The sequence below is a fragment of the Telmatherina bonti genome (assembly GCF_933228915.1).
Source record: "Telmatherina bonti genome assembly, chromosome: 23".
Lineage (NCBI taxonomy): Eukaryota > Metazoa > Chordata > Actinopteri > Atheriniformes > Telmatherinidae > Telmatherina > Telmatherina bonti.
Genome location: NC_136632.1, coordinates 28,484,194 through 28,556,282, shown reverse-complemented (window position 1 = coordinate 28,556,282; position 72,089 = coordinate 28,484,194). Strand labels below are relative to the sequence as shown.

Sequence of the window (72,089 nt, the reverse complement as noted above, 5' to 3'; positions counted from 1 at the left end):
CCGTTTCCTTCACTGTCTCCTTCACTGTCTCCTTCACTGCCTCCTTCACCGTTTCCTTCACTGTCTCCTTCACTGTCTCCTTCACCGTTTCCTTCACTGTCTCCTTCACTGTCTCCTTCACCGTTTCCTTCACTTTCTCCTTCACCGTTTCCTTCACTGCCTCCTTCACCGTTTCCTTCACTGTCTCCTTCACTGTCTCCTTCACCGTTTCCTTCACTGTCTCCTTCACTGCCTCCTTCACCGTTTCCTTCACTGTCTCCTTCACTGCCTCCTTCACCGTTTCCTTCACTGTCTCCTTCACCGCGTCCTTCACTGTTTCCTTCACTGCTTCCTTCACTGCCTCCTTCACTGCCTCCTTCACTGCCTCCTTCACTGTCTCCTTCACTGCCTCCTTCACCGTTTCCTTCACTGTCTCCTTCACTGTCTCCTTCACTGCCTCCTTCACTGCCTCCTTCACCGTCTCCTTCACCGCTTCCTTCACTGTCTCCTTCACCGTTTCCTTCACTGTCTCCTTCACTGCCTCCTTCACCGTCTCCTTCACTGTCTCCTTCACTGCCTCCTTCACTGCCTGCTTCACCGTCTCCTTCACTGTCTCCTTCACCGTCTCCTTTACCGCTTCCTTCACCGTCTCCTTCACCGTTTTCTTCACTGTCTCCTTCACTGTCTCCTTCACTGCCTCCTTCACCGTTTCCTTCACTGCCTCCTTCACCGCTTCCTTCACCGTCTCCTTCACCGCTTCTTTCATGTCTCCTTCACTGCCTCCTACACCGTTTCCTTCACTGTCTCCTTCACCGTTTCCTTCACTGCCTGCTTCACTGTCTCCTTCACTGCCTCCTTCACCGTTTCCTTCACTGCCTCCTTCACCGCTTCCTTCACCGTCTCCTTCACCGCTTCTTTCATGTCTCCTTCACTGTCTCCTTCACCGTTTCCTTCACTGTCTCCTTCACCGTTTCCTTCACTGCCTGCTTCACTGTCTCCTTCACTGCCTCCTTCACTGTCTCCTTGACCGTCTCCTTCACCGCTTCCTTCACTGTCTACTTCACTGTCTCCTTCACCGCCTCCTTCACTGTCTCCTTCACTGTCTCCTTCACTGTTTCCTTCACTGCCTCCTTCACTGTCTCCTTCACTGCCTCCTTCACCGTTTCCTTCACTGTCTCCTTCACCGTTTCCTTCACTGTCTCCTTCACCGTCTCCTTCACCGTTTCCTTCACTGTCTCCTCCACCGCTTCCTTCACCGTCTCCTTCACTGTCTCCTTCACCGTCTCCTTTACCGTTTCCTTCACTGTCTCCTTCACCGTCTCCTTCACCGCTTCCTTCACTGTCTCCTTCACTGTCTCCTTCACCGTCTCCCTCACCGTTTCCTTCACTGTCTCCTTCACCGTTTTCTTCACTGTCTCCTTCACCGTTTTCTTCACTGTCTCCTTCACCGTCTCCTTCACCGCTTCCTTCACTGTCTCCTTCACCGTTTCCTTCACTGTCTCCTTCACCGTCTCCTTCACCGCTTCCTTCACTGTCTCCTTCACCGTTTTCTTCACTGTCTCCTTCACCGTCTTCTTCACTGTCTCTTTCACCGTCTCCTTTACCGTTTCCTTCACTGCCTCCTTCACCGTTTCCTTCACTGCCTCCTTCACCGTTTCCTTCACTGCCTCCTTCACCGTTTCCTTCACTGCCTCCTTCAGTTTCCTTCACTGCCTCCTTCACCGCTTCCTTCACTGTCTCCTTCACTGCCTCCTTCTCCGTTTCCTTCACTGCCTCCTTCACTGCCTCCTTCACAGTTTGCTTCACTGCCTCCTTCACTGCCTCCTTCACAGTTTCCTTCACTGCCTCCTTCACCGCTTCCTTCACTGTCTCCTTCACTGCCTCCTTCACCGTTTTCTTCACTGTCTCCTTCACTGTCTCCTTCACCGTTTCCTTCACTGTCTCCTTCACCGCTTCCTTCACTGTCTCCTTCACCGTTTTCTTCACTGTCTCCTTCACCGTCTTCTTCACTGTCTCCTTCACCGTCTCCTTTACCGTTTCCTTCACTGTCTCCTTCACCGTCTCCTTCACCGCTTCCTTCACTGTCTCCTTCACCGTTTTCTTCACTGTCTCCTTCACCGTCTTCTTCACTGTCTCCTTCACCGTCTCCTTTACCGTTTCCTTCACTGTCTCCTTCACCGTCTCCTTCACCGCTTCCTTCACTGTCTCCTTCACTGTCTCCTTCACCGCTTCCTTCACCGTCTCCTTCACCGTCTCCTTCACCGCTTCCTTCACTGTCTCCTTCACTGCCTCCTTCACTGTTTCCTTCACTGTCTCCTTCACTGCCTCCTTCACCGTTTCCTTCACTGCCTCCTTCACCGTTTCCTTCACTGCCTCCTTCACCGTTTCCTTCACTGCCTCCTTCACAGTTTCCTTCACTGCCTCCTTCACCGCTTCCTTCACTGCCTCCTTCTCCATTTCCTTCACTGCCTCCTTCACTGCCTCCTTCACCGTTTCCTTCACCGTTTCCTTCACTGCCTCCTTCACAGTTTCCTTCACTGCCTCCTTCACCGCTTCCTTCACTGTCTCCTTCACCGCTTCCTTCACCGTCTCCTTCACCGCTTCCTTCACTGTCTCCTTCACCGTTTCCTTCACTGCCTCCTTCACCGTTTCCTTCACTGCCTCCTTCACCGTTTCCTTCACCGTTTCCTTCACTGCCTCTTTCACTGCCTCCTTCACCGTTTCCTTCACTGCCTCCTTCACAGTTTCCTTCACTGCCTCCTTCACCGCTTCCTTCACTGCCTCCTTCTCCGTTTCCTTCACTGCCTCCTTCACTGCCTCCTTCACAGTTTGCTTCACTGCCTCCTTCACTGCCTCCTTCACAGTTTCCTTCACTGCCTCCTTCACCGCTTCCTTCACTGCCTCCTTCACCGTTTCCTTCACTGCCTCCTTCACTGCCTCCTTCACAGTTTCCTTCACTGCCTCCTTCACCGCTTCCTTCACCGCTTCCTTCACTGCCTCCTTCACCGTTTCCTTCACTGTCTCCTTCACTGCCTCCTTCACTGCCTCCATCACCGCTTCCTTCACCGTCTCCTTCACCGTCTCCTTCACCGCTTCCTTTACTGTCTCCTTCACTGTCTCCTTCACCGCTTCCTTCACCGTCTCCTTCACCGTCTCCTTCACCGTCTCCTTCACTGCCTCCTTCACCGTTTCCTTCACTGTTTCCTTCACTGCCTCCTTCACCGTTTCCTTCACCGTTTCCTTCACTGCCTCCTTCACAGTTTCCTTCACTGCCTCCTTCACCGCTTCCTTCACTGCCTCCTTCTCCGTTTCCTTCACTGCCTCCTTCACTGCCTCCTTCACCGTTTCCTTCACCGTTTCCTTCACTGCCTCCTTCACAGTTTCCTTCACTGCCTCCTTCACCGCTTCCTTCACTGTCTCCTTCACCGCTTCCTTCACCGTCTCCTTCACCGTCTCCTTCACCGCTTCCTTCACTGTCTCCTTCACCGTTTCCTTCACTGCCTCCTTCACCGTTTCCTTCACTGCCTCCTTCACCGTTTCCTTCACTGCCTCTTTCACTGCCTCCTTCACCGTTTCCTTCACTGCCTCCTTCACAGTTTCCTTCACTGCCTCCTTCACCGCTTCCTTCACTGCCTCCTTCTCCGTTTCCTTCACTGCCTCCTTCACTGCCTCCTTCACAGTTTGCTTCACTGCCTCCTTCACTGCCTCCTTCACAGTTTCCTTCACTGCCTCCTTCACCGCTTCCTTCACTGTCTCCTTCACTGCCTCCTTCACCGTTTCCTTCACTGCCTCCTTCACTGCCTCCTTCACAGTTTCCTTCACTGCCTCCTTCACCGCTTCCTTCACTGTCTCCTTCACTGCCTCCTTCACCGTTTCCTTCACCGTTTCCTTCACTGCCTCCTTCACTGCCTCCATCACCGCTTCCTTCACTGTCTCCTTCACCGCCTCCTTCACTGCCTCCATCACCGCTTCCTTCACTGTCTCCTTCACCGCCTCCTTCACTGCCTCCATCACCGCTTCCTTCACTGTCTCCTAGTATTTATGAGACACAGTGACATGTTGTCTCTAGAGGCTCTGATCGATGAGCAACTCTCCGTTTGGTGGAAATGTTATGTGGTCTGCAACATCCAGTTCATGACTCATCCTCATATCCACCAGATGCAGGATCATCTGTGTTATCATTCATTTACTAAGTTATATAAAACAAAATATGAGCGAAAAAACATTTGACGTTTTCACTTAAATGAGTGAATAAGACAAAAACACAAATGAGTTAAATGAAAAAATAATGGCCAGGAGTTTTTAATTATTTTAAATATTTCTAAAGCTTTAAAATAAACTAAAAATGATTTTCAGCACATAAAAATCAGTTCTAGTCAAACTCCACTATAGGCTGCATAGAAACGATGGGCGGAGCCTCCGTGACATCACTCATACGTCTTACTGAGCTAACAGGAGCTAACGGGAGCTAACCAGCTAACTGCATCTAACAAGAGCTAACCAGCTAAAGGGAGCTAACAGGGAGCTAACCAGCTAAAAGGACCTAACGGGAGCTAACCAGCTAACGGGAGCTAACAGGGAGCTAACCAGCTAAAAGGACCTAACTGGAGCTAACCACCTAACGGGAGCTAACCAGCTAAAGGGAGCTAACGGGAGCTAACCAGCTAACGGAGGTAAGCAGGCTTTAGGTAAGTTATGCCGTTTTTCGGTTAAAACCACGGTTGTTCTGCAACCTGCCTTCTTGCAGCAGGATATCCTGTACCTGTCAATCAAAAGAACACGCCCTTAATTATGCTGAATTTCTAGATGAAATTACTTCTAATTACTGCTAACGGAGATGTGAGAAACGAAGACATTATGTGGATTGGCTGTTTTGGAGCCCCTAGTGGATGAGGGGGGGAACTGCAGGTTTTGGTTTCACTTTTAACCACCGAGCTTGCTGATTGGACCCCGCCCACTCCAACAGCCACCATTTCTCTGTGACATCACTCACAGTCTTGCTGCTCATTGGCCCAGATGGACAAGGCTGCCGCTTGGTCCTTTGGATCCACCCGATTGGCTGATGCAGGCGGTTCGGGGGCGGGGGCTGCAGGGGGAGGTGGAATCATGTCGTCACTCTTGAGGATCATCCTGCAGACAGACGAACAGATCAGTCAATCAGCTGCTGGCCTGAGAAAGAGGTCCAGCGTGGGAGGAAGCACTCTTACTTCAGAGTCTCCGGTCGTTTCTTCATTTTTCCTCCTTTGGCGTCAACGATGGCACTATCGATGTCGGCGTGGATCAAAGTCGCCTAACGTAAAGACCACGCCATTATGTCACTAACTGGTAAAAAACACTGAAAACACGGTAAACTCAGTACACATCTGGTCCCTCAGCAGCTGTCTGGGTGGCGTCCTCCAGATGTGGAGCATCTCGCTCCGCTTTCAGCCCAACAGGAAAAACTCACTAATCATTCTTTTCTTTTTCCATAAACTTTCTTTTATCATTTTTTTTTTTCTTTTTGTGTGTTTTCAACTCAGATTTTTCTCCTTGGTGATAAATTCTGGAGGTAACCCTGAAACCGCCGGTGGACCTGCTGGCGGGTTAAAACCCGACAACAGCATTGTTTCATAGTATTAAGAGTTAAAACATAAAAACACTCGTTAAACCAAACATATGGGACCAAAGTTCCACTGAACCGGACCATCAGAACCTTTTGCTATTTGAAAGCCTGTTCTCCGCCCGGTGTTGGAACCGGTCTACCTTTATGTTGTCACACTGAAACAGGTGCAGGTCCGGTTTGGTCTGACCGGACTCCTTGCAGACCAGAGCTAGGATGGAGTCGTAGCTGCAAGCGTTCATCACCGCCTGGCAGTGCTGGATGGACCCCACGGGGAAGTTCTCCAGCTCGTTCTAGAAGAGAGGGGTCGGGACAGGTTTAGGTCAGAATCGAATAAACCCAGACATCCAGCGTCCGGACTCACCTTGGTCTCCAGGTCGATGAGGCTGACCGTCTTCTCCTCCACCTGCAGCAGCATCTCCTGCGTCCACACCTTCCCTTTGGCGTCCAGCAGGCGCAGACGTCGGACGCCGTCATCCACCGTGATCATCCCGTCTTTCCGGTCGAGCAGGAATGTGGTGAGGTGCTGCTCGGGAAACGGGTTCTCCAGGTTAGGAACGTGAAGCTAAAACTGGACAGGGCTGATGATGGACTCACCTCCACATGGTACTGGGACGTGTCCGTCAGGCTGTTGATGCTGGTTCTGGTGAAATGTTTCCTTTGTTCTGGTGAAGACAAGATGAATTTCAGTTCTATAAAAATACACTGGATCTTAGCATTAACTTCTAATGTGATACGATGTGATCATAGCATTAACTGCTAATGTGATACAATGCGGTCTTAGCATTAGCTGCTAATGTGATACAGTGTCATCTTAGCATTAGCTGCTAATGTTAGACTATGTGGTCTTAGCATTAGCTGCTAATGTCCGGTATTTTGGTAATAAGATTAAACAGATTCCAGGTGAACGGAAACATCTGAATGTAGCGTTATCTCAAAGAGAGAAGCTAATCGGACAGAAGTGACAGGAAACAATCAGATTAAATTTTAATCACTTAAATTCAATAAGTATATATTTTAATTTGGGTCTAAAAGTGATGCGATGTTTTAAAATAATTTCTTTACTGTTGGTTTTTACATTGTCAGGTTACAAGAACAAGACAGAAGAAGAAAAAGAATAGAAGAAGAAGACAGAAAAAGAGCTTTTTTTTCCACATTTTCTTATCAATTGTATTGGTTTTTGTCCAGCTGATGTGAAACAGCTGATAAGATCCAGGGAACCTGATTGACAGACACACTGGTGCTTTATTTTTAACCCTTTAAAGGCCTTCAGCTTCTTTGGCCTTTTTCTTCACATTAAACGTGAACAAACAGAACTTCCATCTGCAGGAAGACTAACAGAAACAACCAGCAATACGTACAAATTGAAAAAGAAACCAAGAAAAAACACTTCAAACGTGTCTGCATTTCCTCTCCAGCTGCAGACTGAACCAGCTCATCCAACAGATGGCTGGACTTTAATCTGTTCATTGTTTCACAATTGTGTCCAGAAACGTCCTCCAGCAGCAGCCTGAAGAAATTATACATTCTTTTTTCTTTAGAAGCAAAGAACTGATAAGAATTTCAGTTTAATCTCCTGTTTAATATGTTGTGATCAACTGGATCAAACCGGAACATGAACTTCTGATGTTCCTATTGGCCAAGAAAGCTGCCTGTCAGTCTATTTACATGACTGTCCAACCTCTGATCATCTGGCATCAAATTATCCCAGTCATGTAGGCCGCATAATCTTATTGAGAACTCAAATTAACACCTTGATTTCTCGAAAAAACACTCAGCTGACTACCAACTTTCACATTAGCAGCTAACGCTAAGACTGCAGGCTCTCACATGAGCAGGCTCTCACATTAGCAGCTAACGCTAAGACTGCAGGCTCTCACATGAGCAGGCTCTCACATTAGCAGCTAACGCTAAGACTGCAGGCTCTCACATGAGCAGGCTCTCACATTAGCAGCTAACGCTAAGACTGCAGGCTCTCACATGAGCAGGCTCTCACATTAGCAGCTAACGCTAAGACTGCAGGCTCTCACATGAGCAGGCTCTCACATTAGCAGCTAATGCTAAGACTGCTGGCTCTCACGTTAGCAGCTAATGTTAAGAGCGCGGGCTCTCATATTAGCGGCTAATGCTAAGACCGCGGGTTCTCACATTAGCAGCTAATGCTAAAACTGCAGAATCTCACATTAGCAGCTAATGCTAAGACTGCAGGCTTTCACATTAGCAGCTAATGCTACGACCGCGGGCTGTCATATTAGCAGCTAATGCTCAGACCGTGGGCTGTCACATTAGCAGCTAGTGCTAAGACCGCAGGCTCTCGCATTAGCAGCTAATGCTAAGACCACAGGCTCTCGCATTAGCAGCTAATGCTAAGACAGCAGGCTCTCGCATTAACAGCTAGTGCTAAGACAGCAGGCTCTCACATTAGCAGCTAATGCTAAGACTGCAGGCTCTCATATTAGCAGCTAATGCTAAGACTGCAGGCTCACACATTAGCAGCTAATGCTAAGACTGCAGGCCCTCATATTAGCAGCTAATGCTAAGACCGCAGGCTCTCATATTAGCAGCTAATGCTAAGACTGCAGGCTCTCACATTAGCAGCTAATGCTAAGACTGCAGGCTCTCATATTAGCAGCTAATGCTAAGACTGCAGGCTTTCATATTAGCAGCTAGCGCTTAGAGGTCAGATGACCCCCTGTTTCGAAAGCAACAGGAAGTTGCATCACTCCGTACATATAATTGGCAGGAAAATGTTGATTAGAATTTGTAGTACACAACATTTCCTATCTGATTACAGTAATCTGATTAATGATGGGTATAATCAGGATCATTCTTAGTGAAATAAAATTATTTTTAGTAAGATATGGTTCAGGAATGTAGTTCTGTGGACCTGCAGCTGCAGACCTGGTTGCAAAGATCTGATCAACCATCATCATCATCATCGTTATCATCCTCATCATCATCATCATCATCATCAGTTTTTTAATAAATGTGACATTTAAAACTTTCTTATTGTGAGTAGAAACAGAATCTTATGACTGTTATCAAATCAGAGAGGAGTAGGCTATCATTAGAAGATGATCATGTGATGGTCACCAGACATCAGGTCTAGACCCGGTCTGAGACTTCAGGGTTCACCGGGACCATCTGGACCTCCTTCAGACTCTAATGGAACTAAACGTGATTTTCTGACTTATCAGAACATCAGAATTAAGACAAACATAATTCATGCTGAAAGAAAGTCTAGAAGATCAAAGATGCAGCTTGTATGTTAAATCCAACACACAAACACACAGTCTCGCTCACTTTGACTTTTCTTTTTCTGTTTGGCAGATGAACGCAGGAAGAACATCTCCTCTGATCCTGTTGACAAACAACAGCTGACTTATTCTGGATAAACAACCACAACCAGGACCGGGTCCAGCAGCAGACACCACAACCAGGACCCGGGTCCAGCAGCAGACACCACAACCAGGACCCGGGTCCAGCAGCAAACACTACAACCAGGACCCGGGTCCAGCAGCAGACACCAGAACCACTCACCGTACAGGGCTTTGGCACGGGACTTGGCTTTGGTTCTGGGAGGTTCTGGAGACTCGTGGCCACTGAAACAGAAAAAAATTTGGTTTTACAGCCACCTGCTTGTAACCACGGCAACAGGACATATTTAAAAACAGAAGCGAGTCGACTGACCTCAGCACAGGTCATGTGACCTTCGCTGGGTCAGAAGGGTCGCTTCGATTGAAACCACAAACTTATTCGTCCAAATCTGATTGGACGGACCAACAAAGAGCGCCGTTGCTTTTTGCAGGTTCCATCGTACAACTGCGAGACGGATGAGACTCGCCTGGCATTCGTTTCATTCTCCCAAAACTCAGCAAACCGTCCGTTTGACCGTCCCCACGTTGTCGTGGCAACAGATGGGCCGAGTCAACCTGGACAGGAAAATGTTTCTGACTGGAAAACTCGACTTTCATTTTCCATCACCTCCAGCTTAAGAGAATCACAAGGAATCTCTGTACGCAGGGGGCCAGGAGATAAATAGAATCTTCCAACACTTCTTTCGACTAGAAACCATGAACTCAAGAAGAAATGTCCTTTTTAAGCCCAACTGTGCTCCGGTCCAGACAAGGTCTCGGTCAGGGGAGACCCTGCAGATTTCAGCAGGACCACATCCTACATCAGACCCAGATGAGCACGCCGTGAAACCGGAGCTTCAGGATCTTCTGAGAGAATGATGGAACTTCTCAGATTTCTGCTCATTAATCTTTTATTTCAGCTTTTCTTAGAGAGAAACTGAGCTGCAACGTGTAACTTCTGCTGCCGGAGACTCTGGGGGGGTCTGCCGCAAACTGGAACCATTTCCTTGGGGAGACTACGGGGGGGGGTCCGCCGCAAACGGAAACCATTTCCTCAGAGACTACGGGGGGTTCCACCGCAAACTGAAACCATTTCCTCCAGGAGACTCAGGGGAGTCCGCCGCGAACTGGAACCATTTCCTCTGGGAGACTCTGGGGGGTCCGTCGCAAACTGGAACCATTTCCTCAGGGAGACATCGGGGGATCCGCCAAAAACTGGAACCATTTCCTCCGGGAGACTCCAGGGGGGTCTGCCGCAAACTGGAACCATTTCCTCGGGGAGACTCTGGGGGGTTCGCCACAAACTGGAACCATTTCCTCCGGGACACTCCGGGGGGTCCGCCAAAAACTGGAACCATTTCCTCTGGGAGAGTCCGGGGGGTCCATTGCAAACTGGAACCATTTCCTCTGGGAAACTCCGGGTGGGTCTGTCGCAAACTGGAACCATTTCCTCCAGGAGACTCCGTGGCATTCACAGCAAACTGGAACCATTTCCTCCGTGAGACTCCAGGGGGGGTCTGCCGCAAACTGGAACCATTTCCTCGGGGGGACTCTGGGGGTCCGCCACAAACTGGAACCCTTTCCTTTGGGAGAGTCCGGGAGGTCCACTGCAAACTGGAACCATTTCCTCCGGGAGAGTCCAGGGGGTCCACTGCAAACTGGAACCATTTCCTCTGGGAGACTCCGGGGGGGTCCACTGCAAACTGGAACCATTTCCTCGGGGGGACTCTGGGGGTCCGCCACAAACTGGAACCCTTTCCTTTGGGAGAGTCCGGGAGGTCCACTGCAAACTGGAACCATTTCCTCCGGGAGAGTCCAGGGGGTCCACTGCAAACTGGAACCATTTCCTCTGGGAGACTCCGGGGGGTCCACTGCAAACTGGAACCATTTCCTCTGGGAGACTCCGGGGGGGTCCACTGCAAACTGGAACCATTTCCTCTGGGAGACTCCGGGGGGTCCACTGCAAACTGGAACCATTTCCTCTGGGAGACTCCGGGGGATCTGCCGCAAACTGGAACCATTTCCTCTGGGAGACTCCAGGGGGATCTGCCGCAAACTGGAACCATTTCCTCTGGGAGAATCCGGGTGGGTCTGTCGCAAACTGGAACCATTTCCTCCAGGAGACTCCGGGGGATCTGCCGCAAACTGGAACCATTTCCTCTGGGAGACTCCAGGGGGATCTGCCGCAAACTGCAAACATTTCCTCTGGGAGAATCCGGGTGGGTCTGTCGCAAACTGGAACCATTTACTCCAGGAGACTCCGTGGGATCCACGGCAAACTGGAACCATTTCTTTCGTGAGACTCCAGGGTGGTCTGCCGCAAACTGGAACCATTTCCTCGGGGAGACTCTGGGGGGTTCGCCACAAACTGGAACCATTTCCTCCGGGACACTCCGGGGGGTCCGCTGCAAACTGGAACCATTTCCTCTGGGAGAGTCCGGGGGGTCCATTGCAAACTGGAACCATTTCCTCTGGGAAACTCCGGGTGGGTCTGTCGCAAACTGGAACCATTTCCTCCAGGAGACTCCGTGGCATTCACAGCAAACTGGAACCATTTCCTCCGTGAGACTCCAGGGGGGGTCTGCCGCAAACTGGAACCATTTCCTCGGGGGGACTCTGGGGGTCCGCCACAAACTGGAACCCTTTCCTTTGGGAGAGTCCGGGGGGTCCATTGCAAACTGGAACCATTTCCTCTGGGAAACTCCGGGTGGGTCTGTCGCAAACTGGAACCATTTCCTCCAGGAGACTCCGTGGCATTCACAGCAAACTGGAACCATTTCCTCCGTGAGACTCCAGGGGGGGTCTGCCGCAAACTGGAACCATTTCCTCGGGGGGACTCTGGGGGTCCGCCACAAACTGGAACCCTTTCCTTTGGGAGAGTCCGGGAGGTCCACTGCAAACTGGAACCATTTCCTCCGGGAGAGTCCAGGGGGTCCACTGCAAACTGGAACCATTTCCTCTGGGAGACTCCGGGGGGTCCACTGCAAACTGGAACCATTTCCTCTGGGAGACTCCGGGGGGGTCCACTGCAAACTGGAACCATTTCCTCTGGGAGACTCCGGGGGGTCCACTGCAAACTGGAACCATTTCCTCTGGGAGAATCCGGGTGGGTCTGTCGCAAACTGGAACCATTTCCTCCAGGAGACTCCGGGGGATCTGCCGCAAACTGGAACCATTTCCTCTGGGAGACTCCAGGGGGATCTGCCGCAAACTGCAAACATTTCCTCTGGGAGAATCCGGGTGGGTCTGTCGCAAACTGGAACCATTTACTCAAGGAGACTCCGTGGGATCCACGGCAAACTGGAACCATTTCTTTCGTGAGACTCCGGGGTGGTCTGCCGCAAACTGGAACCATTTCCTTGGGGAGACTCCAGGGGTTCGTCGCAAACTGAAACCATTTTCTCTGGGAGACTCCGGGGGATCCGCCGCAAACTGGAACCATTTCCTCTGGGAGAGTCCGGGGGGTCCGTCGCAAACTGGAACCATTTCCTCTGGGAGAGTCCGGGGGATCCGCCAAAAACTGGAACCATTTCCTCTGGGAGAATCCGGGTGGGTCTGTCGCAAACTGGAACCATTTCCTCCAGGAGACTCCGTGGGATCCACGGCAAACTGGAACCATCTCTTTCGTGAAACTCCGGGGGGTCCGCCGCCAACTGGAACCATTTTGTCTGGGAGAGTCCGGGGGATCTGCCGCAAACTGCAAACATTTCCTCTGGGAGACTCCGGGGGGTCCGCCACAAACTGGAACCATTTCCTCTGGGAGAGTCCGGGGAGTCCGCCACAAACTGGAACCATTATCTCTGGGAGAGTCCGGGGCGTTTGCCACAAACTGGAACCATTTCCTCTGGGAGACTCCGGGGGATCTGCCGCAAACTGCAAACATTTCCTCTGGGAGACTCCGGGGGGTCCGCCACAAACTGGAACCATTTCCTCTGGGAGAGTCCGGGGGGTCCGCCACAAACTGGAACCATTTCCTCTGGAAGATTCCGTGGGATTCGCCACAAACTGGAACCATTTTGTCTGGGAGAGTCCGAGGGGTCCGCCGCAAACTGGAACCATTTTTTCTGGGAGACTCTGGGGGGGTCCGCCGCAAACTGCAACCATTTTCTCTGGGAGACTCTGGGGGGGTCCGCCGCAAACTGCAACCATTTTCTCTGGGAGACTCTGGGGGGGTCCGCCGCAAACTGGAACCATTTCTTCTGGATCCATTCAGACTATCACCAGAGAGAATCTCGGCTCATATGGAAGAAGTGTTACAAAACACCTCAGAAGGGTTTACATCCTGTTTTCTGATTGGCCTAAAGTTTCCTTGGTTTCATTACGTAGAGCTGGGTGGTAAACCAGTTCAAACCAGCTGAAAAATTTGTATCAATTTTATTCGGTTTTATTCAATTTCTTTTCCACTGAAAAAAAATCTGCAGAACAAGTTAAACTTATGTTAAACTAAAATACATAAAATCCCAAAGAATCAAGCAGACATCTTCATCATCATCATGACTTACTTGCTATGTGAGCTGTAGGAGCTGAAGATTCCCAAGGTGAAAGTTGGATCTTGGAATCCGTTCATCCTGCTGTCAGCGGACGTCAGCTGAAACACACACACACACACACACACACACACATTAGCGTCACCACATCATTCCTGCTCCTCCATGCACTAAAGTAATCTGATTAGATTCACTGCCATCCAAAAACCAAAGAATAAATATACCACATCGCAGTTCTCCGATTATTCTATTCTATTCTACTCTACAGTCATTTAGACGCTTTTATCCAAAGTGACTTACATATGAGTGAGAACAACACAAGCAGGAAATCAGACAGTAGAGGACATGGTAGGAAGGTGCTGGTGGACTGTCCAGTTGGACACAGGTCCTTCCATGAAGCTACAGGCTTTTTTTTTTTTTTCTGTTGTTTACTCCCTTCCAGCCCCATAATAAGTTACAATACAAAGAATTAATACCAAAAAGTTTGTTACAAAGAACTGGGCTAAGTTCTCCAACTTTCCAATAAATACAGCTATACTAAGTGTTGAAGTTCTCCTTGAAGAGCTGAGTCTTCAGCACATTAAAAGTAGACAGGGACTCTGCAGAGCGGACAGAGTTTGGGAGATCATTCCACCATCGTGGAACAACAGAGGAAAAGAGTCTGGCTGGTGATTTAGTCCCACGTTGTGGTGGTAACACGAGGCGTCTTTCACTGGTGGAACGTAGCTGTGGAGAGGGAGTGTAGGTCTGGATTAGGGAGTGAAGGTAGACGGGAGCCGTTTGAGTTATTGTTTTGTAAACCAGAAGCAGAGCTTTGAATTTGATGTGTGCTGCGACCGGAAGCCAGTGAAGAGCGATTAGCAGCAGATTAGCAACTCAAACTTTGTTTGGGTTGGTTGAAAACCAAACGTGCTGCTGGTTCTGGATCATCTGCAGAGGTTTAACAGAGCATGCAGGCAGACCTGCCAGTAGGGAACTTCAGTAATCGATGCGTGAGATGACCAGAACCTGAACCAGAAGCTGAGTCCTGTGTTCTGTCAGGTACGTCTGATTCTCTTGATGTTGTAGAGAGAATATCGGCAGGTACGGGCAACCGAGGCAACATGGACCTTAAAGGTCAGCTGGTCATCCACCATGACACCCAGATTCCAGGCAGCAGACGTAGGAACAAGAGTGACAGAGTGGAGCTTCACACTTAATCGTGGATGTAAGGAAGGATTGGTTGGCAGACAATGAGCTCTGTCTTGGACAGATGGAGCTGAAGGTGGCGATCCTTCATCCATGCAGAGATATCAGCAAGGCAAGCTGATATTCTCAGTGAAACGTTGTGTCATCTGGTGGGAAGGAAAGGAAAAGCTGAGTGTCATCCGAACTGTATCGGAGTCCGGTCCGCGTTCTCCGGGTAGAACCATCCAGCAGCAGGAGAACTTCCCATCGAGGACTAAAACCCGGTGAAGACCCATGTGATCACTTTTCCCAGGAGGTGTTTTTCAGCTGGGAGTCCGTCTCCATGGCAACCAGATTGTTCCACTCTGAGCGGCGGCGAGCTGGAGCGAAGTCTGTTCTGTGGGTTAAATAAAGTTTTTATTTCCAGAATGAAGCCATGATGATGTCATGGGTCAGTCACTGACAGGAAGTTATTCTGGGAGGGGAACGCCACTTCCTGTTTCCTCCAGATAAAAATGGAGGATTGTTCAGGTGAAGCTGAGGCTCCTTCAGATAAACTGTTTAAACCGGGAAGAAATCAGCTGTTCGTGTTGCTTCCGGCGTCCGGGGGGGGGGGGGGGGGGGGGGGGGGGGGATTACTGCGTGTGGGAATGAACAGGCATGTAAATCTTTTTAATCAATCCTCTTTACTGACCAGTCGGACTCACAGCTGATCCTGTTCAGGTCATGAAACTTTCTGACCTAGAAGGGTCAGACGTTCTGTGGGCACCAGCCAACAGGGACTCCTTCAGGAACACATCCAGACTTCAGTCACGGTTCAGATAAAACTTTGTGTGATTCTGTGGACCTGGAACTGGATCTAGACCAGAACAAGAGTTCTGATAAGACTGTGAAACTATGGGGTGGGCGGAGCTAATCAGCTAATTAGCTAGCAGGTACGAGAGGAGAAGTTTCATGCTGAGCATTCTGGGAAACGGTGCGGTGTTTCCAGGTAAAACAGTGAAGCAGAACCAGAACATAATTCATGAGAAAATGTTTGTTGTTCTGAGCTTTGTGTTGGAACGTTGACTTCCTGTTTGGCGACTCATTAACCCCGTTGGATCTCCAGGCTGTTTGGTCAAACGGTTAATCATTACGGCATGAATCAATCACTGATTCATGCCGTAATGTCACCCTCAGAGCAGAAGCAGCACAGCTCCTTTTATTTATCAAGGTAATCGTTTTATTCTGAGCTGTTTAAACTACGGCCGTCAGATCCGCTTCAGGTCACGTCAGCTGGAGTTACCGTGGGTTAACTGGTCTGCTTAGAGACTTACTGGGCGTTAGCATGACACAATCTCCCAATCACACAAGTTCAAACACTACATCTAAAAGATTATTATAATAATAACAATTATAATTATAATAATAATGATAATAATAATATTTTGACATATTTAAACTTCAAATTATTGCAATTTCCTGTTTCACCAAGAATGAGTTTATTGAGGGGAAATCAAGCTGCACTGAAAGGGAGTTTTTTCCTTCCCACTGTTGCCAGTGTGCTTGCTCAGGATGGGAGATTGAGTTGGACTCAACTCAATCTGTTGGTTTCCTTATATAGGCTGTTATGAATTGGCCTTCATTATGTTTTCCCCTCTGTCTGTAAAGCGTCTTGAGATGGCATTGCCGTGATTTGACGCTATATAAATAAAGTTGAATTGAATTGAATTGACTGAAATCTGGTTCCAAATTAAATAAAAGCAACAAAATACCAACATCATACGCTAACAGCTCCAACATCAGACGCTAACAACTCCAACATCAGACGCTAACAACTCCAACATCAGACGCTAACAGCTCCAACATCAGACGCTAATAGGTCCAACATCAGACACTAACAGATCCAACATCAGACGCTAACAGATCCAACATCAGACGCTAACAGCTCCAACATCAGACGCTAACAGCTCCAACATCAGACGCTAATAGGTCCAACATCAGACGCAAACAGTTCCAACATCAGACACTAACTGGTCCAACATGAGACGTTAACAGCTCCAACATCAGATGCTAACAGCTCCAACATCAGACGATAAATGCTCCAACATCAGATACAAACAGCTCCAACATCAGATACAAACAACTCCAACATCAGACGCTAAGAGGTCAAACATCAGACGCTAACAGCTCCAACATCAGACGCTAACAGTTCCAACATCAGACGCAAACAATTCCAACATCAGATACTAACAGTTCCAACATCAGACACTAATAGGTCCAACATCAGACGCTAACAACTCCAACATCAGACGCTAACAGCTGCAACATCAGACGCTAACAGCTCCAAAATCAGACGCTAACAGCTCCAACATCAGACGCTAATAGGTCCAACATCAGATGCTAACAGCTCCAACATCAAACACTAAGAGGTCCAACATCAGACGCTAACAGCTCCAACATCAGACGCAAACAGCTCCAACATCAGACGCAAACAGCTCCAACATCAGACGCTAAATGCTGCAACATTAGATGCTAACAGATGCAACATCAGATGCTAACAGCAGCAACATCAGACACAAACAGCTGCAACATCAGACACCAACAGCTCCAACATCAGACGCTAACAGCTCCAACATCAGACGCAAACAGCTCCAACATCAGACGCAAACAGCTCCAACATCAGACACTAACAGCTCCAACATCAGACACCAACAGCTCCAACATCAGACGCTAAGAGGTCCAATATCAGATGCTAACAATTCCAACATCAGACGCTAAATGCTGCAACATTAGATGCTAAAAGATGCAACATCAGATGCTAACAGCAGCAACATCAGACGCAAACAGCTCCAACATCAGACACTAAGAGGTCCAACATCAGACGCTAACAGCTCCAACATCAGACGCAAACAGCTCCAACATCAGACACTAACAGCTCCAACATCAGACGCTAACAGCTCCAACATCAGACGCTAACAGCTCCAACATCAGATGCTAACAGTTCCAACATCAGATGCTAACAGCTCCAACATCAGATGCTAACAGTTCCAACATCAGACGCTAAGTGCTGCAACATTAGATGCTAACAGATGCTAAATCAGATAATAACAGCAGCAACATCAGACACAAACAGCTGCAACATCAGACGCTAACAATTCCAACATTAGACACAAACAGCTCCAACATCAGACGCTAACAGCTCCAACATCAGACGTGAACAGCTCCAACATCAGATGCAAACAGCTCCAACATCAGACCCTAACATCAGACGCTAACAGCTCCAACATCAGATGCTAACAGCTCCAACATCAGACGCAAACAGCTCCAACATCAGACACTAAGAGGTCCAACATCAGATGCTAACAGTTCCAACATCAGACGCTAAATGCTGCAACATTAGATGCTAACAGCTGCAACATCAGATGCTAAATGCTCCAACATCAGACGCAAACAGCTCCAACATTAGACACAAACAGCTCCAACATCAGACGCTAACAGCTCCAACATCAGACGTGAACAGCTCCAACATCAGATGCGAACAGCTCCAACATCAGACCCTAACATCAGACGCTAACAGCTCCAACATCAGATGCTAACAGCTCCAACATCAGACGCAAACAGCTCCAACATCAGACACTAAGAGGTCCAACATCAGATGCTAACAGTTCCAACATCAGACGCTAAATGCTGCAACATTAGATGCTAACAGCTGCAACATCAGATGCTAACAGCTCCAACATCAGACGCAAACAGCTCCAACATCAGACGCAAACAGCTCCAACATCAGACACTAAGAGGTCCAACATCAGACGCTAACAGCTCCAACATCAGACGGAAACAGCTCCAACATCAGACGGAAACAGCTCCAACATCAGACACTAACAGCTCCAACATCAGACACCAACAGCTCCAACATCAGACACCAACAGCTCCAACATCAGACGCTAACAGCTCCAACATCAGACGTGAACAGCTCCAACATCAGATGCGAACAGCTCCAACATCAGACCCTAACATCAGACGCTAACAGCTCCAACATCAGATGCGAACAGCTCCCACATCAGACCCTAACAGATGCAACATCAGACGCTAACAGCTCCAACATCAGATGTGAACAGCTGCAACATCAGACCCTAACAGTTCCAACATCAGACCCTAACAGCTCCAACATCAGACGCAAACAGCTCCAACATCAGACACTAACAGCTCCAACATCAGACACCAACAGCTCCAACATCAGACGCTAACAGCTCCAACATCAGATGCTAACAGTTCCAACATCAGACGCTAAATGCTGCAACATTAGATGCTAACAGATGCAACATCAGATGCTAACAGCAGCAACATCAGACGCAAACAGCTCCAACATCAGACACTAAGAGGTCCAACATCAGACACCAACAGCTCCAACATCAGACACTAACAGCTCCAACATCAGATGCTAACAGTTCCAACATCAGACGCTAAATGCTGCAACATTAGATGCTAACAGATGCAACATCAGATGCTAACAGCAGCAACATCAGACACAAACAGCTGCAACATCAGACACAAACAGCTCCAACATCAGACACTAACAGCTCCAACATCAGATGCTAACAGCAGCAACATCAGACGCAAACAGCTCCAACAGCAGACACTAAGAGGTCCAACATCAGACGCTAACAGCTCCAACATCAGACGGAAACGGCTCCAACATCAGACACTAACAGCTCCAACATCAGACACCAACAGCTCCAACATCAGACGCTAACAGCTCCAACATCAGATCCTAACAGTTCCAACATCAGACGCTAAATGCTGCAACATTAGATGCTAACAGATGCAACATCAGATGCTAACAGCAGCAACATCAGACGCAAACAGCTGCAACATCAGACGCTAACAATTCCAACATCAGACGTGAACAGCTCCAACATCAGATGCGAACAGCTCCAACATCAGACCCTAACAGTTCCAACATCAGACGCTAACAGCTCCAACATCAGACGCTAACAACTCCAACATCAGATGTGAACAGCTGCAACATCAGACCCTAACAGTTCCAACATCAGACCCTAACAGCTCCAACATCAGACGCAAACAGCTCCAACATCAGACACTAACAGCTCCAACATCAGACACAAGCAGCTCCAACATCAGACGCTAACAGCTCCAACATCAGATGCTAACAGTTCCAACATCAGACGCTAAATGCTGCAACATTAGATGCTAACAGATGCAACATCAGATGCTAACAGCAGCAACATCAGACACAAACAGCTCCAACATCAGACACTAAGAGGTCCAACATCAGACGCTAACAGCTCCAACATCAGACGGAAACAGCTCCAACATCAGACACTAACAGCTCCAACATCAGACACCAACAGCTCCAACATCAGACACTAACAGCTCCAACATCAGATGCTAACAGTTCCAACATCAGACGCTAAATGCTGCAACATTAGATGCTAACAGATGCAACATCAGATGCTAACAGCAGCAACATCAGACACAAACAGCTGCAACATCAGACACAAACAGCTCCAACATCAGACACTAACAGCTCCAACATCAGATGCTAACAGCAGCAACATCAGACGCAAACAGCTCCAACAGCAGACACTAAGAGGTCCAACATCCGACGCTAACAGCCCCAACATCAGACGGAAACGGCTCCAACATCAGACACTAACAGCTCCAACATCAGACACCAACAGCTCCAACATCAGATGCTAACAGTTCACACATCAGACGCTAAATGCTGCAACATTAGATGCTAACAGATGCAACATCAGATGCTAACAGCAGCAACATCAGACACAAACAGCTGCAACATCAGACACAAACAGCTCCAACATCAGACACTAACAGCTCCAACATCAGATGCTAACAGCAGCAACATCAGACGCAAACAGCTCCAACAGCAGACACTAAGAGGTCCAACATCAGACGCTAACAGCTCCTACATCAGACGGAAACGGCTCCAACATCAGACACTAACAGCTCCAACATCAGACACCAACAGCTCCAACATCAGACGCTAACAGCTCCAACATCAGATCCTAACAGTTCCAACATCAGACGCTAAATGCTGCAACATTAGATGCTAACAGATGCAACATCAGATGCTAACAGCAGCAACATCAGACGCAAACAGCTGCAACATCAGACGCTAACAATTCCAACATCAGACGTGAACAGCTCCAACATCAGATGCGAACAGCTCCAACATCAGACACAAACAGCTCCAACATCAGACGCTAATAGGTCCAACATCAGATGTGAACAGCTGCAACATCAGACCCTAACAGTTCCAACATCAGACCCTAACAGCTCCAACATCAGACGCAAACAGCTCCAACATCAGATGCTAACAGTTCCAACATCAGACACAAGCAGCTGCAACATCAGACGCAAACAGCTCCAACATCAGACGCTAACAGCTCCAACACCAGACACCAACAGCTCCAACATCAGACGCTAACAGCTCCAACATCAGATGCTAACAGTTCCAACATCAGACGCTAAATGCTGCAACATTAGATGCTAACAGATGCAACATCAGATGCTAACAGCAGCAACATCAGACACAAACAGCTGCAACATCAGACGCTAACAATTCCAACATCAGACGTGAACAGCTCCAACATCAGATGCGAACAGCTCCAACATCAGACACAAACAACTCCAACATCAGACGCTAACAGCTCCAACATCAGACGTGAACAGCTCCAACATCAGACGTGAACAGCTCCAACATCAGATGTGAACAGCTGCAACATCAGACCCTAACAGTTCCAACATCAGACGCAAACAGCTCCAACATCAGACGCAAACAGCTCCAACGTCAGACACTAACAGCTCCAACATCAGACACCAACAGCTCCAACATCAGACGCTAACAGCTCCAACATCAGATGCTAACAGTTCCAACATCAGACGCTAAATGCTCAAACATTAGATGCTAACAGATGCAACATCAGATGCTAACAGCAGCAACATCAGACGCAAACAGCGCCAACATCAGACACTAAGAGGTCCAACATCAGACGCTAACGGCTCCAACATCAGACGGAAACAGCTCCAACATCAGACACCAACAGCTCCAACATCAGACGCTAACAGCTCCAACATCAGATGCTAACAGTTCCAACATCAGACGCTAAATGCTGCAACATTAGATGCTAACAGATGCAACATCAGATGCTAACAGCAACAACATCAGACACAAACAGCTGCAACATCAGACACCAACAGCTCCAACATCAGACGCTAACAGCTCCAACATCAGATGCTAACAGCAGCAACATCAGACGCAAACAGCTCCAACATCAGACACTAAGAGGTCCAACATCAGATGCTAACAGTTCCAACATCAGACGCTAAATGCTGCAACATTAGATGCTAACAGATGCAACATCAGATGCTAACAGCAGCAATATCAGACGCAAACAGCTCCAACATCAGACACTAAGAGGTCCAACATCAGACGCTAACAGCTCCAACATCAGACACTAACAGCTCCAACATCAGATGCTAACAGTTCCAACATCAGACGCTAAATGCTGCAACATTAGATGCTAACAGATGCAACATCAGATGCTAACAGCAGCAACATCAGACACAAACAGCTGCAACATCAGACGCTAACAATTCCAACATCAGACGTGAACAGCTCCAACATCAGATGCGAACAGCTCCAACATCAGACACAAACAGCTCCAACATCAGACGCTAACAGCTCCAACATCAGACCCTAACAGTTCCAACATCAGACCCTAACAGCTCCAACATCAGACATTCATCCATATCAGAAAGAGAAAGTAATTTGTGAAACTGCTGCAGATTTCTTTCTGTTGCAAAACTTTGATGTTAAAGTAAGAAAAAAAGATAAAAACTAAATATAAAGCAATAACGACACTAAAGGGCAGATATGCATAATTCTGTTATTACTGAGTTATGGATGGGAGGACAGCTTTTAGGTAACTGATCCAGCAGTGAAACCCTCCGATAGTAGCTGAAGTTCACAGAACCTTCAGGTCGCTTTAGTCTGACAGGCTTCCAGAGGGAAGTGGATGAACTTCCCCTGTCGGGTACTAATGCAGAACTTGGTTCAGCTTCAGGAATCTCATTGTGAATATGTGTGTGTGTCAGCTGAAATGTGTGACCTGCAGGAACAAAGGTGTTTTCAGAGTACAGGGCAGGTCGGAGGTCAGCTCTGTCAGCCCATCTCCTCTCAGCCGCTTATCTCTGTTAGATATTAAACCGCTGCCTGAGCTAGTAAACACGGGAGGCAGCTTTGTCACCAAGGAAACACCTCACCGTTTCCCAGCCTGTCACAAAGAGTCGTCACCATGGCAACTGGCATGTCAGTCCAGTCTGAGGTCTGTTGGTTTCACACAAACTCCACATTTTTACCCTGTAAGAGTCAAATATCCGGCTGTTTATATTAAACAGTTTCTCTGCTTTCAGGACGGGACAGTAAGGACAGAACAAGCCACATCCAGACTTTCTGACTTTTTCCCTGGAATTGTGAATTAAGACTCAGCTTTTCTTTAACCCCTGAGTCTCCATGGTAACAGGTCAGTTCATCAGCTCCAACAGAATCTGTGTTCCAACTGTCGTATTGATGATGTGATTGATCAGTCCTGCGGCAACGCTGAGGTTCGGCTAGAGTCCCATTTATCTCCCAGTAACCTACATACTGACTGAACTCTGTCCGGCACAGAGGGTCCACATGAGACCAGTCTTAAAGGAGCCAGAACACAGATGCCTCCGGCCACGTTTTGCTGTGTTTTCTCCATCTCACGCATTCACATCCAAACAGGTCGAAACTGTCGTATTTCCATGACTGGACGAGAAACCCTTTGAAAGACCATCTTGTCTACATCCTGCAAGCTAATCGTGTTTGTAGAGACATCGATCAAGCTTCATTTACACGTTATGCTGTGGTTAAAACACAGGTAACATAATTAGTTAGCCTAAGTCAAAGGCCAAAGTCCTACAGGTTTTCCATACATCCCTGCTACAAAACACCTAACTTGAAGGAATCAGGTCCAACTTCATTGGCTAATGGAAACATTTAATGAAAGCCATTTTTTTTCGAACCAGGATACATCGAAAACCTGCAGGAAAGCTGCCTTAAGGTCCGACACCACTGGCCTAACTTTACAGAATAAAGTATGGGAAACTATTAGCTCAGTTCAGCACAAATGGTTTGTCCCATGCTAGGCTAGTAGCTTCCCTTGCTCTCAGTATTACTCCAACTCCATGTTATTTGATGAGCTAAATTAGGCTTAAAGCTTTAACCTGCTTTAGTTATTTGTGTTAAGCTGAGCTATTATCCCCCCGCCCCCAACTATATTGTTGGGGAAAGCTAAGCTAGCAGTTTCTCCCACTTTGCGTGGTCGTGCTAAGGTGGGTTTACAGACTCCCTTCGCTTCTAATGTTTATGCTGAGCTAAGAGTTTCTCCTTCTTTCAGTAATAGCTAAGTTAGGCTAATGGTTTCCCCCTGCTTTAATCATTTATGCTAAGATGGCTAACATTAGCACTTATGCTCAAGTTAAGTCTGTAGTTTCCTTAAAGTTTCCATATTAGCAAAGTTAAGCTAAAATTGATCCTTCAGTTATGAGTGATAACAGGGTAGCATTAGCCCCAGCTGCTGTTGTTTTTGCTAGGCTAAAGGAGTAGTTTCCTCTGTTTACTGCTAAACTAGATTTCCTTTGATTTACTAAGTAGTTTTCCATGCTTTCAGTTTCAGATGAGTTTCTTCAATCATTGGTGCTAAACTAGGCTAACATGATTCCTCTGCGTTACCATACCATCTGTATTTATGAAGGTACTTTGAAACAACTGACAAAAACCAAATAAAATCAAATAAACTAAGTCTAAGCCTTTTACTGTTTGTGCTAAGCTAGACGAAGCGTGTTTATTTGTCTGCAGTATTTTGCTGCATCTTATTTTAATTAGTTCAGATTACCAACCAGCTTCATTCACCTCAGTTGTTTTAATCCAAGGTGCCGCCATTAGCACAAGCTGCTATTGACGTTAATGAGGCAGTGGTGACACCGGACTCAGCAGCACATGTTCAGCATCTGACCTGCTTTCATGGTAGCATAACGGACGGTTTCACCTGCAGCATGGTGGCTGATTTCAGAGCAGCTCTTTAAGGGCCTGAACGCTGAAGGAGGCTAAAAATAATCCACAATAATCCTGAAAGTGCTGAAGTCTTCATTCCTGCTCAGAGGGTCAGTACATCTATTAAAGGTTCAAAGAAACGGCCTAATTACCTCCAGGACTTCTCAGAATACTACTTATAGACGAGCTTCATCTGGAAAAAATTTCCATTTCAGAAAACACACAGAGTATTTTCATGGTTTTCATTGAATGAACATAAGAAAAAAAGGCACAAAAAATCAGTTTACTAAAAATGTTTGTCCGTTCTCTGTAAATTATTTACTGGAAAAGTTTGTTAAATAACATGAAAATGCAGAACCGCAATGACAAAAAAAGGGAAATTGTGTATGAAAGACAATGAAATGGGAAAACAAAACACAAAATCATGAAAAGAGATTTTAACTTCATATAGTTCATTAGATTTCATTCAATATAAATCTTAAAATGAATATATTATTGCTATTCCATCGCCTGGAACTGACAGCAGTCAGGTTTGAGTGTTTGAGACGTGGGCCAAACATGGGCCAGATGTAGGCCAGACGTGGACCAGACGTGGGCCAAACATGGGCCAGATGTAGGCCAGACGTGGACCAGACGTGGGCCAAACATGGGCCAGATGTAGGCCAGACGTGGACCAGACGTGGGCCAAACATGGGCCAGATGTAGGCCAGACGTGGACCAGACGTGGGCCAAACATGGGCCAGATGTAGGCCAGACGTGGACCAGACGTGGGCCAAACATGGGCCAGATGTAGGCCAGACGTGGACCAGACGTGGGCCAAACATGGGCCAGATGTAGGCCAGACGTGGACCAGACGTGGGCCAAACATGGGCCAGATGTAGGCCAGACGTGGACCAGACGTGGGCCAAACATGGGCCAGATGTAGGCCAGACGTGGACCAGACGTGGGCCAAACATGGGCCAGATGTAGGCCAGACGTGGACCAGACGTGGGCCAAACATGGGCCAGATGTAGGCCAGACGTGGACCAGACGTGGGCCAAACATGGGCCAGATGTAGGCCAGACGTGGACCAGACGTGGGCCAAACATGGGCCAGATGTAGGCCAGAAGTGGACCAGTCGTGGGCCAAACATGGGCCAGATGTAGGCCAGACGTGGACCAGACGTGGGCCAAACATGGGCCAGATGTAGGCCAGACGTGGACCAGACGTGGGCCAAACATGGGCCAGATGTAGGCCAGACGTGGGCCAAACATGGGCCAGATGTAGGCCAGACGTGGGCCAGATGTAGGCCAGACGTGGACCAGACATGGACCAAACATGGGCCAGATGTAGGCCAGACGAGGACCAGACGTGGGCCAAACATGGGCCAGATGTAGGCCAGACGTGGACCAGACGTGGGCCAAACATGGGCCAGATGTAGGCCAGACGTGGACCAGACGTGGGCCAAACATGGGCCAGATGTAGGCCAGACGTGGACCAGTGATGGGCCAAACATGGGCCAGATGTAGGCCAGACGTGGACCAGTCGTGGGCCAAACATGGGCCAGATGTAGGCCAGACGTGGACCAGACGTGGGCCAAACATGGGCCAGATGTAGGCCAGACGTGGACCAGACGTGGGCCAAACATGGGCCAGATGTAGGCCAGACGTGGACCAGTGATGGGCCAAACATGGGCCAGATGTAGGCCAGACGTGGACCAGACGTGGGCCAAACATCATTTCCTGCTCCAACATGGATCCATGTTTACGTTTTTTCATGTGATTATTTTTCAGATCAAACGCAGACCTGACTGGCTGATTCGACCTCTGTGGTAACAGGAAGTGGAACGGAGGAAAGTTTTACCTCCCTCCACTCGTCTCCAGCTGGATTCGCTTTGGAAACATTTACGGTCCGGCAGAACCTTGAGACCCAAAAGATTCAGGTTAAAGGTCAGACCTGTCAGGTGTCCATAGAAAACAGGAAGTGGCGCCGACTCGATTTAATGGCAAGATGGCGCCGACTCAGCGGGAAGAAGAGATCAGGCGTGACGCCACGTTTACCGGATATGACCACCAACCTCCTCGGCCTGCCCGTCACCACGGCAACCTCTTAACAACACAGTAACGACACTGATCGGTTCATGTGATCAATAATGATGTCATGGACCCCAGCTGATCCATCATCATCATCATCATCATAGCTTCCTCTGACCTGCAGTAGCAGCGCTGCCTCCTGATTGGCTGAATGGACCAACAGCACATTTTAAATGAAAACATTTAAAACATTATTTTAAGGTCTAGGAGACGAGTCTGGTTGCCACGGAGACGGGAAAGAAGTGAAATCAGTAAGCTCACCTGTTACCTGTCCAGACGTCCGCAGGTGAGAATCCGTCTGTCGGCAGGAAGGAGCAGACCACAGCGCCCACACAGCTTAAGCTGCTAATCAGGCCTAATGACGGACAGGTGAAGGGCGGGGCCTGTTGGTGAGCTGACAGGTGGCCTTGACTTAAAGCCCGACCCAGTTCTACAGAACCACCGTTCTTACACACCGGCTGCATTCATCATTTGATTAGAATTCATATTCAGGCTGAGTTTTCTTCTAAAGCTGGATATTTTTATTCATTTTAATCTTTTTTCATTATTTATTAGACGCATTCTCTGTTTTCTTTCACAATAAAAGCTTTTAGATTAGAACAAATTCACTTTTATTCTGAAATCTTTTTTCATTTAATGTCAAATAATTCTGAACATTAATAATAGAACATATTTGGATCCATTCATTCATTCATTTTCTGAACCGCTTATTCCAATTCAGGGTCGTGGGGAAGCTGGAGCCTATCCCAGCTGGCTTTGGGCGACAGGCAGGGTACACCCTGGACAGCTTGCCAGTCCATCGCAGGGCCACACAGAGAGACGAACAACCACACTCACACTCACACTCACACTCACGCCTAGGGGCAATGTAGAGTGACCAATTAACCTATCATGCATGTCTTTGGATGGTGGGAGGAAGCTGGAGTACCCAGAGAGAACCCATGCATACACGGGGAGAACATGCAAACTCCACACAGAAAGGCCACTGACCAAACCAGCCAAGGATCGAACCAGCAACCTTCTTGCTGTGAGGCCACAGTGCTAACCACTGCTCCACCGTGCAGCCCCATATTATATCTAATTATTAGATTGTTATAATATTTCTATGCCGTATTATTTTCTTTTCATATTACTGTCGGCTCCATTTCTTCATTATTTTTATTTGCATAATTTTAATTTGAACATTTGTATTTTTATCTTTTTATAACTATCTTTTATAACTTTATTGTATTATGTATTCTTATTATTATTATTTAATGACTATAATATTGTGGGGAAATTATTAAAAAGGAAGAAAAACATCAAACTGCATCAAATCATGACTTCATCCTAGATCTAATCATCCTGGTCGTTTCGCTGCAGGACCTCATCTCGTCGCACATCCTCCTGGTCGTCATGGCAACGTCTCTGAACGATCTTCGTCCACCTGATTCCTGTCATTTCTAAATCCTCCTCCTCGCCGTGCACGAGCACGTGCACACCTGGCAGCAGATTTAGAAATGGCTGAAAGTACAACTGGATCGTCCCGACTGGATTAAACTGGTTTCGGTGAAGACAGACAGATGGTGGGCGGAGTCAGAGTCTGGAGGCGGAGTCAGCGTCTGTAGTTGGAGTCAGAGTCTGGAGGCGGAGTCAGAGTCTGGAGGCGGAGTCAGAGCCTAGAAGCGGAGTCAGAGTCTGGAGGCGGAGTCAGCGTCTGTAGTTGGAGTCAGAGTCTGGAGGCGGAGTCAGAGTCTAGAAGCGGAGCCTGGAGGCGGAGTCAGAGCCTGGAGGCGGAGACAGAGTCTGGGGGCGGAGACAGAGTCTGGGGGCGGAGTCAGCGTCTGTAGTTTGAGTCAGAGTCTGGAGGCGGAGTCAGAGTCTAGAAGCGGAGCCTGGAGTCGGAGTCAGAGCCTGGAGGCGGAAACAGAGTCTGGAGGCAGAGTCACATTTATCTCGGTTGCGTCTCATCATGACGACCATACTTTGGACACCTGGTCTCAGCCGGACACCAGATCTTCTGCACCTGAGACTAAACTGGACCGGATTTGTCTGCTGCAGCAGGACTCTAGGTCCATCAGGAGTATCCAGATCCTTGGGACCATCTGGATCCCCTCAGGAGGTTCCGGGTCCTCGGGAGGATCCGGGTCCTCAGACTGATCCGGGTCCTCAGACTGATCCGGGTCCCCTCAGGAGGATCCAGGTCCTCAAGAGGATCCGGGTCCCCTCGGGATGATCCGGGTCCCCTCAGGAAGATCCGGGTCCTCGGGATGATCCGGGTCCCCTCGGGATGATCCGGGTCCCCTCGGGAGGATCCGGGTCCCCTCGGGAGGATCCGGGTCCCCTCGGGAGGATCCGGGTCCCCTCGGGAGGATCCGGGTCCCCTCTGGATGATCCGGGTCCCCTCGGGATGATCCGGGTCCTCTGGATGATCCGGGTCCCCTCAGGAGGATCCAGGTGCTCGGGACGGTCCGGGTTCCCTCAGGAGGATCCGGGTTCTCAGACTGATCCGGATCCTCAGGATGACTCCTTTCGGCTCCTGGTCCTGGTGAAACTGGACTCCTGGTCGTCCACAGTTTCCGGTTTCAGTCCCATGATCCGGCTCTGCTGCTGCCGGTCTCAGCAACACCTGACAGGTACGGTTACATCACCCGGTCGTCATGACAACCACACACACATCGGTTCTGCTGGGAAACATCCAGAAATCCTTCCGGTCCACATTCCCAGCAGGAACCTGATCCTGGATCAGATGTGGACTTTAATCCCGACCGTCCGATCCGACGGCTCAGATTACAAAAGCGCCTGGACGTCTCTCTGCAGATTTCTGTCTTTTACTGGTTTCACGAAGCGGTTCCGATCCAACCAGCAGAACCAGAACCAGCAGAACTCATCACAGCTACAGCTGTGGAACCTCACCATGGCAACCAGAAGCAAAGAACCGTTTCCAGAACCACCAAAAAACCACAAGCCACAACCACCAGACCAGACCAGAACCAACCCGATCAGACGTTAATATGTTGAGTAACAAAGATTTTAAAGTGAAGAAGGAAAAAAATCTGATTTTTTTTTTAAACTGAGAAAAGTTTTATTTTCTAAAAGCTTTTCAAAGAAAATATTTATAAATATTTTAATCGTTAAAATAAAAAACCTTTAAAGTATAAAATGTAGAACTTTGTTTTAATCACGCAGGAATTTTTCATATGAAGCAGAATAAATCATTAAAAGATGAAGAAAAGTTTCTAAATAAATAAAAAGAAAAGAAAATATGAAAATATGCAGAAAAATTAATTTAGTGTAAAAAATAAATTATTTTTCCAGATTTTTAAAATATTTTATATCTGCAGCTTCATGAACACCTGAGGCGCGTGACACGTGCTGACCCGGCTCCCGCTCACCTGGAACCGTCACGTGACCCCGACCAGGACCGGAACCGGCCGGTTCGGGGAGACCTCAGGTTGATCTCCCGGCAACCAGTGGGAACCTCCTGTTTGTTTGTTTGTTTTCACTTCTCCCGCCGCACAAACAAAAGGTGAAGCGGGCACGCGCCCGGACACGCGCTGCATCACACACCTGTCGGTTCGGACCGCGGGGTCGGTTCCGCTGACATCAGCGGTCATTGGTTCTAGATCAGCAGGAACCCACCTGCTGGCGCGCGCCTGTGCGTCTGGTTTACCTGCAGGTTGGACCCAGAACGGTCAGAACCGGAACCACATGGCACCGACCAGCTCCTCTGCTCCGGTCCGGTTCTGTCCGGGCGGGTTTCAGCGCGTCTCCAAGCCGGTCCGACTGCAGGAGAGAAAAGTCCACCTGACTTTGGCTCGAGCTGCTGCAGCGCGCGCCAGAGGGGGGTGGCCCTGATCTGTGACTGGCAGGCAGGGTTAGGCCCCGCCCACTAAGGTGCAACCGTCACCTTAGCAACTGTAACCTGGTAACCACTTTTACGAGTTTTACTGAACAAACAAATTGTTCCGCTAAAAACTAATTTTCCGTAAAGATATTTCGGGATTGAAGAAACTGACGGGACAAAAATACTGAAATAAAACGTTGATAAATCTTTTTTTAGTGTTCTTTATTTGTATTTCTTCTTATTTTATCTTTGTTCATCACTTTGGTCAACTCTGGTTGTGATAAAGCTTTATAAATAAACTTTGATTGATAAATATTTTGTAAACTTTTAGAAATAAAACAAAATTTCCTCAAATTTAACTTATAAAACTTAAAATATTTTTTAAAGCCTCCATAAACAGTTTTAATTTGTAATTTCACCTCTGCTTTAAACACAGATATTTATTTATTACACAAAAAAAAGTTTTAATGACATATGGATGTGCACACTGAAGCCGAGAGCGATCCTTTCCCCTTACTGGTTTTGTTCCAGTGGTTACTTCATGACTAGTTTTGTCGTTATTATGGGATAACCAACTTTGTTCACAAGATAATAAAATAATTATCTCGTTATCACCACAAAACAAAGTTGGTTATTCCGTCCGCTCGGCTTCCGTAGGTGTAAAATGCGGTGGAAATGTAGGTGGAAGTGCGGTCATGTCCTTGGATCTACCTGTGCATTTAGAACAGGTGTTTTCACTAACAGGCTGGTCTGCCTGCAGTGGAGCTGCTGGTTTAGTGATGGTTGGACCAGCTGGAGCTTCATGATACCTGGATTACACCTGATAACAGAGCAGCTGCCTTCCAGCCGGAGCTCAGGGATTAATTACCCAAGGCAGTTTGCAGAGGGGAAACAGCGCCCCCAGCGGGAAGAACGGGAGCATTACACCTGCAGGGAAAATAAGAGGAAAAATCATTTAAAAGTTTTTTATTTTTTTACAGAATAATCTAATTGATCAAATAAAACAATCATATTGAAGATGAAACAAGAAATGAATGATTTTAAAAACTTCATTGTTTCATGTTAAACATCAAATTAAAAATCAAATATATCAAACACAATACATGTATAACATATTTGAAGTAAATGAATTAATAATATTCATGATTTCTGTTTATTTTTATGTAAACAAGTTTTACTTTGCCCATCCCTGAGCCGTCACCTTATCGTGGTGGAGGGGTTTGTGTGTCCTGAAGATCCTAGCAGCTATGTTGTCTGTGGCTTTATGCCCCTGGTAGGGTCACCCATGGCAAACAGGTGTCTAGGGGAGGGACCAGACCAAGTCCGGCTCATAGACCCCTATGATGACGACCAACCTGGGCATGAATGTTCCCTTGCCCAGACGCGGGTCACCAGGACCCCCCACTGGAACCAGGCCTGGAGGTGGGGTACGAGAGCGTCTGGTGGCCGGGCCTTTACCCGTGGGGCCCGGTCAGGCTCAGCCCAAAAGGGTTACATGGGCCCCACTTCCAGTGGGCTCACCATCTGCAGGAGGAGCCGTAGGGGTCGGGTGCAGTATGACCTGGGCGGCAGCAAGAGGCGGGGACCCTGGCGGTCCGATCCCCGGCTGCAGAAGCTGGCTCTAGGGATGTGGAACGTCACCCCTCTGGTGGGGAAGGAGACTGAGCTTATGCGCGAGGTTGAGCGGTTCCGGCTAGATATAGTTGGACTCACCTCGACGCATGGCTTGGGCTCTGGAACCAGAACCCTCGAAAGGGGCTGGACTTTCTTCCACTCTGGAGTTGCTCATGGTGAGAGGCGCCGAGCAGGTGTGGGCATTCTCATCAGCTGATGGGTACCGACAAGCTAAGCGGCATGCGGCTTCGGCTGTCGCAGCAAAAACTTGAGCATGGGAGGAGTTCGGCGAGGCCATGGAGAAAGACTTCCGGACGGCTTCGAGGAGATTCTGGTCCACCATCCGGCGGCTCAGGAGGGGGAAGCAGTGCTCCATCAACACTGTGTACAGTGGAGATGGGGAGCTGCTGACCTCAATTTGGGACGTTGTGGGTCGGTGGAGGGAATACTTCGAAGACCTCCTCAATCCTACCAACACGTCTTCCGATGAGGAAGCAGAGCTGGTGGACTCAGGGGTGGACTCTCCTATCTCTGGGGCTGAAGTCGCTGATGTGGTCAAAAAGCTCCTTGGCGGCAAGGCCCCGGGGGTGGATGAGATCCGCCCGGAGTTCCTTAAGGCTCTGGATGCTGTGGGGCTGTCCTGGCTGACACGCCAGTCAGGTCCTTCCTCAAGTGGAGGAGTTTAAATATCTCGGGGTCTTGTTCACGAGTGAGGGAAGGATGGAGCGTGAGATCGACAGACGGATCGGTGCGGCGTCTGCAGTAATGCGGACTCTGCGCCCGTCTGTCGTGGTGAAGAAGGAGCTGAGCCAGAAGGCGAAGCTCTCGATTTACCAGTCGATCTACGTTCCTACCCTCACCTATGGTCATGAGCTGTGGGTCGTGACCGAAAGAAGGAGATCTCGTATACAGGCGGCTGAAATGAGTTTCCTCCGCAGGGTGGCCGGGCTCTCCCTTAGAGATAGGGTGAGGAGCTCGGTCATCCGGGAGGAGATCAGAGTAGAGCCGCTGCTCCTCCACATCGAGAGGAACCAGTTGAGGTGGCTCGGGCATCTGGTCAGGATGCCTCCTGGACCTCCCTGGTGAGGTGTTCCAGGCACGTCCCTCTGGGAGGAGACCCCGGGGAAGACCCAGGACACGCTGGAGGGATTATATCTCTCGGCTGGCCTGGGAACGCCTCGGGATCCCTACCGCAGAGTTGGCAAATGTGGCTGGGGAGAGGGAAGTCTGGGCTTCCCTGCTTAGGCTGCTTCCCCCGCGACCCGACCCCGGATAAGAGGCACGAAGACGAGACGAGACGAAGTTTTACTTTGATGATTTAGTTTTTTCAATTAATTCTTTTATTGTTTTGTCTGTTGATCAGATCCGACCCGATTTCCTCCTGCAGGTCCGGTTCTGGGGAAACCTTCCAGACCTGATGCAGTAACGCAGGAAACCACTGCAGAGGACCCGACCCGCACCTGGTCCTGGTTCTGGACGTGTCACCGTCTCACTGACGCTCCAACGTCTCGCTGACGGCTCCAACGTCCGGCGGCGGCTCTGGAGACGGACGTCTGGATGTCAACGCTTTGCCGCTATTGGTCGGAGAACGTGGCATGGACGGCGTGGAAAAGATGCTTCAGGAGAAAATACGTCTGAAAGTATATTTATTACATTTTGTAGCTTTGAGGGATCCAGACGGAGAACCTTCCGACCGGATCCTGGAGAATTCTGTCCCGCCGTGGACATCTGATCCCAGTTCAGCCAGTTATCGACCACAGGAAGTGATGAAACGCCATGTTTTATTCAATCACGATGACATCACTCACGCCTTTATTTTCACCTTTTCAATGAAATTATCCAACATAGTGCAAGTTACCTGGAAGCACCGGTCACATGACCAGCCGACAGCAGTCACATGACCTACGGCCGACACCGGTCACATGACCAGTCAACAGCAGTCACATGACCTATGGCCGACACCGGTCACATGACCAACTGACAGCGCTCACATGACTGACCGGCCGGTCAGTCATCGGTATTTGGCCGATTGGCGATCAGCTGTTCCGGTCCTCCCGCCTCCATTTCAGACCACCAATCAATCGACCGGTTTATTTTGGAAATGGGTTCAGGATCTGTGGGAAAACCCGGAAAGCCGTTTCCAGACGCCAGAGCGTTTCCTGGTGCTGGTGGCGCCAGTCAGCCTGCGGTGCCTGGATCCATCAGCCTGACTGGTTCTGTAAACGATGCAGCCCGTCTCTGATTGGTTGGTCCGATCCAGAACCAATCTGATCATTTTTGATTATTGATTTGATTTAAAGTCACAGTTTAAAAGTCGGACCGGAACACAATGTCCTCCTGGAACCAGGTACTCCTGCGGACCGGTCCTGGTCTCTGCTGGCACGGCTCAGGCAGCCAGAACCGACAGGTTCTGTACTGGTGGCGGCGGAGCCTCGGTGGCCGACTCGTCCCGGTAGCGCTGTGGGGTCGTGGCGGTTCGTCAGGACACCTGGATGACCTCCATGCTGCCGGAGAAGCTGGACTGGCTCCCGACCTTCACCATGTCCTCCCGGGACCGGCTGGCTGTCACGCCGTCTCCGAACTCCATCTGACAGCTGCGGCGCTTCAGCTGCTTCTCGAAGCTGCTCTCTTCGTGCCAGCTTCGCCTCGAGTCGCCGCGGTCGCTGGCTCGCTGCCGGCTGCGCCGCCGCACCGCCTCCAGGCCGTAGCCATACGCCGCGAAGCCGCCGCTCAGGATGGCCGACGTGGAGTAGAAGCGCGCGGAGTCTGAGGACAGGTACCAGCCGGTCGTCAGGGAGGACGTGGACATGGCGACGGGCCCCAGCAGGATGTCCGAGTGCCAGCCCTTAAGGGCGCCGGCAGGGCGCGGCCTGGCCCGGTGCTGCTGGCCAAACAGGAAGCTGGCGCTAGTCTCCTCCATGCTGCCGCTGCGCGACAGCTGGTGCAGGCAGTTTTGAGCAGGCGGGGGAGGTTTGGAAACGCCACGGGCACCCGCCGATGGGGGCTCCGGTTCACCCGCCGTCGGCGGCTTCGGTTCACCCGCTGACCGTGGCTCTGGTCCACCCGCCGACGGCGGCTCCGGTCCACCCGCCGACGGCGGCTCCGGTCCACCCCCTTCCTCCCTGTCGGGACTCTGCTCGGGCGTGGACTGCTCAGACACCTCCTCCACCGGAGAGAAAGGACACGGTTTGCTGCTCGTCTCTTTGAAGGATGACGGTTTGTAGAAGTCGTCTCCTACAACGCAGTGGGTGGTGCCGCCACCTGACTCGCCGTACGACTTGATGTCCAGAGAGAAGGAGCGCCTGAGACGGACGTTGTCCTCGGCCCCGTTGGCGAGCTGCAGGTCGCTCAGGGCCTTCGCCAGCTCCTCGGGGCCGTCGTTCAGGATGCACGGCAGGGTAAGGGGCTCCAGCAGAGTCCGGCCTGGACCCACAGCAGCGTCCGGATGGGCTCCAGGTGTTTCCAGGTGGACAAGAGACTCAGAGACGGGAGACTTCAGCCGCTCGTCAGCTCCTTCGGGACTTTTTATCTTCTTCTCAAAGTCCAGCAGCTGACCGAGGAAGTTGAAGTTCGGGGAGATGGTAGGCCTCTTCTCCTTCACAAACCTGAGGAACACACCAAACCGGATCAGTCAGGTCTCAGAGGACCGGTTCTGGAGTCCTCAGCTCGCCATCTCACCTGTATGCCTCGTCCAGCGACATGTCCATCCGCTTCATGATGTACGCGATGGCGATGGTGGCCGAGCGGGAGATCCCTGCCAGACAGTGGACCAGGACTCTGGCGTTGGATGCTTTGGCCTTCTCTGAAACACAGCAGAGTTCTGGCTGAGCGGCGGCCGTTACCTAGCAACCAGGCGTAGTAGGACACCCACCTATGAAGTCCACAGAGCGGTCCAGCCACGGCAGGATCTTCTCACAGAACGAGTCGTTGACGGGAACCCGGAGAAAGTGCGACTCGGGGATGAAGTCGGGTTTGGGGCAGGTGTTGGAGGCGTTCAGGACGTAGCTGATGTCGTTCTGCTGCATCAGGTCCTGCAGGACCAAAAGGAACTGGATCAGAACCAGAATCTAAGCATTTCCTTCTGGATTACACTCTGGGACCGATGCCACTAAATGACGGGAAACCGCGGGTATTATGAAGCTGTATAATATTTATGTTTCCGTTTCCTCCACGTTGATTTAGCCGTGGCGGCTACGTCATTAGCATCGCGCCTTCTAAATGCCCAGAATTTAATGGTTTTACATAAATTCAGGATTTCTTAACCGATCCTGCAACGACGCCTTGAAGCGCAGCAGCCGTAGGATACTCTGCTGTCTAACATCTGCTCAGCAGGGGAATGCGGCATGGTTAGAGGGGTGGGGCCTAATTAACCTTCATTAGTTGAACAGGAAGCTCGATGCTAGCATTAACTGACGCTAACGCTGCTTTGGGATCATGACGTTGATTCTGGTTAGCTAAAATCATCAGTTCCAGTGATGTCATCAAAATGTGACGAGATCACCCGCCTCCGCCAGAATTAAAGCTGAATTAAAAGCAGAATAAAAGCAGAATTTAAGATGAATTAAAAGCAGAATAAAAACTGAATTAAAAGCTAAATAAAAACTGGATTAAAAGATTAATTAAAAGCAGAATAAAATCTGAATTAAAAGGGGAACAAAAGCAGATTTAAAGATGTATTAAAGAAGAATAAAGGCTGAATTAAAAGCAGAATTAAAATAAAAGTGGAATAAAAACTGAATTGAAGCTGAATTAAAAGTGGAATAAAGGCTGAATAAAAAGATTAATTAAAAACAGAATAAAAACAGAATTAAAAGTTGAATTAAAGCAGAATTAAAACTTAATTAAAAGCGGAATAAAAGCAGAATTAAAAGCGGAATAAAGGCTGAATTCAAATAAAAGTGGAATAAAAGCTGAATTAAAAGCAAAACTAAAGCTGGATTAAAAGATGAATTAAAAGCGGAATAAAATCTGAATTAAAAGGGGAACAAAGGCAGAACTAAAGATGTATTAAAAGAAGAATAAAGGCCGAATTAAAAGCTAAATAAAAGCTGAATTAAAATAAAAGTGGAATAAAAGCTGAATTAAAGCCGAATTAAAAGTGGAATAAAAGCTTAATTAAAAGACGAATTAAAAACAGAATAAAAGCAGAATTCAAAGCAGAATGAAAGTAGAATTAAAAGTTGAATTAATGCAGAATAAAATCTGAATTAAAAGCAGAATAAAAGCAGAATAAAGGCTGAATTAAAATAAAAGTGGAATAAAAGCTAAATACAAGATTAATTAAAAGCAGAATAAAAGTGGAATAAAATCTGAATTAAAAGCAAAATTAAAGATGGATTAAAAGCTGAATTAAAAAGGGAACAAATGCAGAATTAAAGATGTATTAAAAGAAGAATAAAGGCTGAATTAAAAGCAGAATTAAAAGCAGAATAAAAGCTGAATTAAAATAAAAGTGGAATAAAAGATGATTTAAAGCCAAATTAAAAGTGGAATAAAGGCTGAATAAAAGATTAATTAAAAACAGAATAAAAGCAAAATTAAAAGCTCAATTAAAAGCGGAATGAAAGCGGAATAAGAGCAGAACAACAGCTAAATTCAAAGCTGAATTAGAAGCAGAATAAAAGCTGAATTAAAGCAGAATAAAAGATGAATTAAAAGCGGAATAAAAACTGACTAAAAGTGGAATAAAAGCAAAATAAAAGCAGAATTAAAGCTGAATTAAAAGTGGAATAAAATCAAAATAAAACTGAATAAAAGCGGAATAAAAGCTGTATTAAAATAAAAGTGGAATAAAAACTGAATTAAAAGCTAAATAAAAGCTGGATTAAAAGCGGAATAAAATCTGAATTAAAAGGGGAACAAAAGCAGAATTAAAGATGTATTAAAAGAAGAATAAAGGCTGAATTAAAAGTAGAATTAAAAGCAGAATTAAAATAAAAGTGGAATAAAAACTGAATTAAAAGCTAAATAAAAGCTGGATTAAAAGCAGAATAAAATCTGAATTAAAAGGGGAACAAAGGCAGAATTAAAGATGTATTAAAAGAAGAATAAAGGCTGAATTAAAAGTAGAATTAAAAGCAGAATTAAAATCAAAGTGGAATAAAAACTGAATTGAAGCTGAATTAAAAGTGGAATAAAAGCTGAATAAAAAGATTAATTAAAAACAGAAAAGCAGAATTAAAGGTTGAATTAAAGCAGAATTAAAGCTTAATTAAAAGCGGAATAAAAGCAGAATTAAAAGCGGAATAAAGGCTGAATTCAAATAAAAGTGGAATAAAAGCTGAATACAAGATTAATTAAAAGCAGAATAAAAGCTGAATTAAAAGCACAATTAAAGCTGGATTAAAAGATGAATTAAAAGCGGAATAAAATCTGAATTAAAAGGGGAACAAAAGCAGAATTAAAGAGGAATTAAAAGCGGAATAAAAGCAGAGCCTTTCAGAGTCGGTTGGTCACCTTGTTCAAGACGTCCCTCTGGCAGCCCAGGTACAGGTGAGGCAGGATCCGGGTGGGTCCCACGGTGGCGGGGAGGCAGGGCTGGGACATGCAGGCGGGAACCAGGCTGGATTTTCCTTCACACAGACCAGGAAACAGGCGGGAAAACTCGGAGAAACCGCCTTGCAGAATGTGAACGGACGTTCAGGTTAAACTCTGGGTTCCATTTTAAGTCAGGCTATAATCAGGTTTGATTTGGTTTTAATAAGGTAAAAAGGTTGTAGTCGAGTTTTATCCAACAGTAAGGAGGAAAATGTCCTTATTGATCAGTTCTCAGGTTGTTTTCCATCAGCTGTTGCTAGGCAACAGAATTCATCACCATGACAACCTGCGGTCCATCTACAGACTGAACCAAACTGGCCCCGCCTCCTTCAGCTACTGAAGTTACTAAAACCCGGTTTTACTTTTGGTTTAAACAAACACACAGATTATTGATCTGGATTCTGACACACGGATGTTTTTTCTTTCTTCTTCCCATTACACTCCTTCTCTCGGTGAAGGCGGACACTTTTTCTCTGTGCTTCTGTTTCCTCCCTCTCCTCCCACTCTGGCCTGCTACTTTGTCCTGTCTGACTCTGAGCCTCTTTTTAAATCTCTTACTTCCTCTCAAACTACATCATGGATTTGATCGGCTGGTTTATCAACACAATTGATCAAATTTTCTCAACCCGAAGATCGGGCAGAGGGGAGCCCGCATGTCCTGAGGGGACACTTCCGGCTGGATACCTTCTGGACTCATGGGCCCGGTGGAGACCGATGTGTCTGGCAGTTTTGTCCTCTGAGGACGTGGAGGATGTTTACATCTTTGGATTATTGGTGATCGGGATTCTGCTTTTTGGCGCTGGTGGAGTCCTGATCTACCTGAAGACCCGTGAGATTATGGAAACTGGCAGGCTGCCTGTGTTCTGTAACGGTATGCGCCGAGCTAGCAGTGCACAGACTCTTGCGTTGACCGGACTCGACCGTAAGCAGGATGCCACTCTGGCCCACACTGGTCATTTGGCCGCGGTCCCAGAGCTGGTCCGCAAAATCGATAACAACATGGAGAAAATGTCTGCTAGAAACGGTGGAAATGGACCCCCCCATTCGGCTGTCTGGAGCATGCCTGTCTGAGATCAAGTATGGACCCCAAGGCCGTGGGCAAATTGTTTTCCTCACCTGGAACCCAAACAACAATCATATCTGGATTCGGCTTCCCAGTGGCCTTGGGCCGGCACAACCCACCCTGAGAACGGAAGAAGACATGTTCAGACGCTCTGTCCCCCTCCTCATCTACCCCCAGCCCCCTCCCTCATGACTCACCGCCTTCCTGGACTTTGTGTGTCTTGTTTTGTCTGTGCTTCAGTGTATGAGGTTTTTTTTTTTTCTCTGTATTTTCGGAACGCGTCTTCTTGGCGCGGCCTGGAGTTGCACGACCTTTTTTTTGCCTTCGACCCCCTATGATCCTATTGTATCTCTGTTCTTATCTATTGTAAGGCAGCGCTGGTATAATAGCTGCATGGCCTGAGCTTAGCTCGGTTCTGTTTTGCTCTTTTGTCATGAATGTTACATGTTTGTATGTCTGACCTTGGACGAGCTGGCTTGAACTCTGAATTTCCCCTCGGGGATGAATAAAGAATCTCTGATTTGATTGATCGATTGATTGATTGATACATTTACAAACAAAAACTAAACTTTAACCAACGATGAGACGCGTCGCAGACCGGCTGCAGACAGACCGAGTCTCAGTCCAACCCAGCAGCTGGAACGTCTCAGCGTCCAATCAGGAAGCCTGGAATGTGGGGGCGGAGTCAGCATGACATGTTGACATGACGTGGTTCAGCCAAGATACTTGGAAGACCAGGATGGTGAGCTTTATGGACGTATTATTCCGTTGATTTGGTTTGGGGGTTACGGAGAACCAGTTCCTCAGGCATTCTCGTGTGAATGTGTTAGGGTTTGTTTGTTTGTTGTTTTTTTTTCTAATTTTGTTCTCTGTGTTCTTATTCTTTTATCTTTCTCCCCACACAGAGCAGCGTCATATTTGGGGACATCCATTCAAAGCACCATTACTCACAGGCACATGTTCTATGTTTCAGATGGATGGGAGTAGAATAGAAACTATTCATGCTTATGGCGGACACTCTTAGGATCTTAACCTGGAACATTAAGAGGGCTAACCTTGCTACAAAGAGAAAGAAACTCTTTATATACTTGAAAAATAAAAAAGTAGATCTTTGCTTTTTGCAGGAGACACACTTGGATAATGAGGGGTCATCTAAATTACAAAGAAACTGGGTGGGTAAAATCTTCTACAGTGCTTACTCATCAAACCAGAGGGATGTCTGTGTGTTAATTAGTAAGAACCTGAACATAACTATCCAGAAACAAATATCAGACAAAGAAGGCAGATGGGTAGCTATAAGTGCAGACATAGCTGGCAGCCAATTTTCTCTCGTTAATATATATGCACCAAACGTGGACTCTCCAGATTTTTTTGCTGATGTGTGTAATGTTACCAAACAAATGGGGAACACATGTAATTATTGGGGGAGATTTTAACCAGGTATAAAACCCAAGTTTAGATAAATCAAAAGTTACAAAGCCGAAATTATCTCCCAAATCCCATGCAGCCGTTGATGTCCTGGACAAGGAGTTGGGGCTGGTTGACATTTGGAGGACTTCCACATCCACAGGATAGGAAGTACACCTTTTATTCAAACCCACACTCCTCTTATTCACGGATAGATTCTTTTCTGATATCCAAACAATTAGTTGGCATAACTTCTTCTGCTTCATTGGGTAATATTGTCAGACCATGCACCAGTTGAAATAGTATTAACATTAACTTCTGGCTCTCTATCTGAAACCCCTAGAAGCCGCTGGAGATTCAATACTTCTCTATTACAACATGAAAGGTCACATGGTTTTATTAGAAAAGGAAATTATTAAGTATTGGGAACTTAATGAAGGATCGAGCTCTAACCCAGGAATTGAATGGGATGCATTTAAGGATTGTCTGAGGGGTCGTATAATACAACATAGCTCTTATTTGAAAAAGCAAGCAACTGCTCGGATAACAGACTTGGAAAAAGAAATGAAGGATCTTGAAAAAGTACACGCATCCCAATCAGATCCAGCTGTGTTCACACGACTAAGCAAACTGAAATGGGAATTAAATGGGAATTATTCTACAGAAAAAGGCAGAATCTGCATTATTCCAGTGCAGACAAAAATACTATGAAGAGGGAGACGCGGCAGGGAAGTTCTTGGCCCAGAGAGTGAAGCAACGGTTTAATCACTCGTTGATAAGCTCCGTGGAAAATGAAAAAGGGTTACTGGTGACAAATCAGGAAGAGATAAATGAAACATTCGTGAGGTTTTACCAAAAACTGTACACTACTCAGGGTATCCCTGTCCAGGAGGACCCAGGTAGACCTACCTATCTTGTCTGTGGAAAAACAAAGGGAAATTGGGGTAAATATTATATTGTATGAAATTAAACAAGCTATAAAAATAATGAGTCCTGGGATGTCCCTGGGGGAGGATGGAATTCGGACGGACTTCTACAAGGAACATGCTGACCTTTTAGCACCAAGATTGGTGTTAGTTTTCCAGGATGCGATCAAAAGGGGTAGTATGCCAGAGAGTATGCGCTCTTCTATGATTACTCTCATATATGAAAAAGGCAAGGATGTGCAGCAATGTGGAAGTTATCTCCCTGTGTCTCTGATAAACGTTGATGATAAAATATTGGCTAAGATCTTAGCCATAAGGCTAGAAGTGCACAGTCTTATTCACCCAGATCAAGTTGGGTTCATTCGAAGAAGGTCTTCTGCAGATAATGTACGGAGATTATTACATATAATATGTGAGACATAACACTGATCCGGTAGTGGCTTTCTCACTTGATGCTGAGAAAGCATACGACGGGGTGGAATGGACGTAAATGTTTAAAACCCTTCACAGATTCGGATTAGGCCCCTCCTTTATAAAATGGATCAAACTTCTGTATGGCAACCTCAAAGCGTCGGTGACAACAAACGGGTGTAGGTCCACATCTTTCCCCTTCAGCGGGGGTCAAGACAGGGTCGTCCCCTCAGCCCTCTCATTTATGCACGACTCTTAGTCTTAGAGGGGGGGGGGGGGGGGGGGGGGGGGGGGGGGGGGTGTCCCACACAAGAACCCAGTTTTAATGTTTGCAAGAGAGACCTGGCAGGCATCACGTCGCTTTCTTGACCTTGACCCTTTCTTCACTAAAAAGTCAGCTCTCTGGCACAACAAACTGTTGAAGGTGGAGAAAAAAACCTCTTTAGTGGGTTGAAGCAGGGATTATCTTCATTGGGGAGGTGTTTGAAGGTGACAACCTGATATCCTTGGACCAACTGGCAGCCAGATACAAAATTCCCAAACATGACTTCGGGAAATACTTGCAGCTAAGAAGCTGTATACTACATGCACGTAAACATTCTCCCATATAACCCCAACAGATATACAAAACCTACTGCCGAGTGCGCAGGGGGCTACGATCAGGGCATCGAGGTACTATCATTTAATGAGACGGGCCCGCCCCCCGAAACTGGACGGTCTTCAGAGAGCTTGGGAAGAGGATCTACAGGGGAGATAGCAACAGAGAGCTGGAAGGAAATGACCGGATCCTGGAGAGGACTAACTCTGGGTAAAATGACTTAATGTGAGTCTGACCTGAGCTGGAGATGTGGGAGGAGACCAACACTGTCGTATGAAAGTGTAATGAAGTTACGGGAAAATATCATTTTATTTATTAATAGATTAAAGTCAGAAAACTATTCGGACCGCTGAACGGTTCCGATGCAAACAGGAAGCGTTACCGTGACGACGGGACTCACCTGACAGCAGGTGCACAGAGGGGAAGCTCCTCTCCAGCTTCACCAGCAGGACGGCGAGGAACGAGTCAGAACCGAGCGCGGCCAGGTCCGAAGAGTTCTGGTCGTAGACGACGACTTCCTGACCCGCCTGCAGCTCCAGCTGCAACACAAACGGACCAATCACAGCCGAGCAGTGCCGGGTCACTTCCTGTCTGCAGAAACCAGAACCGCCTGGCAAAATTCATCTGGACCAGGACCGGGACCAGGACCAAGACCTGGACCATGACAGGGACCAAGACCTGGACCAGGACAGGGACCGGGACCAGGACCAAGACCTGGACCGGAACAGGGACCAAGACCTGGACCAGGACAGGGACCGAAACCTGGACCGGGACTGAAACCTGGACCAGGACAGAGACCAGGACCGGGACAGGAACAGGGACCAAGACCTGGACAGGGATCAGGACCGAAACCTGGACCGGGACCAAGACCAGGACCAGGACTGAGACCAGGACCAGGACAGAGACCAGGACCGGGACAGAGACCAGGACCGGGACCAAGACCAGGACTAGGACACGGACTAGGACAGAAAACTCATCTGGACCGGGACAGAGACCAGGACCGGGACCAGGACCGGGACCAGGACCGAGACCAGGATCGAGACCAGGACCGGGACCAGGATCTGGACCGGGTTTATCCAGGTCTTTGGGTCTGACAGTCAGACTTCAGGCTGCGACAAAACGTCCAAATGCGGATATTTTCTCGTCCCCCCCCCCCCCCCCCCCCCCACCTTGTTCTGGGCGGAGTGCTGCAGCAGCTCGGCGATCTGGACCTTGTCCTGCTGCAGCCTCCTCTTCATCAGCTTGGAGCAGTTGACGTTGACGGCCTCCAGGACGTGCGAGGCGTTGTAGTCCACGAAGGGACGGCTGTCGATGAGGACCACCCGGTCCAGCCCTCCCTCCAGCAGCGCCACCAGAGCCTCCGCCGTGATGGGTCGCACCGCGCCGGCCTGCAGCATCCCGGATCCAGTCCTCGATCCTAAAGGCTCCGACATGCAGGTCAGCCAGACCCCCCTCCCTCCTCCTCTTCGTCCCGGAGCAGTGAAGAAGCTCAGAGGATGAGGAGCTCCATGGCGTCAGTAGACGTTACCGGGGCGACGCTGTTGCAGTTGGTGTGGTCAGACCCCAGCAGGTGTGACCTCAGCGTTTCCCCTGATGATGTCACTCTGCAGCGTCATCCTCATCCTCACGATGAAGGTGTGAAGCCCTGGGAAACAGGAAGAAGATCGTTGCAGACACAGACAGAAGAAATCTCTGTACGCTGGGGACATCTGTCATCACATGACAGTTTCAGGACCTGGAAGGTTGTTTATCCTCTCCTGGGAATAAAATCAGACCTCATTCTGGTTTTATTTACATTATACACACAAACGTTTCATTTTATTTCCTCACATTTTACGACATTTTATCTTTTTTTAATTCCCTCTGATCCATCCTAACGACGTTCCGGCTGTTCCCCCTGACGACGCTCCGGCTGTTCCCCCCGACGACGCTCCGGCTGTTCCCCCCGACGACGCTCCGGCTGTTCCCCCCGACGACGCTCCGGCTGTTCCCCCCGACGACGCTCCGGCTGTTCCCCCCGACGACGTTCCGGCTGTTCCCCCCGACGACGCTCCGGCTGTTCCCCCTGACGACGCTCCAGGGAACCAAGACCAGACCGGGAACCAGGACCCAGACCGGGAACCAGGACCCAGACCAGGAACCAAGACCCAGACCGGGAACCAGGACCCAGACCAGGAACCAAGACCCAGACTGGGAACCAGGACCCAGACCAGGAACCAAGACCCAGACCGGGAACCAGGACCCAGACCAGGAACCAAGACCCAGACCGGGAACCAGGACCCAGACCAGGAACCAAGACCCAGACCGGGAACCAGGACCCAGACCAGGAACCAAGACCCAGACCGGGAACCAAGACCCAGACCGGGAACCAAGACCCAGACTGGGAACCAAGACCCAGACCGGGAACCAAGACCCAGACCGGGAACCAAGACCCAGACCGGGCCCACATAACAAACCCCTGGACCGGGTCTGGGTCTGACACTCGGAACAGAATCACAAGCAGCAGAAAGACTCTGATCATCTGACCGTCTTCATCTTTTCAACACCTGTCTACACGGTCCGGTTTGGCCCCGCCCCCAGGCCACTTTCACTTCCTGTCAGGTGTTCAGTCCAAGGAGGAAGTAACCGAAGCGACACCTGTTGAGTTGCTTTAAAGAGGGCCTGAAGAACACGCTGCATTCAGGGTTCATAAAAATCAATCTGATCATTAGACGCGGATGTGAATTTTCTGTTTGTCAGTCCGGTTTTATGAACGTCAGGTCCGAACTTGCACAAAGCGAAAAAACAACACCAGACGCATTTATCAGAAGTCCCTTCCTGTCAAACCACCAATCAGAGAGCTGTAATTGACAGTAATGTCCAATCAGGATAGATTTTATTGGTTCTGGTTGGCTTCTCTGCTGCTAACCATTTCCCACCGTCTGAGCCTGATGAGGCCAGACGCCGCCTGAAACACGTCACGTCTACATGCCGATCGGATCAAATGTGTGGTTTTAAACATTTCATTGTGGACAAGACTTGGCATTTTAGAGCTCTAGAAACTCTATTTTAATTTTTCCCTACGTTTCTCTGCTGATAACCTTCATATTAGTTTATTAATAAATCATTAAATATCTGGATGGACAATGACGTCACGTGAAGTGGATGAAAGGTGTGACGTGTAAATACGGTGAACTTTGACAACTTTTAAGGTTTATTTTCTGTTAAAACAAAGATCTAGTTTATCTGTGACCTCATCAAGGCGGGAATTAAAGTGATGTCACATGAAGGCGGTGTGACGTCACTCCAGAGGAATCTCAGCTGAAAGTTGAAGGTTTTCCGGTAAAAACGGTGTCGGGATGTTGGCAGAGCTGCTCTCTGACCTTTTCCCATGAAACGGACAGGAATCCCGCACAGACGGCCTGTTCCCGCATCTCACGCACCGCGGACGGACTCGGGATGAAAGTTGAACTTTAGGCCCCGGTAACGGAACTTTATCTTTAACTCACCGTCTGAAAACCTCCGTCAGAATCCGGCCAGCAGCGCCGCGGCCCCGGCGGCTTCTCCGCTGGACTCCGCCGGGTGGTTCCGGAGGAGAAACACCGAGAAAAGAGGCGGCAGAAGCGGGGAGGACGGAGCAGAAAGCAGCGGAGGAAACCGAAGTCCTGCCGCTGCCATGGGAGGTGACGTCACTGCGATAAAAATAAAGCATGTCGTCATCGCAGCGCGAGTCAGATGACCTCAGTGGGCTCTTAAAGGCGCAGGCGCCGCGGTGAGCCGACAGAAAACATCGCTTAAAGGCGCAGGCGCCGCGGTGAGCTGACCAGTCTTGCCAGATGAGATTGACAGTTTCAAGCCCAATCATAACTTAAAACCCGCCCAATCCAATAAAAACCAGTCCAAACCGTGAAGTTGCCAGACACCTCTGTAAAACCGTAAAAATTTTTTACACAGACAATAGATAACACTCTTAAGTAGCCAGAGCTTCGTATCTGCATCAAATGGCTACAGATAAATGGTTGACAAATATTTTATCGCAAATTGCAACCAACAAAGAGCACAGTAAATCAACCAAATAGGCTACATACTGTATGTTCCAGAACACGCCATTGCTATGATTAATATGTCGCCATGGACGCTAGCAGCTCTTTCAAAATCAAATCAAATCAGAGATACTTTATTCATCTCCGAGGGGAAATTTGGAGTTGAAGCCAGCTCGTCCAAGGTCAGACATACAGACATGTAACAACAATGACAAAGGAGTAATACAGAACCAAGCTTAAGCTCAGGCCATGCAGCCAGTTTACCGGCGCTGCCTTACAAGATAAGAAAAGAGATACATTGTGATGATATGGGGGGGGGGGGGGGTTTGAGGGCGAAAGAGGTCATGTAACTCCGGGCCGCACCAGAATGGAGCGGTCCGAAGATACAGTGCAAAAAACCTCATACACTGAAGCACAAACCAAAACAAGACACACAAAGTCCAGGGAGGCAGTCAGTCATGTGGGAGGGGACTGGGGGCAGTTGAGGAGGGGGACAGAACGTCTATAAACATGTCTTCTTCCGTTCTCAGGGGGGGTTGCTCCGGCCCAAGGCCGCTGGGAAGCCAAATCCAGATATGATTGTTATTTGGGTTCCAGGCAAGGAAAACAATTTGCCCTTGGCCTTGAGTCCATAGCATGTTGTTGTCGATTCTCCATGTTGTTGTCGATTCTGCGGACCACTAAGGGCAAAGACCTGCGAGTCTACCTGAGCGAGTCCACTAAGGGTAAAGACCTGCGAGTCTACATGTTCAAGTCCACTAAGGGTAAAAACCTGCAGGTCTACCTGTGCGAGTCCACTAAGGGTAAAGACCTGCAAGTCTACCTGCACGATTCAATTAAGAGTAAAGAGCAGAACCTGTCAGTCTTTGCATCCAGCCTGCCAACATAGACTTTTATCAGAACCATATCCACAATGCTCCCAACACACGGCAGCTGTTCATGGCCTTTAACTGTCTTCTTTCTCCAGCAGCTGCTCAGCCTCCCGCCACGTTGACTGCAGACATGTTGGCTTCCTGTTTTACTGAAAGGTTGCTACCATCAGTAATCAGTTCTCTGAGCCTGACCAGCTCAGTCCACCACATCCAGCTAGTGGTGCCTCACTTTGCTCTTTCTGCCCTCTGAATGAGGACCAAGTCTCTAAACTTCTAGTCAACTCTAAAGCCACTAGCTGTCCTCTGGATCCGGTCCCTACCGACATCCTGCAGAGCATTTTACCTCCAATCAATCTGCAGTGACCCATATTATCATCTCCTCTCTGGAATCCGCTGTCTTTCCCTCTGTCTTCCAGCAAGCTCGGGTCACCCCGCTGCTGAAGAAACCCACACTCAACCCAGTCCAGGTTGGAAACTACCGGCTGGTCCCACTGGTGCCGTTCATGTCCACACTACTGGAGCGGGTCGTCTTCAGTCTCCCAGTTCCTCCATGATAGAAACGAGTTAGATCCACATCAGTCTGGCTTCAGGACCGCTCCACTGGAACTGGTTACTCGTTTTGTACCAATTCCCTCCTGCTTGCTAGACCCACCGGTCAGTCCTGATCCTGCTGGACCAGATCCACTGGTTAGTCCTCAGACCTGATCCTGCTGGACCAGAGCCACCGGTCAGTCCTCAGTCCTGATCCTGCTGGACCAGATCCACCGGCCAGTCCTCAGTCCTGATTCTGCTGGACCAGAGCCACCGGTCAGTCCTGGTCCTTCTAGACCTGTCTGCTGGTTCTGACCCAGCCAACTATCAGATTCTCCTCTCCACTCTCTGAGCTCGGCATCTCTGGATCTGTCCCTCTCGTGGTCCACGTCCTACCTCTCAGGAAGATCCTTCAGAGTATCCTGGTGAGGAGAAGTGTCCACATCACATGAAAACAGGGGAGCCTCGGCCCTCTTCTCTTTCCACCATACACCTCCTCACTCGGTGCAGTTAGAAGCTCTCATGGCTTCTCCTACCACTGCTATGCAGATGACACTCAGCTTTTCCTTTCCTTCCCACCAGACGACACAACGTTTCACTGAGAATATCAGCTTGCCTTGCTGATACCTCTGCATGGATGAAGGATCGCCACCTTCAGCTCAATCTGTCCAAGACAGAGCTCATTGTCTGTCCAGCCGACCCTTCCTTACCTCCGCAGATACGTGTGAAGCTCCACTCTGTCACTCTTGTTCCTACGTCTGCTGCCTGGAATCTGGGTGTCATGGTGGATGACCAGCTGACCTTTAAGGTCCATGTTGCCTTGGTTGCCCGTACCTGCCGATATGCTCTCTACAACATCAAGAGAATCAGACGTACCTGACAGAACACAGGACTCAGCTTCTGGTTCAGTTTCTGGTCATCTCACGCATCGATTACTGCAGTTCCCTACTGGCAGGTCTGCCTGCATGCTGGTTAAACCTCTGCAGATGATCCAGAACCAGCAGCACGTTTGGTTTTCAACCAGTCCAAACGAGCTCATGTCACTCCGCTGCTAATCGCTCTTCACTGGCTTCCGGTCGCAGCACACATCAAATTCAAAGCTCTGCTTCTGGTTTACAAAACAATAACTCAAACGGCTCACATCTACCTTCACTCCCTAATCCAGACCTACACTCCCTCTCCACAGCTACGTTCCACCAGTGAAAGACTCCTCGTGTTACCACCACAACGTGGGACTAAATCACCAGCCAGACTCTTTTCCTCTGTTGTTCCACGATGGTGGAATGATCTCCCAAATCTGTCCGCTCTGCAGAGTCCCTGTCTACTTTTAAGACCCAGCTGAAGACTCAGCTCTTCAAGGAGAACTTCAACACTTAGTTTAGATGTATTTGTTGGAAAGTTGGAGAACTTAGCCCAGTTCTTTGCAACAAACTTTATGGTATTAATTATTTTTATTTTAACATAGGTGATATTATGGGGTGGGGTGGGGTGAAGAGGCGAGTTCACTCTTACTCTTTTATAAAGTAAAACCTGTTTCAGAAAATCAGGAAGAAGTTTTATTTTAAATTGTCTTGACAATAAAACATGAAGCACTGAATGCAAACGATGGAAAAACTGTCCCCAGCACGATGAGTTTCATGATGACGTAAGACTTTATTTGTTGTCCTGTTTGTTTTTAATGTCTGCTTTCTAGTTGCGTAACATTGCTGCATCAGCTGACCCTATGCTGGCCTGGATGTGGAGATGGGGGTTCAGACTGGGAATAATGGGAGGGTTGGAGGCCGAAGAACACTGAGAGGTGCCCTCATACTGGAGCGATTAGCACGCCTGGCTAACTCAGACTGATGAATGTGGTCAAAGCTGCAGGACAGCAACATCCTCAAAAACACACTTCCTAGCACCAGAATACGCGTCCTAAGCAACAGAACACGCTTCTTACCAACAGAACACGCTTCTTACCGACAGAACACACTTCTTACCAACAGAACACGCTTCTTACCAACAGAATACGCTTCTTATCAACAGAACACGCTTCTTACCAACAGAACACGCTTCTTACCAACAGAACACGCTTCTTATCAACAGAATACGCTTCTTTTCAACAGAACACGCTTCTTACCAACAGAACACGCTTCTTACCAACAGAAAACGCTTCTTACCAACAGAACACCCTTCTTACCAACAGAACACGCTTCTTATCAACAGAATACGCTTCTTATCAACAGAACACGCTTCTTACCAACAGAATACGCTTCTTATCAACAGAATACGCTTCTTACCAACAGAACACGCTTCTTACCAACAGAACACGCTTCTTACCAACAGAACACGCTTCTTATCAACAGAACACGCTTCTTGCCAACAGAACACGCTTCTTACCAACAGAACACGCTTCCTAGCAACAGAACACGCTTCCTAGCAACACAACACGCTTCTTAGCAACAGAACACGCTTCTTACCAATAGAACATGCATCCTAGCAACAGAACATGCTTCTTACCAACAGAACACGCTTCTTAACAGAACACACTTCTTACCAACAGAACACGCTTCTTACCAACAGAACACGCTTCTTACCAACAGAACACACTTCTTATCAACAGAACACACTTATTACCAACAGAACATGCTTCCTAGCAACAGAACATGCTTCTTACCAACAGAACACGCTTCTTACCAACAGAACACGCTTCCTAGCAACAGCACATGCTTCTTACCAACAGAACACACTTCTTACCAACAGAACACGCTTCTTATCAACAGAACACGCTTCTTACCAACAGAACACACTTCTTACCAACATAACACGCTTCTTACCAACAAAACACGCTTCTTACCAACAGAACACGCTTCCTAGCAACAGAACACGCTTCTTACCAACAGAACACGCTTCCTAGCAACAGAACATTCTTCCTAGCAACAGAACATGCTTCTTACCAACAGAACACACTTCTTACCAACAGAACACGCTTCCTAGCAACAGAACATGCTTCCTAGCAACAGAACATGCTTCTTACCAACAGAACACACTTCTTACCAACAGAACACGCTTCTTACCAACAGAACACGCTTCTTACCAACAGAACACGCTTCTTACCAACATAACACGCTTCTTATCAACAGAACACGCTTCTTACCAACAAAACACGCTTCTTACCAACAGAACACGCTTCCTAGCAACAGAACATGCTTCTTACCAACAGAATACGCTTCTTATCAACAGAACACGCTTCTTACCAACATAACACGCTTCTTACCAACAGAACACGCTTCTTATCAACAGAATACGCTTCTTATCAACAGAACACGCTTCTTACCAACAGAACACGCTTCTTGCCAACAGAACACGCTTCTTACCAACAGAACACGCTTCCTAGCAACAGAACACGCTTCCTAGCAACAGAACACGCTTCCTAGCAACAGAACACGCTTCTTACCAACAGAACATGCTTCCTAGCAACAGAACATGCTTCTTACCAACAGAACATGCTTCTTACCAACAGAACACGCTTCTTAACAGAACACGCTTCTTACCAACAGAACACGCTTCTTACCAACAGAACACGCTTCTTACCAACAGAACACGCTTCCTAGCAACAGAACATGCTTCTTACCAACAGAACACACTTCTTACCAACAGAACACGCTTCTTATCAACAGAACACGCTTCTTACCAACAGAACATGCTTCTTACCAACAGAACACGCTTCTTACCAACAAAACACGCTTCTTACCAACAGAACACGCTTCCTAGCAACAGAACACGCTTCTTACCAACAAAACACGCTTCTTACCAACAGAACACGCTTCCTAGCAACAGAACACGCTTCTTACCAAATGAAACACTCTTCTTACCAACAGAACACGCTTCTTACCAACAGAACACGCTTCTTATCAACAGAATACGCTTCTTATCAACAGAACACGCTTCTTACCAACAGAACACGCTTCTTACCAACAGAACACGCTTCCTAGCAACAGAACACGCTTCTTACCAACAGAACACACTTCTTACCAACAGAACACGCTTCCTAGCAACAGAACATGCTTCCTAGCAACAGAACATGCTTCTTACCAACAGAACACACTTCTTACCAACAGAACACGCTTCTTACCAACAGAACACGCTTCCTAGCAACAGAACACGCTTCTTACCAACAGAACACGCTTCTTACCAACAGAACACGCTTCTTACCAACAGAACACGCTTCTGACCAACAGAACACGCTTCTTACCAACAGAACACACTTCTTATCAACAGAACACAGTTCTTACCAACAGAACACGCTTCCTAGCAACAGAACACGCTTCTTACCAACAGAACACGCTTCCTAGCAACAGAACATTCTTCCTAGCAACCGAACATGCTTCTTACCAACAGAACACACTTCCTACCAACAGAACACGCTTCCTAGCAACAGAACATGCTTCCTAGCAACAGAATATGCTTCTTACCAACAGAACACACTTCTTACCAACAGAACACGCTTCTTACCAACAGAACATGCTTCCTAGCAACAGAACACGCTTCTTACCAACAGAACACGCTTCTTACCAACAGAACACGCTTCTTATCAACAGAACACGCTTCCTACCAACAGAACACGCTTCTTACCAACAGAACACGCTTCTTACCAACAGAACACACTTCTTATCAACAGAACACAGTTCTTACCAACAGAACACGCTTCCTAGCAACAGAACATGCTTCTTACCAACAGAATACGCTTCTTATCAACAGAACACGCTTCTTACCAACAGAACACGCTTCCTACCAACAGAACACGCTTCTTACCAACAGAATACGCTTCTTATCAACAGAACACGCTTCTTACCAACAGAACACGCTTCTTACCAACAGAACACGCTTCTTATCAACAGAACACGCTTCTTATCAACAGAACACGCTTCTTGCCAACAGAACACGCTTCTTACCAACAGAACACGCTTCCTAGCAACAGAACACGCTTCCTAGCAACAGAACACGCTTCTTACCAACAGAACATGCTTCCTAGCAACAGAACATGCTTCTTACCAACAGAACACGCTTCTTAATAGAACACACTTCTTACCAACAGAACACGCTTCTTACCAACAGAACACGCTTCTTACCAACAGAACACACTTCTTATAAACAGAACACACTTATTACCAACAGAACATGCTTCCTAGCAACAGAACATGCTTCTTACCAACAGAACACGCTTCTTACCAACAGAACACGCTTCCTAGCAACAGAACATGCTTCTTACCAACAGAACACACTTCTTACCAACAGAACACGCTTCTTATCAACAGAACACGCTTCTTACCAACAGAACACACTTCTTACCAACATAACACGCTTCTTACCAACAAAGCACGCTTCTTACCAACAGAACACGCTTCCTAGCAACAGAACACGCTTCTTACCAACAGAACACGCTTCCTAGCAACAGAACATTCTTCCTAGCAACAGAACACGCTTCTTACCAACAGAACACGCTTCTTACCAACAGAACACGCTTCCTAGCAACAGAACACGCTTCCTAGCAACACAACACGCTTCCTAGCAACAGAACATGCTTCTTACCAACAGAACACACTTCTTATCAACAGAACACAGTTCTTACCAACAGAACACGCTTCCTAGCAACAGAACATGCTTCTTACCAACAGAATACGCTTCTTATCAACAGAACACGCTTCTTACCAACAGAACACGCTTCTTACCAACAGAACACGCTTCTTACCAACAGAACACGCTTCTTATCAACAGAACACGCTTCTTATCAACAGAACACGCTTCTTGCCAACAGAACACGCTTCCTAGCAACAGAACACGCTTCCTAGCAACACAACACGCTTCCTAGCAAAAGAACACGCTTCTTACCAACAGAATACGCTTCTTATCAACAGAACACGCTTCTTACCAACAGAACACGCTTCTTACCAACAGAACACGCTTCTTACCAACAGAACACACTTCTTACCAACAGAACACGCTTCTTATCAACAGAATACGCTTCTTATCAACAGAACACGCTTCTTATCAACAGAACACGCTTCTTACCAACAGAACACGCTTCTTACCAACAGAACACGCTTCCTAGCAACAGAACACGCTTCCTACCAACACAACACGCTTCCTAGCAACAGAACACGCTTCTTACCAACAGAACACGCTTCTTACCAACAGAACACACTTCTTATCAACAGAACACACTTCTTACCAACAGAACACGCTTCCTAGCAACAGAACACGCTTCTTACCAACAGAACACGGTTCCTAGCAACAGAACATGCTTCCTAGCAACAGAACACGCTTCTTACCAACAGAACATGCTTCTTACCAACAGAATACACTTCTTATCAACAGAACACGCTTCTTACCAACAGAATACGCTTCTTATCAACAGAACACGCTTCTTACCAACAGAACACGCTTCTTACCAACAGAACACGCTTCTTACCAACAGAACACGCTTATTATCAACAGAATACGCTTCTTATCAACAGAACACGCTTCTTGCCAACAGAACATGCTTCTTACCAACAGAACACGCTTCCTAGCAACAGAACACGCTTCCTAGCAACACAACACGCTTCCTAGCAACAGAACACGCTTCTTACCAACAGAACATGCTTCCTAGCAACAGAAAATGCTTCTTACCAACAGAACACGCTTCCTAGCAACAGAACACGCTTCTTACCAACAGAACACGCTTCCTAGCAAGAGAACATTCTTCCTAGCAACAGAACATGCTTCTTACCAACAGAACACACTTCTTACCAACAGATCACGCTTCCTAGCAACAGAACATGCTTCCTAGCAACAGAACATGCTTCTTACCAACAGAACACACTTCTTACCAACAGAACACGCTTCTTACCAACAGAACATGCTTCCTAGCAACAGAACACGCTTCTTACCAACAGAACATGCTTCTTACCAACAGAACACGCTTCTTATCAACAGAATACGCTTCTTATCAACAGAACACGCTTCTTACCAACAGAACACGCTTCTTGCCAACATAACACGCTTCTTACCAACAGAACACGCTTCTTACCAACAGAACACGCTTCCTAGCAACAGAACATGCTTCTTACCAACAGAACACACTTCTTACTAACAGAACACGCTTCTTAGCAACAGAACACGCTTCTTACCAACAGAACATGCTTCTTACCAACAGAACACGCTTCTTACCAACAAAACACGCTTCTTACCAACAGAACACGCTTCCTAGCAACAGAACACGCTTCTTACCAACAAAACACGCTTCTTACCAACAGAACACGCTTCCTAGCAACAGAACACGCTTCTTACCAAATGAAACACTCTTCTTACCAACAGAACACGCTTCTTACCAACAGAACACGCTTCTTATCAACAGAATACGCTTCTTATCAACAGAACACGCTTCTTACCAACAGAACCCGCCTCTTACCAACAGAACACGCTTCCTAGCAACAGAACACGCTTCTTACCAACAGAACACACTTCTTACCAACAGAACACGCTTCCTAGCAACAGAACATGCTTCCTAGCAACAGAACATGCTTCTTACCAACAGAACACACTTCTTACCAACAGAACACGCTTCTTACCAACAGAACACGCTTCCTAGCAACAGAACACGCTTCTTACCAACAGAACACGCTTCTTACCAACAGAACACGCTTCTTACCAACAGAACACACTTCTTATCAACAGAACACAGTTCTTACCAACAGAACACGCTTCTTACCAACAGAACACGCTTCCTAGCAACAGAACATTCTTCCTAGCAACCGAACATGCTTCTTACCAACAGAACACACTTCCTACCAACAGAACACGCTTCCTAGCAACAGAACACGCTTCCTAGCAACAGAACATGCTTCCTAGCAACAGAACATGCTTCTTACCAACAGAACACACTTCTTACCAACAGAACACGCTTCTTACCAACAGAACACGCTTCCTAGCAACAGAACACGCTTCTTACCAACAGAACACGCTTCTTACCAACAGAACACGCTTCTTATCAACAGAACACGCTTCTTACCAACAGAACACGCTTCTTACCAACAGAACACACTTCTTATCAACAGAACACAGTTCTTACCAACAGAACACGCTTCTTACCAACAGAACACGCTTCCTAGCAACAGAACATTCTTCCTAGCAACCGAACATGCTTCTTACCAACAGAACACACTTCCTACCAACAGAACACGCTTCCTAGCAACAGAACATGCTTCCTAGCAACAGAATATGCTTCTTACCAACAGAACACGCTTCTTACCAACAGAACATGCTTCCTAGCAACAGAACACGCTTCTTACCAACAGAACACGCTTCTTACCAACAGAACACGCTTCTTATCAACAGAACACGCTTCCTACCAACAGAACACGCTTCTTACCAACAGAACACGCTTCTTACCAACAGAACACACTTCTTATCAACAGAACACAGTTCTTACCAACAGAACACGCTTCCTAGCAACAGAACATGCTTCTTACCAACAGAATACGCTTCTTATCAACAGAACACGCTTTTTACCAACAGAACACGCTTCCTAGCAACAGAACACGCTTCTTACCAAATGAAACACTCTTCTTACCAACAGAACACGCTTCTTACCAACAGAACACGCTTCTTATCAACAGAATACGCTTCTTATCAACAGAACACGCTTCTTACCAACAGAACCCGCCTCTTACCAACAGAACACGCTTCCTAGCAACAGAACACGCTTCTTACCAACAGAACACACTTCTTACCAACAGAACACGCTTCCTAGCAACAGAACATGCTTCCTAGCAACAGAACATGCTTCTTACCAACAAAACACACTTCTTACCAACAGAACACGCTTCTTACCAACAGAACACGCTTCCTAGCAACAGAACACGCTTCTTACCAACAGAACACGCTTCTTACCAACAGAACACGCTTCTTAACAGAACACGCTTCTTACCAACAGAACACGCTTCTTACCAACAGAACACACTTCTTATCAACAGAACACAGTTCTTACGAACAGAACACGCTTCCTAGCAACAGAACACGCTTCTTACCAACAGAACACGCTTCCTAGCAACAGAACATTCTTCCTAGCAACCGAACATGCTTCTTACCAACAGAACACACTTCCTACCAACAGAACACGCTTCCTAGCAACAGAACATGCTTCCTAGCAACAGAATATGCTTCTTACCAACAGAACACACTTCTTACCAACAGAACACGCTTCTTACCAACAGAACATGCTTCCTAGCAACAGAACACGCTTCTTACCAACAGAACACGCTTCTTACCAACAGAACACGCTTCTTATCAACAGAACACGCTTCCTACCAACAGAACACGCTTCTTACCAACAGAACACGCTTCTTACCAACAGAACACACTTCTTATCAACAGAACACAGTTCTTACCAACAGAACACGCTTCCTAGCAACAGAACATGCTTCTTACCAACAGAATACGCTTCTTATCAACAGAACACGCTTCTTACCAACAGAACACGCTTCCTACCAACAGAACACGCTTCTTACCAACAGAATACGCTTCTTATCAACAGAACACGCTTCTTACCAACAGAACACGCTTCTTACCAACAGAACACGCTTCTTACCAACAGAACACGCTTCTTATCAACAGAATACGCTTCTTATCAACAGAACACGCTTCCTAGCAACACAACACGCTTCCTAGCAACAGAACACGCTTCTTACCAACAGAACATGCTTCCTAGCAACAGAACATGCTTCTTACCAACAGAACACGCTTCTTAACAGAACACACTTCTTACCAACAGAACACGCTTCTTACCAACAGAACACGCTTCTTACCAACAGAACACACTTCTTATCAACAGAACACACTTATTACCAACAGAACATGCTTCTTACCAACAGAACACACTTCTTACCAACAGAACACGCTTCTTATCAACAGAACATGCTTCTTACCAACAGAACACACTTCTTATCAACAGAACACGCTTCTTACCAACAGAACATGCTTCTTACCAACATAACACGCTTCTTACCAACAGAACACGCTTCCTAGCAACAGAACACGCTTCCTAGCAACACAACACGCTTCCTAGCAACAGAACACGCTTCCTAGCAACAGAACATGCTTCCTAGCAACAGAATATGCTTCTTACCAACAGAACACGCTTCTTACCAACAGAACATGCTTCCTAGCAACAGAACACGCTTCTTACCAACAGAACACGCTTCTTACCAACAGAACACGCTTCTTATCAACAGAACACGCTTCCTACCAACAGAACACGCTTCTTACCAACAGAACACGCTTCTTACCAACAGAACACACTTCTTATCAACAGAACACAGTTCTTACCAACAGAACACGCTTCCTAGCAACAGAACATGCTTCTTACGTACAGAATACGCTTCTTATCAACAGAACACGCTTCTTATCAACAGAACACGCTTCCTAGCAACAGAACACGCTTCTTACCAAATGAAACACTCTTCTTACCAACAGAACACGCTTCTTACCAACAGAACACGCTTCTTACCAACAGAACACGCTTCTTATCAACAGAATACGCTTCTTATCAACAGAACACGCTTCTTACCAACAGAACCCGCCTCTTACCAACAGAACACGCTTCCTAGCAACAGAACACGCTTCTTACCAACAGAACACGCTTCTTACCAACAGAACACGCTTCCTAGCAACAGAACACGCTTCTTACCAACAGAACACGCTTCTTACCAACAGAACACGCTTCTTATCAACAGAACACGCTTCTTACCAACAGAACACGCTTCTTACCAACAGAACACACTTCTTATCAACAGAACACAGTTCTTACGAACAGAACACGCTTCCTAGCAACAGAACACGCTTCTTACCAACAGAACACGCTTCCTAGCAACAGAACATTCTTCCTAGCAACCGAACATGCTTCTTACCAACAGAACACACTTCCTACCAACAGAACACGCTTCCTAGCAACAGAACATGCTTCCTAGCAACAGAATATGCTTCTTACCAACAGAACACACTTCTTACCAACAGAACACGCTTCTTACCAACAGAACATGCTTCCTAGCAACAGAACACGCTTCTTACCAACAGAACACGCTTCTTACCAACAGAACACGCTTCTTATCAACAGAACACGCTTCCTACCAACAGAACACGCTTCTTACCAACAGAACACGCTTCTTACCAACAGAACACACTTCTTATCAACAGAACACAGTTCTTACCAACAGAACACGCTTCCTAGCAACAGAACATGCTTCTTACCAACAGAATACGCTTCTTATCAACAGAACACGCTTCTTACCAACAGAACACGCTTCCTACCAACAGAACACGCTTCTTACCAACAGAATACGCTTCTTATCAACAGAACACGCTTCTTACCAACAGAACACGCTTCTTACCAACAGAACACGCTTCTTACCAACAGAACACGCTTCTTATCAACAGAATACGCTTCTTATCAACAGAACACGCTTCCTAGCAACACAACACGCTTCCTAGCAACAGAACACGCTTCTTACCAACAGAACATGCTTCCTAGCAACAGAACATGCTTCTTACCAACAGAACACGCTTCTTAACAGAACACACTTCTTACCAACAGAACACGCTTCTTACCAACAGAACACGCTTCTTACCAACAGAACACACTTCTTATCAACAGAACACACTTATTACCAACAGAACATGCTTCTTACCAACAGAACACACTTCTTACCAACAGAACACGCTTCTTATCAACAGAACATGCTTCTTACCAACAGAACACACTTCTTATCAACAGAACACGCTTCTTACCAACAGAACATGCTTCTTACCAACATAACACGCTTCTTACCAACAGAACACGCTTCCTAGCAACAGAACACGCTTCCTAGCAACACAACACGCTTCCTAGCAACAGAACACGCTTCTTACCAACAGAACACGCTTCTTACCAACAGAACACACTTCTTATCAACAGAACACAGTTCTTACCAACAGAACACGCTTCCTAGCAACAGAACATGCTTCTTACCAACAGAATACGCTTCTTATCAACAGAACACGCTTCTTACCAACAGAACACGCTTCCTACCAACAGAACACGCTTCTTACCAACAGAATACGCTTCTTATCAACAGAACACGCTTCTTACCAACAGAACACGCTTCTTACCAACAGAACACGCTTCTTACCAACAGAACACGCTTCTTACCAACAGAACATGCTTCTTACCAACAGAACACGCTTCTTATCAACAGAACACGCTTCCTAGCAACAGAACACGCTTCCTAGCAACAGAACACGCTTCTTACCAACAAAACACGCTTCTTACCAACAGAACATGCTTCTTACCAACAGAACACGCTTCTTACCAAATGAAACACTCTTCTTACCAACAGAACACGCTTCTTACCAACAGAACACGCTTCTTATCAACAGAATACGCTTCTTATCAACAGAACACGCTTCTTACCAACAGAACACGCTTCTTACCAACAGAACACGCTTCCTAGCAACAGAACACGCTTCTTACCAACAGAACACACTTCTTACCAACAGAACACGCTTCCTAGCAACAGAACATGCTTCCTAGCAACAGAACATGCTTCTTACCAACAGAACACACTTCTTACCAACAGAACACGCTTCTTACCAACAGAACACGCTTCCTAGCAACAGAACACGCTTCTTACCAACAGAACACGCTTCTTACCAACAGAACACGCTTCTTACCAACAGAACACGCTTCTGACCAACAGAACACGCTTCTTACCAACAGAACACACTTCTTATCAACAGAACACAGTTCTTACCAACAGAACACGCTTCCTAGCAACAGAACACGCTTCTTACCAACAGAACACGCTTCCTAGCAACAGAACATTCTTCCTAGCAACCGAACATGCTTCTTACCAACAGAACACACTTCCTACCAACAGAACACGCTTCCTAGCAACAGAACATGCTTCCTAGCAACAGAATATGCTTCTTACCAACAGAACACACTTCTTACCAACAGAACACGCTTCTTACCAACAGAACATGCTTCCTAGCAACAGAACACGCTTCTTACCAACAGAACACGCTTCTTACCAACAGAACACGCTTCTTATCAACAGAACACGCTTCCTACCAACAGAACACGCTTCTTACCAACAGAACACGCTTCTTACCAACAGAACACACTTCTTATCAACAGAACACAGTTCTTACCAACAGAACACGCTTCCTAGCAACAGAACATGCTTCTTACCAACAGAATACGCTTCTTATCAACAGAACACGCTTCTTACCAACAGAACACGCTTCCTACCAACAGAACACGCTTCTTACCAACAGAATACGCTTCTTATCAACAGAACACGCTTCTTACCAACAGAACACGCTTCTTACCAACAGAACACGCTTCTTATCAACAGAATACGCTTCTTATCAACAGAACACGCTTCTTGCCAACAGAACACGCTTCTTACCAACAGAACACGCTTCCTAGCAACAGAACACGCTTCCTAGCAACAGAACACGCTTCTTACCAACAGAACATGCTTCCTAGCAACAGAACATGCTTCTTACCAACAGAACACGCTTCTTAACAGAACACACTTCTTACCAACAGAACACGCTTCTTACCAACAGAACACGCTTCTTACCAACAGAACACACTTCTTATAAACAGAACACACTTATTACCAACAGAACATGCTTCCTAGCAACAGAACATGCTTCTTACCAACAGAACACGCTTCTTACCAACAGAACACGCTTCCTAGCAACAGAACATGCTTCTTACCAACAGAACACACTTCTTACCAACAGAACACGCTTCTTATCAACAGAACACGCTTCTTACCAACAGAACACACTTCTTACCAACATAACACGCTTCTTACCAACAAAGCACGCTTCTTACCAACAGAACACGCTTCCTAGCAACAGAACACGCTTCTTACCAACAGAACACGCTTCCTAGCAACAGAACATTCTTCCTAGCAACAGAACATGCTTCTTACCAACAGAACACACTTCTTACCAACAGAACACGCTTCCTAGCAACAGAACACGCTTCCTAGCAACAGAACACGCTTCTTACCAACAGAACACACTTCTTACCAACAGAACACGCTTCTTACCAACAGAACATGCTTCCTAGCAACAGAACACGCTTCTTACCAACAGAACATGCTTCTTACCAACAGAACACGCTTCTTACCAACAGAACACGCTTCTTACCAACAGAACACGCTTCTTACCAACAGAACACGCTTCTTACCAACAGAACACACTTCTTATCAACAGAACACAGTTCTTACCAACAGAACACGCTTCCTAGCAACAGAACATGCTTCTTACCAACAGAATACGCTTCTTATCAACAGAACACGCTTCTTACCAACAGAACACGCTTCTTACCAACAGAACACGCTTCTTACCAACAGAACACGCTTCTTATCAACAGAACACGCTTCTTGCCAACAGAACACGCTTCTTACCAACAGAACACGCTTCCTAGCAACAGAACACGCTTCCTAGCAACACAACACGCTTCCTAGCAAAAGAACACGCTTCTTACCAACAGAACACGCTTCTTACCAACAGAACACGCTTCTTACCAACAGAACACACTTCTTATCAACAGAACACAGTTCTTACCAACAGAACACGCTTCCTAGCAACAGAACATGCTTCTTACCAACAGAATACGCTTCTTATCAACAGAACACGCTTCTTACCAACAGAACACGCTTCCTACCAACAGAACACGCTCCTTACCAACAGAACACGCTTCTTACCAACAGAACACGCTTCTTACCAACAGAACACGCTTCCTAGCAACAGAACACGCTTCCTAGCAACACAACACGCTTCCTAGCAACAGAACATGCTTCTTACCAACCGAACACGCTTCTTATCAACAGAACACGCTTCTTACCAACAGAACACGCTTCTTACCAACAGAACACGCTTCTTACCAACAGAACACGCTTCTTACCAACAGAACACACTTCTTATCAACAGAACACAGTTCTTACCAACAGAACACGCTTCCTAGCAACAGAACATGCTTCTTACCAACAGAATACGCTTCTTATCAACAGAACACGCTTCTTACCAACAGAACACGCTTCTTACCAACAGAACACGCTTCTTACCAACAGAACACACTTCTTACCAACAGAACACGCTTCCTAGCAACAGAACACGCTTCTTACCAACAAAACACGCTTCTTACCAACAGAACACGCTTCCTAGCAACAGAACACGCTTCTTACCAAATGAAACACTCTTCTTACCAACAGAACACGCTTCTTACCAACAGAACACGCTTCTTATCAACAGAATACGCTTCTTATCAACAGAACACGCTTCTTACCAACAGAACCCGCCTCTTACCAACAGAACACGCTTCCTAGCAACAGAACACGCTTCTTACCAACAGAACACACTTCTTACCAACAGAACACGCTTCCTAGCAACAGAACATGCTTCCTAGCAACAGAACATGCTTCTTACCAACAGAACACACTTCTTACCAACAGAACACGCTTCTTACCAACAGAACACGCTTCCTAGCAACAGAACACGCTTCTTACCAACAGAACACGCTTCTTACCAACAGAACACGCTTCTTATCAACAGAACACGCTTCTTACCAACAGAACACGCTTCTTACCAACAGAACACACTTCTTATCAACAGAACACAGTTCTTACCAACAGAACACGCTTCCTAGCAACAGAACACGCTTCTTACCAACAGAACACGCTTCCTAGCAACAGAACATTCTTCCTAGCAACCGAACATGCTTCTTACCAACAGAACACACTTCCTACCAACAGAACACGCTTCCTAGCAACAGAACATGCTTCCTAGCAACAGAATATGCTTCTTACCAACAGAACATGCTTCTTACCAACAGAACATGCTTCCTAGCAACAGAACACGCTTCTTACCAACAGAACACGCTTCTTATCAACAGAACACGCTTCCTACCAACAGAACACGCTTCTTACCAACAGAACACGCTTCTTACCAACAGAACACACTTCTTATCAACAGAACACAGTTCTTACCAACAGAACACGCTTCCTAGCAACAGAACATGCTTCTTACCAACAGAATACGCTTCTTATCAACAGAACACGCTTCTTACCAACAGAACACGCTTCCTAGCAACAGAACACGCTTCTTACCAAATGAAACACTCTTCTTACCAACAGAACACGCTTCTTACCAACAGAACACGCTTCTTATCAACAGAATACGCTTCTTATCAACAGAACACGCTTCTTACCAACAGAACACGCCTCTTACCAACAGAACACGCTTCCTAGCAACAGAACACGCTTCTTACCAACAGAACACACTTCTTACCAACAGAACACGCTTCCTAGCAACAGAACATGCTTCCTAGCAACAGAACATGCTTCTTACCAACAAAACACACTTCTTACCAACAGAACACGCTTCTTACCAACAGAACACGCTTCCTAGCAACAGAACACGCTTCTTACCAACAGAACACGCTTCTTACCAACAGAACACGCTTCTTATCAACAGAACACGCTTCTTACCAACAGAACACGCTTCTTACCAACAGAACACACTTCTTATCAACAGAACACAGTTCTTACGAACAGAACACGCTTCCTAGCAACAGAACACGCTTCTTACCAACAGAACACGCTTCCTAGCAACAGAACATTCTTCCTAGCAACCGAACATGCTTCTTACCAACAGAACACACTTCCTACCAACAGAACACGCTTCCTAGCAACAGAACATGCTTCCTAGCAACAGAATATGCTTCTTACCAACAGAACACACTTCTTACCAACAGAACACGCTTCTTACCAACAGAACATGCTTCCTAGCAACAGAACACGCTTCTTACCAACAGAACACGCTTCTTACCAACAGAACACGCTTCTTATCAACAGAACACGCTTCCTACCAACAGAACACGCTTCTTACCAACAGAACACGCTTCTTACCAACAGAACACACTTCTTACCAACAGAACACAGTTCTTACCAACAGAACACGCTTCCTAGCAACAGAACATGCTTCTTACCAACAGAATACGCTTCTTATCAACAGAACACGCTTCTTACCAACAGAATACGCTTCTTATCAACAGAACACGCTTCTTACCAACAGAACACGCTTCTTACCAACAGAACACGCTTCTTACCAACAGAACACGCTTCTTATCAACAGAATACGCTTCTTATCAACAGAACACGCTTCCTAGCAACACAACACGCTTCCTAGCAACAGAACACGCTTCTTACCAACAGAACATGCTTCCTAGCAACAGAACATGCTTCTTACCAACAGAACACGCTTCTTAACAGAACACACTTCTTACCAACAGAACACGCTTCTTACCAACAGAACACGCTTCTTACCAACAGAACACACTTCTTATCAACAGAACACACTTATTACCAACAGAACATGCTTCTTACCAACAGAACACACTTCTTACCAACAGAACACGCTTCTTATCAACAGAACATGCTTCTTACCAACAGAACACACTTCTTATCAACAGAACACGCTTCTTACCAACAGAACATGCTTCTTACCAACATAACACGCTTCTTACCAACAGAACACGCTTCCTAGCAACAGAACACGCTTCCTAGCAACACAACACGCTTCCTAGCAACAGAACACGCTTCTTACCAACAGAACACGCTTCTTACCAACAGAACACACTTCTTATCAACAGAACACAGTTCTTACCAACAGAACACGCTTCCTAGCAACAGAACATGCTTCTTACCAACAGAATACGCTTCTTATCAACAGAACACGCTTCTTACCAACAGAACACGCTTCCTACCAACAGAACACGCTTCTTACCAACAGAATACGCTTCTTATCAACAGAACACGCTTCTTACCAACAGAACACGCTTCTTACCAACAGAACACGCTTCTTACCAACAGAACACGCTTCTTACCAACAGAACATGCTTCTTACCAACAGAACACGCTTCTTATCAACAGAACACGCTTCCTAGCAACAGAACACGCTTCCTAGCAACAGAACACGCTTCTTACCAACAAAACACGCTTCTTACCAACAGAACATGCTTCTTACCAACAGAACACGCTTCTTACCAAATGAAACACTCTTCTTACCAACAGAACACGCTTCTTACCAACAGAACACGCTTCCTATCAACAGAATACGCTTCTTATCAACAGAACACGCTTCTTACCAACAGAACACGCTTCTTACCAACAGAACACGCTTCCTAGCAACAGAACACGCTTCTTACCAACAGAACACACTTCTTACCAACAGAACACGCTTCCTAGCAACAGAACATGCTTCCTAGCAACAGAACATGCTTCTTACCAACAGAACACACTTCTTACCAACAGAACACGCTTCTTACCAACAGAACACGCTTCCTAGCAACAGAACACGCTTCTTACCAACAGAACACGCTTCTTACCAACAGAACACGCTTCTTACCAACAGAACACGCTTCTTACCAACAGAACACACTTCTTATCAACAGAACACAGTTCTTACCAACAGAACACGCTTCCTAGCAACAGAACACGCTTCTTACCAACAGAACACGCTTCCTAGCAACAGAACATTCTTCCTAGCAACCGAACATGCTTCTTACCAACAGAACACACTTCCTACCAACAGAACACGCTTCCTAGCAACAGAACATGCTTCCTAGCAACAGAATATGCTTCTTACCAACAGAACACACTTCTTACCAACAGAACACGCTTCTTACCAACAGAACATGCTTCCTAGCAACAGAACACGCTTCTTACCAACAGAACACGCTTCTTACCAACAGAACACGCTTCTTATCAACAGAACACGCTTCCTACCAACAGAACACGCTTCTTACCAACAGAACACGCTTCTTACCAACAGAACACACTTCTTATCAACAGAACACAGTTCTTACCAACAGAACACGCTTCCTAGCAACAGAACATGCTTCTTACCAACAGAATACGCCTCTTATCAACAGAACACGCTTCTTACCAACAGAACACGCTTCCTACCAACAGAACACGCTTCTTACCAACAGAATACGCTTCTTATCAACAGAACACGCTTCTTACCAACAGAACACGCTTCTTACCAACAGAACACGCTTCTTATCAACAGAATACGCTTCTTATCAACAGAACACGCTTCTTGCCAACAGAACACGCTTCTTACCAACAGAACACGCTTCCTAGCAACAGAACACGCTTCCTAGCAACAGAACACGCTTCTTACCAACAGAACATGCTTCCTAGCAACAGAACATGCTTCTTACCAACAGAACACGCTTCTTAACAGAACACACTTCTTACCAACAGAACACGCTTCTTACCAACAGAACACGCTTCTTACCAACAGAACACACTTCTTATAAACAGAACACACTTATTACCAACAGAACATGCTTCCTAGCAACAGAACATGCTTCTTACCAACAGAACACGCTTCTTACCAACAGAACACGCTTCCTAGCAACAGAACATGCTTCTTACCAACAGAACACACTTCTTACCAACAGAACACGCTTCTTATCAACAGAACACGCTTCTTACCAACAGAACACACTTCTTACCAACATAACACGCTTCTTACCAACAAAGCACGCTTCTTACCAACAGAACACGCTTCCTAGCAACAGAACACGCTTCTTACCAACAGAACACGCTTCCTAGCAACAGAACATTCTTCCTAGCAACAGAACATGCTTCTTACCAACAGAACACACTTCTTACCAACAGAACACGCTTCCTAGCAACAGAACACGCTTCCTAGCAACAGAACACGCTTCTTACCAACAGAACACACTTCTTACCAACAGAACACGCTTCTTACCAACAGAACATGCTTCCTAGCAACAGAACACGCTTCTTACCAACAGAACATGCTTCTTACCAACAGAACACGCTTCTTACCAACAGAACACGCTTCTTACCAACAGAACACGCTTCTTACCAACAGAACACGCTTCTTACCAACAGAACACACTTCTTATCAACAGAACACAGTTCTTACCAACAGAACACGCTTCCTAGCAACAGAACATGCTTCTTACCAACAGAATACGCTTCTTATCAACAGAACACGCTTCTTACCAACAGAACACGCTTCTTACCAACAGAACACGCTTCTTACCAACAGAACACGCTTCTTATCAACAGAACACGCTTCTTGCCAACAGAACACGCTTCTTACCAACAGAACACGCTTCCTAGCAACAGAACACGCTTCCTAGCAACACAACACGCTTCCTAGCAAAAGAACACGCTTCTTACCAACAGAACACGCTTCTTACCAACAGAACACGCTTCTTACCAACAGAACACACTTCTTATCAACAGAACACAGTTCTTACCAACAGAACACGCTTCCTAGCAACAGAACATGCTTCTTACCAACAGAATACGCTTCTTATCAACAGAACACGCTTCTTACCAACAGAACACGCTTCCTACCAACAGAACACGCTCCTTACCAACAGAACACGCTTCTTACCAACAGAACACGCTTCTTACCAACAGAACACGCTTCCTAGCAACAGAACACGCTTCCTAGCAACACAACACGCTTCCTAGCAACAGAACATGCTTCTTACCAACCGAACACGCTTCTTATCAACAGAACACGCTTCTTACCAACAGAACACGCTTCTTACCAACAGAACACGCTTCTTACCAACAGAACACGCTTCTTACCAACAGAACACACTTCTTATCAACAGAACACAGTTCTTACCAACAGAACACGCTTCCTAGCAACAGAACATGCTTCTTACCAACAGAATACGCTTCTTATCAACAGAACACGCTTCTTACCAACAGAACACGCTTCTTACCAACAGAACACGCTTCTTACCAACAGAACACACTTCTTACCAACAGAACACGCTTCTTATCAACAGAATACGCTTCTTATCAACAGAACACGCTTCTTATCAACAGAACACGCTTCTTACCAACAGAACACGCTTCCTAGCAACAGAACACGCTTCCTACCAACACAACACGCTTCCTAGCAACAGAACACGCTTCTTACCAACAGAACACGCTTCTTACCAACAGAACACACTTCTTATCAACAGAACACACTTCTTACCAACAGAACACGCTTCCTAGCAACAGAACACGCTTCTTACCAACAGAACACGGTTCCTAGCAACAGAACATGCTTCCTAGCAACAGAACACGCTTCTTACCAACAGAACACGCTTCTTACCAACAGAATACACTTCTTATCAACAGAACACGCTTCTTACCAACAGAATACGCTTCTTATCAACAGAACACGCTTCTTACCAACAGAACACGCTTCTTACCAACAGAACACGCTTCTTACCAACAGAACACGCTTATTATCAACAGAATACGCTTCTTATCAACAGAACACGCTTCTTGCCAACAGAACATGCTTCTTACCAACAGAACACGCTTCCTAGCAACAGAACACGCTTCCTAGCAACACAACACGCTTCCTAGCAACAGAACACGCTTCTTACCAACAGAACATGCTTCCTAGCAACAGAAAATGCTTCTTACCAACAGAACACGCTTCCTAGCAACAGAACACGCTTCTTACCAACAGAACACGCTTCCTAGCAAGAGAACATTCTTCCTAGCAACAGAACATGCTTCTTACCAACAGAACACACTTCTTACCAACAGAACACGCTTCCTAGCAACAGAACATGCTTCCTAGCAACAGAACATGCTTCTTACCAACAGAACACACTTCTTACCAACAGAACACGCTTCTTACCAACAGAACATGCTTCCTAGCAACAGAACACGCTTCTTACCAACAGAACATGCTTCTTACCAACAGAACACGCTTCTTATCAACAGAATACGCTTCTTATCAACAGAACACGCTTCTTACCAACAGAACACGCTTCTTGCCAACATAACACGCTTCTTACCAACAGAACACGCTTCCTAGCAACAGAACACGCTTCCTAGCAACACAACACGCTTCCTAGCAACAGAACACGCTTCTTACCAACAGAACATGCTTCCTAGCAACAGAACATGCTTCTTACCAACAGAACATGCTTCTTACCAACAGAACACGCTTCTTACCAACAGAACACACTTCTTACCAACAGAACACGCTTCTTACCAACAGAACACGCTTCCTAGCAACAGAACATGCTTCTTACCAACAGAACACACTTCTTACTAACAGAACACGCTTCTTAGCAACAGAACACGCTTCTTACCAACAGAACATGCTTCTTACCAACAGAACACGCTTCTTACCAACAAAACACGCTTCTTACCAACAGAACACGCTTCCTAGCAACAGAACACGCTTCTTACCAACAAAACACGCTTCTTACCAACAGAACACGCTTCCTAGCAACAGAACACGCTTCTTACCAAATGAAACACTCTTCTTACCAACAGAACACGCTTCTTACCAACAGAACACGCTTCTTATCAACAGAATACGCTTCTTATCAACAGAACACGCTTCTTATCAACAGAACACGCTTCTTATCAACAGAACCCGCCTCTTACCAACAGAACACGCTTCCTAGCAACAGAACACGCTTCTTACCAACAGAACACACTTCTTACCAACAGAACACGCTTCCTAGCAACAGAACATGCTTCCTAGCAACAGAACATGCTTCTTACCAACAGAACACACTTCTTACCAACAGAACACGCTTCTTACCAACAGAACACGCTTCCTAGCAACAGAACACGCTTCTTACCAACAGAACACGCTTCTTACCAACAGAACACGCTTCTTATCAACAGAACACGCTTCTTACCAACAGAACACGCTTCTTACCAACAGAACACACTTCTTATCAACAGAACACAGTTCTTACCAACAGAACACGCTTCCTAGCAACAGAACACGCTTCTTACCAACAGAACACGCCTCCTAGCAACAGAACATTCTTCCTAGCAACCGAACATGCTTCTTACCAACAGAACACACTTCCTACCAACAGAACACGCTTCCTAGCAACAGAACATGCTTCCTAGCAACAGAATATGCTTCTTACCAACAGAACACGCTTCTTACCAACAGAACATGCTTCCTAGCAACAGAACACGCTTCTTACCAACAGAACACGCTTCTTACCAACAGAACACGCTTCTTATCAACAGAACACGCTTCCTACCAACAGAACACGCTTCTTACCAACAGAACACGCTTCTTACCAACAGAACACACTTCTTATCAACAGAACACAGTTCTTACCAACAGAACACGCTTCCTAGCAACAGAACATGCTTCTTACCAACAGAATACGCTTCTTATCAACAGAACACGCTTCTTACCAACAGAACACGCTTCCTAGCAACAGAACACGCTTCTTACCAAATGAAACACTCTTCTTACCAACAGAACACGCTTCTTACCAACAGAACACGCTTCTTATCAACAGAATACGCTTCTTATCAACAGAACACGCTTCTTACCAACAGAACCCGCCTCTTACCAACAGAACACGCTTCCTAGCAACAGAACACGCTT

General features: G+C 46.9%; 2 protein-coding genes across 3 annotated transcripts in view; both read right to left on the bottom strand.

The window, feature by feature from the left end:
• eps8a (EGFR pathway substrate 8a, signaling adaptor) overlaps positions 1-6,100 on the bottom strand; it is a gene marked incomplete at its 3' end in the record, with an annotated part of 47,321 nt that extends 41,221 nt beyond the window's left edge. The window contains 4 exon segments of the mRNA XM_079263430.1: positions 4,973-5,109; positions 5,187-5,269; positions 5,722-5,871; positions 5,943-6,100. Coding sequence (XP_079119556.1) covers positions 4,973-5,109; positions 5,187-5,269; positions 5,722-5,871; positions 5,943-6,068 — 496 coding nt within the window. The 5' untranslated portion in view covers positions 6,069-6,100.
• Positions 6,101-33,666: 27,566 nt separating this feature from the next.
• Positions 33,667-46,804, bottom strand: dusp16 (dual specificity phosphatase 16). 2 transcript variants are annotated; one of them, XM_079262990.1, is made up of 7 exons: positions 46,636-46,804; positions 44,359-44,792; positions 43,548-43,686; positions 38,662-38,822; positions 36,077-36,236; positions 35,884-36,007; positions 33,667-35,810 (listed from the first exon to the last, which is right to left on the bottom strand). In XM_079262990.1, exons 2-7 carry the CDS (start codon positions 44,578-44,580, stop codon positions 34,685-34,687), a joined length of 1,932 nt encoding a protein of 643 aa, XP_079119116.1. In that variant the 5' UTR covers positions 44,581-44,792; positions 46,636-46,804; the 3' UTR covers positions 33,667-34,684. The 2 variants fall into 2 exon arrangements, with proteins under 2 accessions (XP_079119116.1, XP_079119115.1); XM_079262989.1 differs by having other exon boundaries at positions 33,668-35,810; positions 44,317-44,792.
• Between the last annotated feature and the right edge of the window lie 25,285 nt (positions 46,805-72,089).

Excerpts from the sequence above, each read along its gene's own strand:
- dusp16 (XM_079262989.1), bottom strand. The coding sequence starts at position 44,580 with ATGTCGGAGCCTTTAGGATCGAGGACTGGATCCGGGATGCTGCAGGCC. Across the intron at positions 36,008-36,076 it reads CCGCTCTGTGGACTTCATAG|AGAAGGCCAAAGCATCCAAC; the intron begins GTGGGTGTCCTA and ends GCTGTGTTTCAG. Across the intron at positions 35,811-35,883 it reads TCGCTGGACGAGGCATACAG|GTTTGTGAAGGAGAAGAGGC; the intron begins GTGAGATGGCGA and ends TGTGTTCCTCAG.